The sequence below is a fragment of the Nicotiana tomentosiformis genome, chromosome 2, assembly GCF_000390325.3.
Source record: "Nicotiana tomentosiformis chromosome 2, ASM39032v3, whole genome shotgun sequence".
NCBI classification, from domain to species: Eukaryota; Viridiplantae; Streptophyta; class Magnoliopsida; order Solanales; family Solanaceae; genus Nicotiana; species Nicotiana tomentosiformis.
The window spans coordinates 59,906,376-59,978,464 of record NC_090813.1 but is presented as its reverse complement, the minus strand read 5'-3'; the positions used below and the strand labels follow the sequence as shown (position 1 = coordinate 59,978,464).

General features: G+C 39.4%; 3 protein-coding genes and 1 pseudogene across 3 annotated transcripts; 2 read left to right on the top strand and 2 right to left on the bottom strand.

The window, feature by feature from the left end:
• Nucleotides 1-47,157: 47,157 nt before the first annotated feature.
• LOC104114439 (uncharacterized) lies at nucleotides 47,158-48,379 on the bottom strand. The gene is made up of 2 exons (XM_009624895.1): nucleotides 48,121-48,379; nucleotides 47,158-47,987 (listed from the first exon to the last, which is right to left on the bottom strand). Exons 1-2 carry the CDS (start codon nucleotides 48,377-48,379, stop codon nucleotides 47,158-47,160), a joined length of 1,089 nt encoding a protein of 362 aa, XP_009623190.1.
• A 3,034-nt stretch (nucleotides 48,380-51,413) lies between these two features.
• On the bottom strand, nucleotides 51,414-52,795 carry LOC138904888 (uncharacterized). The gene is made up of 3 exons (XM_070193386.1): nucleotides 52,594-52,795; nucleotides 51,629-52,077; nucleotides 51,414-51,425 (listed from the first exon to the last, which is right to left on the bottom strand). Exons 1-3 carry the CDS (start codon nucleotides 52,793-52,795, stop codon nucleotides 51,414-51,416), a joined length of 663 nt encoding a protein of 220 aa, XP_070049487.1.
• A 2,542-nt stretch (nucleotides 52,796-55,337) lies between these two features.
• LOC104114437 (F-box/kelch-repeat protein At1g30090-like) lies at nucleotides 55,338-58,443 on the top strand (annotated as a pseudogene).
• Nucleotides 58,444-61,795: 3,352 nt separating this feature from the next.
• LOC104114438 (uncharacterized) lies at nucleotides 61,796-63,117 on the top strand. Its single transcript, XM_009624894.3, has 2 exons — nucleotides 61,796-61,867; nucleotides 62,870-63,117. Exons 1-2 carry the CDS (start codon nucleotides 61,796-61,798, stop codon nucleotides 63,107-63,109), a joined length of 312 nt encoding a protein of 103 aa, XP_009623189.1. The 3' UTR covers nucleotides 63,110-63,117.
• The last annotated feature ends 8,972 nt before the right edge of the window (nucleotides 63,118-72,089 follow it).

Genomic DNA, 72,089 nt, shown 5'->3' with positions numbered 1-72,089 from the left:
ATTGTCAATCCTGTCTAAGGTCTGAAGCTCGTTGACCGCACCTGCAGAAGTATCCTCGCATGTGCGCCTCCGCAGATGCTGATAGCCTATCGCAGAAGCGAACTTTGAAGGGAACACTGACTCCGCAGAAGCGGACTTGCATGCGCAGATGCGTAATCACAGATGCGAACTTTGAGCGCAGGTGCGCTACCACAGATGCTGTGAATCGATCGCAGAAGCGGTTTCTGCCTTCCAGGCCTTCTTCTGTAAATGCGGCCATTTCCTCGCGGATGCGAGGTCACAAAAGCGACCAGCGTTCCGCAGATGCGGAATCATTGAAGAATTTTGCACTGTTTCAACTCTTTTTTGCTCAATTCAACTTCAATTGAATTCAACTCTTTTCATGCCATCATTTACCTGAAAATCTAGCAATACACACAATAAACAACCTCATATTATAATTAAATAATGCAAAATCTAAAGAAAAGAGACTAAAATAAGTGGTAAAATCACCACTCATCAACACCCCCAACTTAAAGCTTTTGCTTGTCTTCAAGAAAATCAAAACCAACAATTCAATGATGTTCTACCATTTAAAGCACAAATAGTATTGCTATCATTTATAAATCACATTCTCCAATTAAGCACCATACTTATGGATTTGGTTTGTACTAATAATTATGCTCAAGCATGTGAATCTTAACCAAATAACTCCCTCATTTAGAAACAACTTCAAGAAATGCAAAGGAGTTTCAAAATAATCAAGTGACAACAAAAAGCCTCAAGAAGTGACTCAAAAGCACTTTTCTACTACATATGCTCAATTTATAAAATTCGGAATCTATCAATGTCACCAATCCATCCTAATCCATGTGCCCTCACAAGAAAGAAAGTCCCAAAATCATCATATTTATAATAACAACACAAGGGACAAATGCACAAAGACACTCACTCTCAACAAAGAATTTCAAGTATTATAAAATATCATGCCATAAGCTTGCCCTTATTCTAATTCACCGCCTTGAACATTCGGTTGGAGATCCCATAAGTACTTTTTAAGCTTGTAATGTAGGTCTAGGGAAGGGTCGGATAAGCATTTGGGATACAAGTGACTACACCCTCCTTGAGCACTACTCACATTTGTCTTTCTTTTGTACTTTGCTTCTTTTTTTTAAAACCAAATAGTCCTTATTGACATCTAGTTACCAACATAGAACCACCTTAAAGTACCTCTCTAATTTTCTCAAGAATCCATATTTTTTTTATTATATATATAACTACTTTCTTTTGGAGCTTGAGTATCTTCACATAAATAACTTTGAGGTATATGTTTCTACACTCAATGTACAACCTTACCAATTTCCAACTTGAACCAACACACCCAACTTAGACTTTTAGCCTCATTCTCAATATTCAAGGAGGGGCGGGTTCAAAAGAGGAAATTATTTCACAAAAGGGTAAAGGTTTGTAATGGGGTGGCCAAAGAAAAGGTTAAAAGCTCAAATGGGGTAAACTAGTGATAGTATTTATGCAATAGTAGGCTTGAAAGGCTAAAGAGGCTTTTTCAAAGATCACAAAGAATGCCTAAGGTCATCCCTCCAACCAAACATAATTAACATTAGCATTAAAAGACCAACCGGGCAAGTTCTAGTTGATAGAAGTAAACACAAGAATTATTTTTAACAAGAACTAACACACATGGCACATGAACTAATCAAGACGGCTCAATTTCGCTTTTTAATAAGAGCATTTAGAGCAATAGTATGCCAACTAGTGGGTAAAGAGTCACCAAATAAGCCAAAATATTGTCACAAAAATTATTCTTCCCCATGGAACTTAATTTTCCAATTTAAAACCAAAATACGGAGGGGTATTCTTAATTCACACTTCACATACAAGAGATTAATTTTATTAGTACCAAATAATCCAAAAGTCTCCACATAACAAAACAAGACTAATTCCCTTAAGAAAGTAATCACGTCATCCATCATAGGGAAAAGTCACCCGGTTCGACACAAAAATGTTCCTCGGGAAAGAACCGTAGCATAAAGAAAACCCAAGGAAATACTACTAAAGAAATAAAAATAATATAAACTAAAACTACTAAAGAAGATAAAATAAACACTAAAGACATAAAAATAAAATAACAAAAGCTACTAAAGAAAATAAAATAACAAAAGCAACTAATACTAAAGGAAACAAAAATAACATAAAATAAAAACTACTAAGGAAAATAAATAAAGAAAGAAAAATAAAATAGAATAACAAAAGTGACTAATCTGCAAATATTTCATTAATCACAAATTACGCTCGGCAAGAGCACATGATAGGCAATACTAAAACAAGCCTGGCAAGGGCACACAATATCCATACCACAGCATAAACCCGGCAAGGGCACAAATTAAGCATCAATGTACGAATAAAGTATACTCCCTAAAGCCACCCCCAACTAAAAACATTGCAGTGTCCTCACTGCACAATATCAAAAGGAAATCAGAGTAGTTTGAGGGTCTCCCTGAGGTTTGCATCAGACTAGCAGATTGTGGCAGAAAAGCTAATCACTGCCGTGAAGAACTCTCGGCCTCATCATCATCAGTATCATCAGCGTCATCACCAGCAGCACTCGACATGAAGGAGTACTCTTCGCTATCATCGTCGTCCTCAACAGGTATCTTCCTCTTTGGCTGCCCCCATTTGAAGATGGCCTTGATACCTCTCCACATCTTGATCATAAACCTGCCCTTCTTCTTGTTTTTCGCTTTCTCCTTTTGGAAATCTGACTGAAAGTCTACATGTGCCTTGGCCAAGTCGCCATAGGCTGCCTCGAGTCTGCCAACTGATGCTGCCATCTTCTCATAAGACTCTGCCTGCTTTTTCTGTGAATCTAGGTAGGTCTTCATGTCTTCCCTAGTAAATTGTTTGGGCCTAGGCTGGGGGTGTGAGGGTCCACTAGGGAGCTGTGACACTAAATCACGGATAACGCCAAGCTGCAAGTTCATCATCCCAAATGGTCCCTCAGGCAATGCTGCCTGTGAGGATGACTCTGGTCCGACAACAGTGGTGATTTTCCTCTTCTTGCTCTTTATAGCACTACCCTCGCCCGTTACTCTTAACAGATTAAAGGGTTTGTCGGCCGGCAACAAATGATCGGTGATGCGCACCTCAATATCTGCCCGCCTACACAACTCTGTAATAAGTGAAGGAAACATCAACCCTGGACTGTCGTCTAGGAAACTCCTGATCTCAGTCGCCGAAGTGGGACGATGTCAATTCTGAACTACCTCGATCGTTTTGGGATCAACTTTAATACCCTTTCCCGATACAATATGACCCAAAAATGCTACAGAATTTAGCCACAATTCACATTTGGAGAACTTAGAATATAGCGTTTGTTCCTGCAACGTTTGAAGCACCACTCTCATATGTTGCTCGTGCTCTTCCTTACTGCGCTAGTAGATCAAAACGTCATTAATGAAGACAATGGCAAACAAATCAATATATGTCCTGAACACCCTGTTCATCAAATCTATAAACGCCGCCGGGGCGTTAGTCAAACCGAAGGACATCACCAGAAACTCATAATGACCATATCTAGTCCAGAAAGCAGTCTTCGGAACATCCGAATCCCGAATCTTCAACTGATGGTACCCCAACCTTAAGTCGATCTCAGAGAACACTCTAGCACCCCGCAACTGGTGAAATAAATCATCAATATGCGGCAATGAGTAGTTTTTCTTAATGGTAACTTTGTTCAATTGGCGATAATCAATACAAATCCACATAGTTCTATCCTTCTTCTTCACAAATAATACTGGTGCACCCCAAGGCGACACATTCGGCCTGACGAACCCTTTGGTTAGTAACTCCTCAAGTTGTTCTTTTAACTCCTTTAACTCTTTTGGAGCCATGCGATACGGTAGGATAGATATAGGCTGGGTATCTGGAGCGAAGTCAATATAGAAATCAATATCATGATCTGGTGGCATGCCTGGAAGATCTGAAGGAAATACATCGGAGAACTCTCAGACTACAGGCACTGAATCAATCGCCGGAGTCTCTGCTGTAGTGTCTCGAACATAGGCTAGATAAGCCAAACAACTCTTCTTGACCATGTGTCGAGCCTTCAGGAAGTAAATAACCTGATTAGATACACTGACAGACGAACCCTTCCACTCCAACCTAGGAAACGCTGGAATTGCCAAGGTAACAGTCGTGGCATGGCAATCTAGGATGGCATGATATAGAGATAACCAGTCTATGCACAGGATGATCTCAAAGTCAGTCATCTCAATTGGCAGAATATCTGCTCTAGTTTCATAACCACAGAATATAATAATGCAGGACCGGTAGATCCGATCCACAACAACAGAATCACCCACAGGAGTGGGCACATAAACATGAGTACCCAAGGACTCACGAGAAACGCCCAGGAAATGAGCAAACATAGATGACACATATGAATACGTAGACCCTGGATCAAATAATACGGAGGCATCTTTGCCGCAGAAAGAAATAATACTTGTGATCACGGCATCTGAGGCCTCGGCATCTGGTCTGGACGAAAAATCATAGAATCGAGCTGTAGCGCCACCTAGTTGGCCTCCACCTGGCTGGCCTCCACCTCTAGGATGGCCTCTACCCACCTGCCCTCCGCCTCTGGGTGGCCGGATGGCTGGTGGAGCAACTGGTGCTGTAATCATAGGCTTCAAACTCTGCTGCACTGGTCAACCCTGAAGCATGGGGCAGAATCTCCGCATATGACTGAAATCCCCACACTCAAAATAACCCCTCGGTATGGTGGGCTGTTGACCTGAAGTCTGGCCATGATGACCTGAACACCCACTGGAAGAATCATGAATAGTCGGTGGGCGGTAAGAACTCTCTGAAATAGCACTGAAATAAGGTCGCACTGGAGCACCCTGAGGAGGCGGTGGTGCTGGATATGGGGGCTTGCTGGATTGCCCTCTCACAAACTGACCTCTATCCCCAGACAGGGCACCTCTAAACTCCCTATAATATCTAAACCGATTATCTCTCATAACTTGCTCCCGCTACATTGACGCACACCCTCAATCCTCTGGGCTATCTCCATAACCAGCTCATAAGAAGTACCCATCTCAACCTCTCGGGCCATAGTGGCCTGAATGCTAGTGTGCAAACCCATAATAAATCTTCGTACTCTCTCTGCATCAGTAAGGAGTATCATAAGTTCATGGCGAGACAACTCATAGAACCTCGCCCCATAATCGGTCACTAATATCTGACCCTGCTGGAGCTGCTCAAACTGAAACCGCAACTCTTCCCTCTAGGAGGGTGGAATATACCTATCCAAAAAAATACGGGTGAACCTGTCCCAAGTCATGGGAGGAGAATATGTTGGTTTGCCCAGAAGATAGGACTACCACCACCTACGGGCCCTACCCTCCAACTGAAAGGTAGCAAAGTCTACCCCATGGGACTCCAATATCCTCATGTTGTGCAGTCTGTCCCTGCACCAATCAACGAAGTCCTGGGGATCCTCATGTCGCTCACCCCCAAAGACAGGAGGATGTAGCCTGGTCCATCTGTCCAATAGCTTCTGCGGCTCACCGGCTGTAGCTGGTCTGGGCTCAGGTGTAGCTGCTGCCACTGGCTGGGCTCCGCCCACGGGTAGTACACCCTGGGTCTGGTATACAGTAGTTGCCTGCCCATGAGCCTGCGCGGTAAGGGTCTGTGCTCCCCTTCCCGCCTGAGATGTGGTTGGGTCTGCCGGAAATAAATCGGCCTGAGTCATAGTATCCATAAACTGCAGCATACGGCCCATGACCTCCTAAAGTCCTAGTGCGGATATGAAATCCACCGGAGATGGCTCTGCTGCGGGCACCTCACCCTGCACTTCGATGATAGGATCCTCTACTGGTGGCATAACTGGAACAACTTTGGGATGTCCTCGTCCCCTACCACGAGCTGGAGCCCTCCCTCGATCTCTGCCTCGGCCTCTAACAACTGGGGGAGCAGCTCTTCCCTGATGTGGAACCTCAGTAGAGCGCGCTCTCACCATCTGTGAGATAATAAGAGAAAGATACTTAGTACTACATCAACTGCACGATAGGAGATGAAGAAAGATATTTTCCTAACACCCAATAGCCTCTCAAAGTTAAGTACAGACGTCTCCGTACCGATCCGCAAGACTCTATTAGGCCTGCTCATAACTTGTGAGACCTACGTGAACCTAGTGCTCTGATACCATGTTGTCACGACCCAATTTCACCTATAGGTCGTGATAGCACCCAACATCGCAGCTAGGCAAGCCAACTAATGAATTAAACATATATTTCCTCATTTAATAAATTTTCGAGTAATTAAACTCTTTTTACTTGCAAGATTTAAGAAATATAAAAAAGGTTCTGATTAAATAAAAACCAAGAAAATAATTCAAACCATAATTCTACTAGTATGTGTGCCAAGACTTGGTGTCACAAGTATATGAGCATCTAGTAGATTATATAAATTTCTAACCACTGTCCGAATATGAAATAGACAGAATACAAAATACAAATGAGAGAGACTCTAGGGCTGCGGAACGACTTAGGAAGCAGCTCACCACTAAGCCTGGGGATATCTGGGGTACGTGCCGGTAGGACTACCTGTTGCACCTGTCTCAGGTCCTGCACAAAAAGTGCAGCAAGCGTAGCATGAGTACGTAAACAACGTGTACCCAGTAAATATCAAGTCTAATCTCGAAGAAGTAGTGACGAGAGGTCGACTTTGACACTCACTATGGGTCAATAATATTAAAATAGAATTTGTTTTTAAATAAACATGGTTTATGTGAATAACAATAATTTTTCTTAACAAGCGAAAATAAATAATCCTTTCAAAATTTAATAATTTCCAATAAATCATTTATCTTCACAAGCTGCAGAAAAATGTCAAGGCATTGTGTAATTGTTATTATTAAGCATGATTTATGCCGAGGTCATACGGCCCGATCCAGAGTGTCGTGTACACTACCGAGGGACGTGCAGCACGATCCATAGATGCATCTATTTACTGCCGAGACGTTCGGCCCGCTCCACAAGAGAAGGAATATTTTACGGAAAAGGGCCAAAAATGTCCTTGAACTATTTGAAATAGCTCAAAAATATCATCCGTTTGTTTTTGGTACCAAAACTATCCCTATCCGTCTATGTTTTGGACCACAAATGCCCCTTAAACCATTAGTCTTGCCATTGAAGCTGATATGGCTGTCCAACTGGGTTAGATTTGCTTACATGACCATCCACCTAAGCAATCCAGCATGGCAAAATTATTTTTTAGAAAAAAATATTTTTTCGAAAATTTTTATTAAAATACAAAATTGACTTATTCCGAATAAAGTAAAAAATTTATGGAAAAATTATTTATTTCGGAATATTAAAACACAAAATCAACACTTATTCCGAAAAAAGTAAAAAAAATCCGGAAAAATTATAAGAACTTCAGATGAACCAATTGATACTTACAATAGAGTTGTGTGTACCTTTTGTGAAGCTATAACAGATAAGCATCTAAAAATTTAGATCAAACTAATCATAAATTCACAAAAGAGAACAATGGAGTTTTTAAATTAAATAAACCCCAATCAAGAATAATTTTTCCGGAAATTTTTTACTTTTTTCGGAATAAGTGTTGATTTTATATGTTAATAAAATATTCCAAAATAAATAATGTTTCCTGAAATTTTTTACTTTTTTCAGAATAAGTGTTGATTTTGTATTTTAATAAGAATTTCCGAAAAAATAATTTTGCCATGCTGGATTGCTTAGGTGGATGGCCATGTAAGAAAATCTAACCCAATTGAACTGCCATGTTAGCTTCAATGGCAAGACTAACGGTTTAAGGGGCATTTGTGGTCCAAAACATAGACGGCAGGGATATTTTTGGTACCAAAAACAAACAGAGGGTATTTTTGAGCTATTTCAAATAGTTCAAGGACATTTTTGGCCCTTTTCTGAATATTTTATAAGCATTTGACTTAAATATTAATGAGGTTTTATACAAAAATAATACAAATTTCATTAGCAGTCTTTCACATTTTCTCCAACAAATATTTAATAAAATTAGGCATTTTAATTTAACAAGTATGTGCAAGAATTCCAAATAGTTCATGAATTGGGTCCTAAAACTACCCGAACAATAGTGTAATAGTAGCTATACACGGACTCTCGTCACCTCGTACGTACGTAACCCTCCCCACCCCCCCCCCCCACTTCCCCACAATTAGGAGCAAATATTTATTTACAATACCTATGGGGTAAATTCTCTCTTACAAGGTTAGACAAGAGACTTACCTTGTCTCAAATTTCACTTCCCGATCACAACGTCACGTTAAAGCCTCAATTCGTTGCCGAAAAATCCAAAACTAGCCAAATATTATATAAAATAATTAATACATGCTTAACAATTCGAAATTAGAGTATTAGATTAATTACCCAACCCAAATTGGTAAAATTCTTAAAATTCACCCCGGGCCCACGTGCCCGGATTCCGAAAATTTTTGGAGGAAATCATTACCCACAATCTCAAGAACTCAAATATAAAATTTTCATCCCATTCCATAACTATTTTCGTGGTTAAAATCTCATTTTTATCAAAACCTAGGTTATTCATCTAAACCCTTGATTTCCACAATTTATATGTTATAATCTACCCATACTCCATGTATTTAACCCACAATAGGTAGAATTAATTTACATCCAAGTTGCTAGGTGAACACTCCAAAATCGCCCAAGAATGGAAAAAATGGGCTAAAAATACGCAACTTCGGAATTAAATGAAGGTTCTGCCTTCTACAATTTTCGCACCTGGGAAAAAATCCTCGCAGGTGCGAGATCCCCCCACTTGGCCTGGCTCCGCACCTGCAGACAAGGAGCCACTTCTGCGCGTCCGCGGGTGCGACCAATCTTCCGCATCTGCGCCCTTCCCCGCTTCTGCGGTCCTTCCTTCGCACATGCGCCTTCGCAGGTGCGGTACCTGGCTCGCTCCTGCGGTCCCTGGGCTGCCCTATGCTCTACCGCTTCTGCGGCTCGTGGCTCAATTTAGCGAGCTCGCACCTGCGGCTGGCCAAGCGCAGGTGTGATTGCAGTAGAAGCTGGAAGCTTCAGGTGGTGCTCCTAAGTCCAAACTTGGTCCGAGCCCCGTCCGGTTAACACCCGAGGCCCCCGGGGGCCCGAACATACCAACAAGTTTGAAATCATAAAAGGGATTAGCTCGAACCCTCGGAACATGTAAAACAACATCAAAACTAAGAATCATGCCTCAAACCAAATTGATTCTACTTAGAAATTTCAAATTCTTCAAACTTACTCTGAACGCGCCGAAACATACTTAAACTACTCGGAATGACTCCAAATTTTACGTGCAAGTCTTAAATCACCATACAGAATTATTACCTGCTCGAATTTCCAACGGACCTCGATTACTCCAAAACCTACTCCAAACCAAATTTAAAGAACGTTAAAACCTTCAAATAGCTAACTTTCACTATTAAGCGCCGAAATGCTCCCGGGTTGTCCAAAACCCGATTCGAACATACGCCCAAGTCAAAAATAATCATAGGAACTTATTAGAACCGTCAAATCCCGATTCCGGGTTAGTTTTCTAAAAATATTGACCGAAGTCAAACTTAGCCTTTTTAAAGCCAACTAAGGAACCAAGTGTTCCGATTTCAACCCGAACTCTTCCAAATCCCGAACTAACCATCCCCGCAAGTCATAAAACAGTAAAAGCATATACGGGGAGTGTTATTTAGGGGAACGAGGTTCTATAAGGCAAAACAACCAGTTGGGTCGTTACACCCGGGGCCCCGCCCAAACATACCAACAAGTTTGAAATCGTAAAACGAACTCGATCGAACCCTCGGAACGCATAAAACAACATCAAAACTAAGAATCACACTCCAAATTAAATTGAATCAACTTATGGAGTTCAATTTCTTCCAACTTACTCCGAACGCGCCGAAACATACTTAAACTACTCGGAATGACACTAAATTTTGCGTGCAAGTCCCAAATTACCATACGGAATTATTCCCATGCTCGGAATCCCAAACGGACTTCGATAACGCCAAAACCTACTCCAAACTAAATTTAAAGAACTTTAAAACCTTCAAGGTTTCGACTATCAATATTAAGCGTCGAAATGCTCCCGGGTCATCTAGAACCCTATCCGAACATACGCCCAAGTCCAAAATCATCATACGAACCTATTGGAACGATCAAATCCCAGTTACGAGTTCGTTTACTTAAATGTTGACCCAAGTCAAACTTAGTCTTTTAATGCCAAATTAAGGAACCAAGTGTTCCAATTTTAACCTGAATCCTTCCAAGCCCCGAACTAACCATCCCCGCAAGTCATAAAATAGTAAAAGCACATACGTGGAGTCTTATTTGGGGGAACGGGAATCTAGAAGGAAAAACGACCGGTCGGGTCGTTACATTATCCACCTCTTAAACAAACGTTCATCCTCGAACAGGTCTAGAATCATACCTGAAGTGCCGAATAGGTGTGGATATTTGCTCTGCATGCCCTCCTCGTCCTCCCAAGTTGCCTCCTCGACTGGTTGGCCCCTCCACTAAAGTTTTACCTTAGAAATCTTCTTGGACCTTAACTGGCGAACCTGCCTATTAACAATGGCAATTGGCTCCTCCTCATAACCCAGGCTCTCATCTAGCTGAACCGTGTTGTAGTCTAACACATGCGACATGTCGGCATGATACCTCCGGAGCATAGACATGTGGAAAACCGGATGAACTTCCGATAGACTGGGAGTCAAGGCAAGCTCATAAGAAACCTCCCCAAATCACCTCAACACCTCAAATGGGCCTATAAACCTTGGGCTCAACTTGCCCTCTTCCTGAACCTTATGATCCCCTTCATCGGCGAGACCTTTAAGAGAACTTTCTCGCCCACCATAAATGATAAATCACGCACCTTCATATCCGCATAACTCTTCTGTCTGTACTGTGCCTTGCGAAGTCGCTCCTGAATCAACTTTACATTTTCCAAGGCATTCTTCACCAAATCAGTACCATATAACTTAGCCTCACCGGGCTTATACCATCCGATGGGAGAACAACATCGCTGACCATATAAAGCCTCAAATAGAGCCATCTCGATGCTGGACTAATAAATGTTGTTGTAAGAAAACTTGGCCAAAGGAAAGAATCGATCCCACTACCATCTGAAGTCAATCACACATGTTCTGAGCATATCCTCCAAGATCTGAACTGTCCGCTCTGACTGCCCATCGGTCTGCGGATAAAAGGTTATGTTGAGCTCTACATGGGTCCGCAACTCACTCTGTACTGCTCTCCATAAATGTGAAGTAAACTAAGGACCCCTATCTAATATGATGGAAACAGGCACACCATACAACCGAACAATCTCCTGAATATAAATCTGGGCCAACCTCTCTGAAGAATACGTGGTCACAACCAGGATGAAGTGTGCCGACTTGGTCAACCTGTCGATAATGACCCAAACAACATCAAACTTTCGCAAGGTCCGTGGCAACCCAACTACGAAGCCCATAGTAATGCGCTCCCATTTCCACTCAGGTATAGTCATATGCTGAAGTAGGCCACTTAGCCTCTGATGCTCATATTTGACCTGCTGGTAATTTAGACACCTCGCAACATACTCAAATATGTCCTTTTACATACGACGCCACCAATAATGCTACCTCAGGTCGCGATACATCTTCGTAGCACCTAGATGAATAGAATACCAAGAATTGTGTGCCTCTTCTAGGATCTTCTCCCTCAAGCCATCAACATTAGGAACACATAGGCGACCCTGAAGTCGTAGAAAACCATCCTTACCGATAGTAACCTCCTTGGAACCACCCTGTAGTACCGTCTCTCCGAGAACCAATAAGTGCGGATCATCAAACTAGTAAGCTTTGATCTGCTCGAATAGTGAAGACTGAGTGACGATGCATGCAAGAACTCAGCTAGTCTATAAAATATCCAACCTCACAAGTCTATTAGCCAAGGACTGAATGTCCAAAGCTAGTGGCCTCTCCTTCGCTGAAATGAATGCCAAACTACCCATACTCTCTGCCTTTATGCTCAAGGCATCTGCAACTACATTCGCGTTGCTCGGATGATAAAGGATGATAATATCATAATCCTTCAGTAAACTCAAGCCATTTGCACTGTCTCAAATTGAGATCCCTCTGCCTGAACAAATGTTGTAGGCTGTGATGATCGGTGTAAACCTCACAGGACACCCCATAAAGATAATGCCTCCAGATCTTAAGACATGAACAATCGCGACCAAGTCCAAATAGTGTACATGATAATTCTTCTCGTGGGGCTTCAGTTGACGTGAAACATATGAAATAACTTGCCCATCCTGCATAAATACACAACCCAAATCAACGCGTGAAGAGTCGCAATACACAGTATACATCCCTGAACTGGAATGGAGTATTAACACTGGTGCTGAAGTCAATACGGACTTGAGCTTCTGAAAGCTCGCCTCGCAATCGTCGGACCATCGGAACAGAGCACCCTTATGGGTTAATCTAGTCAAAGATGCTGCAATAGATGAGAAGCCCTCCATAAACCGACAATAATAACCTGCTAACCCCAGGAAGCTCCTGATCTCAGTCGCGGTGGTAGGACGAGGCCAACTTTGAACTGCCTCGATCTTCTTGGGATCAACCTTAATACCCTCGCCTAATACAACATGTCCCAAGAATGCCACCGAATCTAGCCAGAACTCACACTTGGAGAACTTAGCATATAGCTTCTGTTCCCGCAAAGCCTGAAGTACCACTCTCAAATGCTGCTCGTGCTCCTCCATGCTATGTGAGTAGATCAAAATATCATCAATGAAGACAATGACAAACGAATCAATATATGGCCTGAACACCATGTTCATCAAATCAATTAAACGTTGTTGGGGCATTAGTCAAGCAAAAGGACATCACTAGAAACTCATAATAGCCATATTTAGTCCGGAAATCCATCTTCTGGATATCGGAATTCCGAATCTTCAGCTGATGGTAACCCGATCTCAAGTCGATCTTAGAGAACACCCTAGCACCATGCAACTGGTCGAACACGTTATCAATACGTGGCAACGAGTACTTGTTCTTAATGGTAACTTTGTTCAACTGGCGGTAATCAATGCACATCCGCATAGTCCCATCTTTATTCTTCACAAATAACATTGGTGCACCCCAAGGCGATACACTCGGTCTAACGAACCCTTTTGCTAGCAAATCCTCAAGCTGCTCCTTCAACTCTCTTGGAGCCATGCGGAATAGATATAGGCTGGGTACCTGGAGGCAAATCAATACAGAAATCGATATCGCGATTTGGTGGCGTGCTTGGAAGATCAGAAGGAAACACATCGGAGAACTCCCGAACCATAGGCACTGAATCAATCACCGGAGTCTCTGTGGTAGTATCCCGAACGTAGGCTAGATAAGCCAAGCACCCCTTCTTGACCATGTGTCGAGCCTTCAGAAAAGAAATAACCTGACTAAGTGCACTGACAGACGAACCCTTCCACTCAAATCTAGGCAACTCTGGCATCGCCAAAGTAACAGTCTTGGCATGGCAATCAAGTATGGCATGATATAGAGATAACCAATACATGCCCAGGATGACCTCAAAGTCGGTCATATCAAGAAACAGAAGATCCGCTCTAGTCTCATAGCCATAGAATGTAACAATGCAGGACTGATAGATCCGATCTACAACCAAAGAATCGCCCACTGATGTGGACACATAAACAGGAGTACCCAAGGACTCACGAGGAACACCCAAGAAATGAGCAAATAGATATGAAATATATGAATAGGTAGACCCTGGATCAAATAGTGCTGAAGCATCCCTACTGCAGACAGAAATAATACATGTGATCACGGCATATGAGGCCACTGCATCTAGTCTGGCCGTAAAAGCATAGAATCCAGCTGGAGCGCCACCTGACTGGCCTCATCCTGTCTGACCTCTACCTCTAGGATGACCACTACCCACTTGCCCTCTGCCTCTGGGCGACCAGACGGCTGGTGGGGCAGTTGGTGCTGGAATAATAGGCTGCTGACCCTACTGTACTGCCTTGCCCCGAAGCCTGGGGCAAAACTTCCGCACATGACCGAGATCCCCGCACTCGAAACAACCTCTCGGTACGGTGGACTGCTGACCTGAAGTCTGACCCTGATGGCCTGAATACCCACCGGAGGATCCCTGAATAGCTGGCGGGCAGTAAGAACTCTCTGGCATGGAACTCAAATAAGGTCGCACTAGAGCACCCCGAGTGGCAGCGGTGCTGGATATGTGGGCCTTCTAGATTTCCCCTTACGAACTGACCCCTGCCCCCAGCCGGGGCACCACTGAACTCTCCAGAATACCAGAACCGCTTATCCCTCGCAGCCTGATCCTGACCACGCTGACGTGCACCCTTGATCCTCCGAGCTATCTCTACATCTAGCTCGTAAGAAGTCCCAATCTCTACCTCTCAGGCCATGGTGGCCTGGCTAGCAGAGTGCAAACTGACAACAAATCTCTGCACCCTCTCTGCATCGGTCGGAAGTATCATAAGTGCATGGAGAGACAACTCAGAGAATCTCGCCTTATAGTCAGTCATTGACAGCTGGCCCTGTTGGAGCTGCTCGAACTAAAATTGCAACTCTTCCCCATGAAAGGGTGGAATATACCTGTCCAAGAAGAGGCGTGTGAACTGGTCCTAAGTCATGGGAGGAGGACCTGCTGGTCTGCCGAGAAGATATGATTGCCACCACTTACGGGCCCTGCCCTCCAGCTGGAAAGTAGTAAAATCCACCCCATGAGACTCCAATATCCTCATGTTGTGCAGTCTGTCCCTGCACCGGTCAATAAAGTCCCCGGGTTCCTTGTGTCGCTCACCTCCAAAGACAGGAGGCTGTAGCCTGGTTCATCTGTCCAATAGCCTATGCGGATCGCCGGTCGCAGCTGGTATGGGCTCAGGTATAGATGATGCAACTGGCTGGGCTCCTCCCACAGGTAGTGCACCCGGGATCTGATATACGGCAGTTGCGTGCCCTGGAGCCTGAGCGGTAGGAGTCTGTGCTCCCCCTCCCGCCTGAGATGTGGCAGGGTCTGCTGGAAATAAACCAGCTCGAGTCATAGAATCCATGAACTGTAGCATACGACCCATGACCTCCTAGAATCCCGGTGTGGACATGAAGTCCACCGGGGCTGGTCCTGCTGCAGGCACCTCACCTTGCTCCTCAATAATGGGATCCTCCACTGGATCCACTGGTGGTGTAACTGGGGCAACTCTAGGACGCACTCATCCTCTACCACGAACTGGAGCCCTCCCTCGGCCTCTGCCTAGGCCTCTAGCAACAGGGGGAGCAGCTCATCTATGGTCTGGTACATCCGCTGCGCGCGTTCTCACTATCTGTGAGAGAATGAGAGAAAAATACTTAGTACTACATCAACTGCACGATTTGAGATGAAGAAAGATTAGTTTCCTAACACCCTATAGCCTCTCGAAGATAAGTACGGACGTCTCCACACGAATCCGCAAGACTCTATTAAGCCTGCTCATAACTTGTGAGACGTACGTGAACTTAGTGCTCTGATACCATGTTGTCACGATCCAATTTCTCCTATAGGCTGTGATGGCGCCTAACGTCACCGCTAGGTAAGCCTACGATGAATTTACTACGTGATTTCTTCTTTTAAACAATTTCCAAGTAATTAAATTCCATTTGTTTAGAAATTTGAGAAATAGAGAGTCAAACGATTAAATGAAAATGTCTTAATGCAAGCATAAATATGTAAATACCCAAAAACCATAAAGTCTACTAGAGTGTGTGCCAAGATCTGATGTCACAAGTATATGAGCCACTAGTAAAATATACAAAACTCTAAATATTGTTCAAAATAAAGTAGACAGAATATAAATACAAAAGAGAGACTCTAGAGGCTACAGAACAGCTCGGGAAGCAGCTCACCACTAGGCCTCTGGATATCTGGGACGCGCGTCGGTAGGACCGCCAGATGCACCTGTCTCAAATCCTGCACAGTTAGTGCAGAAGTATAACATGAGTATATAAACAATATGTACCCAGTAAGTATCACGTCTAACCTCGAAGAAGCAGTGACAAGGGGTTGACATCGACACTTACTACGGCTAATAGTAAAGAAATACAGGATCCTAAATGAGCACGGATTTTGTAAATAATGACAATAACTCAATAATAAGCGAAAGCAAATAAACCTTTCACACATGGTAAGTTCCAAATAAATTTCCATCTTATAATATATTGCCTCTCAAGTCAAGGAAGGATATCAAGTATGATTGCACATCGAGAGTTATCACGCACGATTATGCCGAGGTTGTATGGCCCAATCCAGAATAATGTGTACACTGCCGAGGGTTGAGCGGCACAAATCATAGATGCATCTATCTACTACCGAAGCGTTCGTCCCGCTCCACAAGAAGAGAGGATACTTTATAAGCTTTTGACTTAAACATTATTAAGGCTAATACACAATGTAATACAAATTTCATTAACGGTTTTCACAATTCCTCTAACAAGTTCTAATATAATTTAGGCATTTTAATTAACAAGTAGGGTGCAAACATCTCCAATAATTCATGATTTGAGTCCTAAGACTACCCTAACATAAGCATAATTAGTAGTTACGTGTGGACTCTCGTCACCTCATACGTACGTAGCCCCCACAATTAGAAGCAAACATTAATTTAAATCACCTATGGATTAAATTCCCTCTTACAAGGTTAGACAAGAGACTTACCTCGTCTCAAGGCTCACTTTACGATAAGAAATTCCGCTCTAAAGTCCCAACTCGGTGCCGAACAATCTAAAACTAGCCAAACGTTATATAAATAAATCAATACATATTCAAAAGTTCATATTCAAACTATTAGAGTGATTACCCAACCCCAATTTGAAGAATTTCTAAAATTCACCCTCGGGTCCGGATTCCGAAAATTTTTGAAGAAAGTTGTTACCCATAACCTCACGAACTCAAATATATAATTTTCACTCAATTCCCTAACCATTTTCGTGGTTAAATCCAATTTTTATCAAAATCTAGGTTTTTCATCTAAACCCATGGTTCCACAAATGTTACATGTTAAATCTAACTATAATCTATGTATTAAACTCATATCGCTTAGAAATTACTTACCTCAATTAGCTAGGTGAAAATCCCCCTCTTTGAAGCTCAAAAGCCGCCCAAGTGTGAAATAAATGAACTCAAAATAGCCTAAGTCCCGTTTTAAAAGGACCCCACTGCCTCCAGCGATTCCGCACCTTCGGTCACTGGGCCGCATCTGCGGACCAAGGTCTGCTTCTGCGGAAGTGCCTAAAGCTGGCTGGTTTTGCTTCTGCGGACGGAAATCCACTTCTGCGGCGAGCACGTCGCACTTGCGACCCTATTCCGCTTATGCGATCGTCTTCTTCGCACCTGCGGCTTTGGCGGTCCCTTCGCCACTTTTGCGATCACTGGGAAGCCTGTGATGCGCCGCTTCTGTGGTCCATGGCTCGCTTCTACGAGCTCGCACCTGCGGCCAGCCCTCCGCAGGTGCGATTACACCATAAACCTGATTCTTTAGCTGTTCTTCCAAGTCCAAATGAGTTTCGCGCATCGTGTGATTAGCACCCGGAGCCCCTGGGGCCCCGTCCAAATATACCAACAACTTTGAAATCATAAAACAAACTCGATCGAACCCTCGAAATGCATAAAACAACATCAAAACTAAGAATCACACCCCAAACCAAATTAAATTAACTTATGAACTTTAAGTTCTTCCAACTTACTCCGAACGTGCCGAAACATACTTAAACTACTCGGAATGACACCAAAATTTGCGTGCAAGTTTCAAGTTACCATACGAAACTATTCCCATGTCAGAATCCCAAACGGACCTCAATAACGCCAAAACCTACTCCAAACCAAATTTAAAGAACTTTAAAATCTTCAAGGTGCCAACTATGAATATTAAGCGCCGAAACGCTCCCGGTTCATCCAGAACCCGATCCGAACATACGCCGAAATTTAAAATCATCATACGAACCTATTGGAACCTTTAAATCCCAGTTCCGAGGTCGTTTACTTAAAATGTTGACCCAAGTCAAACTTAGCCTTTTAAAGCCAAATTAAGGAACCAAGTGTTCTGATTTCAACCCGAACCCTTCCAAGCCCCGAACTAACTATACCCGCAAGTCATAAAATAGTAAAAGCACATATGAGGAGTCTTATTTGGGAGAACAGAAATCTAGAAGGCAAAACGACCGATCGAATCGTTACAGTTTTTGAGTTGGACAACAAAGAGATTGATAGGTAATTAGGGTGCTTTTTATCTTTACATCTTTGTCATTTAATTCCTTCCTTATCCTTGGAACAAATAAAACCATGAAAAATTCCAAATGAACGAAAATATTTCCACATGAACTTAGTGGATTTTCACGCGGTAGCAAAAGTCCTTTAGGCATTGAAAACATTGGATACATTTAACTGATATTTTTCTCTTCTTTATATATATAACTAGTGAATTTATTCGCGCTTCGCGCGGTCATAAAATCCACAAGTGAATTTACGAAATCATATACGTATATTCATATCTATATAATATGAAGTTGATCATTACATTGATAATGTGACACATCTCATAAACCAAGAAAGGTATTTGCTTTTTCCCCCCTATTTTTTGTTTTGCTTTTTATTCTCTCATTCCTTGCTTTCAAGATATTTTAATTAACCACCCACACCCTTAGAATTCTCTTACCAAATGAAAAAAATAGGGGGGGGAGGGGGGGCAAAAGTCATCTGCCACTAAAGTGTTCTCATTAATTCTTGAATGGTTATTCAACTTCTCATATGAGTAGATAATACATTAATTGCAATAGTTACGAGTATTAATGCATGATTGAATTATGTTGTGAAATTTCAGCCCTTTTTCTTCCTATTCCGAGTTCTAGTAATGCAGTGAATAGCAGTCTCTTTGTGAAAGTTTTACTGATGTTATCTTACTTCTTTTGTTTTCTCCAAGAAATTCACTTTCTTGAAAGAGAAGAATCCCCATGATTAAGAGCCCGTTTAGACATAAGAATTTTTTTACTTTTTTCGATTTTTTTTTACTTTTTTTCAAAATCAATGTTTGACCATAAAATTTTTAATTTTCACTTGAAGATGAATTTTGGGATTTTTCGAAAATTTTAAAAACTTCAAAAAGCTGTTTTTCAAAATTCACTCAGATCACTTACAAAAATTTAAAACAACCCAAAATTATATTCATGTCCAAACACAACTCTAATTTTCAAATACCATTCACTTGAAAAAAAATTTCACTTTTCTTTGGAATTTTACAATTCTTATGTCCAAACGCTCACTAAAAGTGAAATTCATGTAATTGATTAATCTGGAAAAACGAAACCGGATAGTATAAAACAAATATCATAATTATATAATAAATTTTGGAATATATATCTGAAGTTAATCTCTCTATTTCATTTTAGCCTTTACCAGATACTTTTGGGAATTGATCATGAAGATCCTCGAACTTTATATGCCGTGAAAATCACTCAAATTTATGTGAAGAAATTTTTTCAGGAACACTTTCTTGTTTGGAGAAAGAAAAAAATAATAAAATAAGAAAACAATATAAAGAAGATCCCTAACTCATCAACCTTTTTCTTTCCCGACTCAAAAACATAATCTTTTCTCAATTCTATTTCCTTATCTTCCTCGTCCCTTTTAACGTCAACCGTAAGGGCCGTTTGGCCATAAAAAAAGATTCATTTTTTTAATTTTTTCCCTTTTTTCGAAATCAGTGTTTGACCATGAAATTTTTGATTTTCACTTGAAGATAAATTTCGGAATTTTTCGAAAATTTAAAAACTCCAAAAAGCTATTTTTAAAAATTTTCACTTTAGCTCACTCATAAAAATTCAAAAACAATCCAAAACGATATTCATATCCAAACACAACTTTAATTTTCAAATACTATTTTCACTTAAAATAGAATTTTACTTTTTTCAAAATTTTATAATTCTTATGTCCAAACGCCCACATGTTCCGCTAGAAAAATTAATGTCTTTATCTCTCTGAATATCCATGTTCCTGTTTATGTGTAGGAGTAGTGATCTGGAAGATCATATTTATAATGTAATTTCAACTTAAAATAATTTTAGTCGTTTTAGTAGGAAGAAAAAATAAAAGAGATATAAGAGTATACCATGTGCTAAAAAGAAAAAACGAAAAAAGATTAGTATAACGTAACGAAATTTAAGATAACAAACAACAATTACCTCATACGAATTAAAAAGGTAAAAGAAAATATAAAGGCACACTATAAAATAATCCTAATTTCTCGATGAAACTTATGCAAGAAACAGTTCTTATGAAAGGATTAATTATTTATGTAACTTTTTGGGCTTCTAACATGAATTGAAAAAAAAATATAAAAGCTAGAGGAAAAAAGATAATTAGTTTTTTTGGCCTAAGAGGTGTCAAGTCTTAAGAGCATAATCAACATGCAAATAAGAATATAAGTTGTGTAAATTCAGAAAAACAAAATACAAAAGGGAACTAACATCAAACCACATGTTTGTTAGCCTTGAACTGTTGAACATCTCGTTAAGAGTATCAACCAAAAATAAAAAGAAAGAAGATCACCATTACTAAAATCAGAATATTTCGAGATATAAACCTCATCATTGCTAGAAAATATTGCTTCTAAAACACAGAAAAAATTTCAATACTTCTAATATATATATATATATATATATATATATATATATATATATAGTTAATTACTTGTATTTTAAAATACAACCCATCAAACTATATGTTAAATATTTGAAGTCTCGAGAATATTGACATTAGTTTCTTAGGTCTCTTTAATTACAACAATAGTTAGGGTACTTGATATTCTCACAAAAAAGGGGGTATTTGACATGAAGATAAATGCTGCTAATTAAGTAAATAGCATAAAATCTTATTCACATAATTTTTTCCGGCATTTAGAAATTAAATCCCACATACAACAATACTATATCAACATTAAAAAATGATACTTGACATGAAGATAAATATTGCTAATTAAGTAAATAGCACAAAATCTTATTCAAATACTTGTTTCCTGCATTACGAAGTTGAATCCCACATATAACAATAGTATATCGACATACCGTACAATTGATAAGTAACCCTGTCACGATCCAAAATCTAACTAGTCGTGATGGCACCTAACCCAACCCGCTAGGTAAGTCAATTACCAACTATTCAATTCCAATGAAATTAATAAGGCAATTAATTAAAAAAAATAGATAAAACCAATACATTTTCCCAAGAACTGGTAGTAAAAATTATGACCTTCTAAGAACAGAGTTTACAAAGCTGGTATGAAGTAAATACATCATCTGTTTGAAAAGTACATTAACAGATTATTATAAATCTAAGGCTACCATGAACAAGAGGCAGCTACAACCAGAACGCAGGTACGTCTTCAATTCCAGCTCCCGTCGAGTACAGCAACATCAACATCCAATATCTGCATGTAAGGTGCAGAAGTGTAGTATGAGTACAACCGACCTCATGTACTCAATAAGTAACAAACCTAAACTTAGGTTGAAAGTAGTGACGAGCTTTTACCAAGGTCGAGTCCAAAACTAATAGTCCACAATAGTCCAGAACAACGTAAAGCAATAATACAAGAAGTAACTCAGAGATAAAATGTTTAGCTAAATCATGATTTCTAAAAATAGCTCTTCCTTTCAAGTACATCAGTGAAAACTCAAATCGTTTACCGAAGTTGCCAAAAATAGGAATAAGTTTGAAAACAATAATTTTTCCCAAAAATCCTTCCCATAATAAATAAAATATTTCATTTTCTTTTCAGATATCCCGTGTAAAATGAATGCATAACTATGTCCATCTGTTAACATGTGTGAGAAATCATGAATGATGTAATACTGTACATCATGAGAAAAATACATCTTTATGCCTGTATGTCACGTGTGCATGTCAATGCGATGCAACTCAGTGATAAAATCATATGCATACTCTCAGAGTATCAATTCACTCAGTCCTCCCAGTCACTCAATCCTCACAGTCACTCAGTCCTCCCAATCGCTCGGCACTCGCACTCAGTAGGTACCTGCACTCACTGGGGGGGTGTATAGACTCCGGAGGGACTCCTTCAGCCCAAGCGCTATAATCTTCATGGACAACTCACGTGCTGCATGGACAACTCACGTGCTATAGTATCAATATATGTATCCGCACGGACAACTCACGTGCTATAGTATCAATATTTGTATCCACACAGATAACTTACGTGCTATAATAAAGCCAATATGACTTGCTGCGGCGTGCAGCCCGATTCCATAATTATCCTCACAATCAGGCCCTCGGCCTCACTCATTCATCAATCTCTCTAGTCTCTCGGGCTCACAATGTCATGAAAATAGCCCGAAAATGATGATATAATGTATCAATAAATAACAACAGAGACTGAGATATGATATGCAATGAAATGAATACGACTGAGTATGAATTTTCAATTTAAAATAAATAATTCATAGCAATATGACCTCTGTGGGTCCCAATAATACAGGCACATAGCCTCAACATAATTTTTAATATGATTCTCAGCTCAATTTCTTTAACACATAAAACTGTATGAAAAATGCCAAGATTATTTGACTACAAAATTCCACGAAATAATTATGTCACAATTTCTATGGTGCACGCCCACACGCCCGTCACCTAGCATGTGCGTCACCTCCAAATAATTCACATAATACGTATATTTAGGGTTCATACCCTCAGCTCCAAGATTAGAAAAGTTACTTACCTCGAACAAGCCGAATCCAATGTCGAGCAAGCTAAACAATGCTCCAGAAATTTTATTTTGCGCGTAACAACTTCCGAACGGCTCGAATCTAGTCACAATTAATTTGATTCAGTCAACCCAAATTATAGGAATTTATTCCATATCAAAATACTAATTTTTCTACAAAATTCGAAATTACACTCAAAAGTCGCCCGTGGGGCCCACGTATCAGAACCTGAAAAAAGTTACAAACTATGAACGCCCATTCAATTATGAGTCCAACCATACCAATTTTATCAAATTCCGATATCAACTCGATCCTCAAATCTCCAAATTAAACCAAGAGGGTTTTCATAATTTTTCCAACTTAGTTCCCCAATTAAATGTTAAAAACAACCATGGATTCGGGTAATTTAACCAATATTGAGTTAAGAACACTTACCCCATTGTTTTCTCTGAAATCTCCCAAAAATTGCCTCTTCCCGAGTTCCAATCCGTCAAAAATGGAAAATGGGATAGAACTTAAACTCACTGCCCAGGCTTTTACTCTACGCGATCGCGAACATTCACACGCGATCGTGAAGAACAATTTTTCCACTGCCCAAATTAACTCTATGCGGACCTTCCCACGTGATCGCGGACTCGTCCACACAATTGTGAAGCAGAGAACGCGTGACTTCTATATCCGCTCCACTTACTCTACGCAAACGCGACCTTGTTCACGCGTTCGCGAGTCACAAAATCCTAGAGCCACGCGATTGCATCCCTCTTCATGTAATCGCGTAGAACAAAACGTAGCACCCCTCCCCCCCCCCCCCAGTTAACCCTACGCGATCGCAAATATCCCCACGCGATCGCATAGAACAAAACCTCACTGCCCTACTAAGCCTACGCTATCGCGTAGAAGAAAAACAGACTCACATATCAGAAAATTCCAGCAGCTGTTCAAGTCCAAATGTTTAACCTCAACCAAATATATCAACAAGTCCTTAAACATTATACGAACTTAGTCGAATCCTCATATCACCTCAAACAACACTAAAATCACGAATCATACCCCAATTCAAGCCTAATGAACTTTGAAACTTTCAATTTCTACAAACAACGCCGAAACCTATCAAATCACGTCCGATTGACCTCAAATTTTGCACACAAGTCATAAATGACATAACAGACCTATTAAAATTTTCAGAATCGGATTTTGACCCCGATATCAAAAAGTCAACTCCACGAGTTTGCACAATTATTAATGGGTTTGCATAATTATTGACTAGTTTTGGAGCGTTGGACATCGGTTTGAGTCGTCGGAAGGTCTTGGAGTCGGTTATGGAACTTCAGAGCGAGGTAAGTCTCCTTTCTAACCTTGTAAGAGGAAATTAACCCCATAGGTGAATTAAATAAATGTTTGTACTTAATTGTAGGGGCTACGTACGTACGAGGTGACGAGAGTCCGTACGTAGCTACTATTATGCTATTGTCCGGGTAGTTTAGGACCCGTATCATACTATACTTGGAATGTTTGTGCCCTTACTTACTAATATAATCACTTAGTCATGATAGAAGTTGATAAAAGAATTGTATAAGGTTAAATTCACTTACTTGAAGGTTTGTATGAGATACTTGACTATAAATGAGAAACTTGTATTTTCTTGAAAATAATTATTATTTGTGGATCGGGCCGAGCACCTCGGTAGTAAATAGGTTCATCTATGGTTCGCGCCATTCGACCCTCTGGCAGTGCACGATTTAAATATTTGTTGGATTGGGCCGTACGACCTCGACATGATTTGCGCATGACTTAATTGATTATTTTGGGAATTATTGATAATTGATATGGCCTCATTAACAGGAGATATAAATTGTTAAAAGATGAAGATAAATTTGGAAATCCCCTATTAACAAGAGAATTATTTACCTGTCTCATGTTATTGTGTTTACCGTTGCCTCACAAAAAACCATAATTTGTCATATCATTGGTATATTGATTATAGCCCATAGAAAGTGTCTGAGTCGACCCCTCGTCACTACTTCTTCGAGGTTAGACGGGATACTTACTGGGTACGCGTTGATTTACGTACTCATACTATACTTACTGTATATTTTTGTGCAGGTACACATATGTTTAGCGGCCTTGTGGGCGCAGAGGAGCGATTATGACGGGGACTTAGGTGAGCTGCATTCTATACGACGCTCCGCAGCCAACAGAGTCTACTTCAGAGTACTTACATTGTTTTTCTGTCCAATTGTATTTCGGACAACTGTTGTATTTTATTTTACATTCTTAGTAAATGCTCATGCACTTGTGACACCAGGTTTTGGGATGATTATGGGTTGCACTGTATTTGAATATTTTTTTAAAGATATTATTATGTATTTTATAAACAGCAGCTTCTACTATTTAATTGAGGGGAAAAACTATGATTTCAAAAATATTAAAATGAGAATTTACTAATTATTGGTGTTAGCTTGCCTGATAGTAGTGTCCGGCGCCATCACGACCTTTTAAGATTTTTGGGTCATGATAACATGGTTTCAGAGCACTAGGTTCACTTAAGTCTCACGAGTCATGAGTAAGTCTAGTAGAGTCTTGCGGATTGGTACGGAGACGTCTGTACTTATCTTCGAGAGGCTACAGGACTGTTAGGAGCACTTCCCTTCTTGATTCCTCATCGTGCGATTTGATTCCTTTGAGGCTTATGCCTTTATTTATTTCCTATTCAATCTTATGCGACGTGAAGCGCTGGTTATAAATCGGGAATTGAGGAATTGTAATGGTACTACAGATGTGGTGCGGGATGTTTCTCCCTCCGTAGTTGATTGGGCTATTGTTGTCGCCTTGTGGAAGGATATTCTGTCATTTCATCTCAGTAGCTGTACTTCTGAGAGCTTTGAGGCTATGCACAGGTTGCTATGATTCTCATGAGTGGTTATCACACAGTATTGATGTGATGGTAGGATGCTTGACTATGTCTTAGGGTAGTGAATGACCTGAAGGGAGGTTTACTCAGTGCATGATTCAGAGATTTGGTATTTTACTTCTGACGAAGGAAAGGTAATCGAACTAAGAATGTTCATACTTGGGTTGATGGAGTAGCGGGACTCAATATTTTCGAGCATGATGGAATCTTCGCTTGTGATGTAGCGCCATCATCCTTGATTGGTTATAATATGTTAAGTCCACCGGTGTTATGGTTTCCTTCAATTCGCCTTAGGGCAGAATATTATAAATGGTGCCGGGAAAGCGGTTGTCTGAGGTCATAGTGTGCAGTGGTTCAGGATCGAATCAGCATTCCTGGTATTGATGGCTCGAGAAAGATGATTTCCGAAAAGGTTTAAAGTTGGTAGCGATGTATCGGTTCAAGTGCTATAGAGGTAGATTTTGATTTAAGGCAATAACTGGGCAGCGAAGGATGAGGAAGGACATGTGGGAGGTGCCTTGCGATGGATAAACTTATAGAAGGCCAAGTGTGAGAAACACGAGTCGGGTAGTTACTTAAAGGAGTGAGTTTGAGCAAAGTGGGAGAGTGGTGGAGTAGCATGTGGGTTCTGTGATAGGATGGCTACATGCCTTGAGGAAAGTTTAGAGTGATTTAGGAATTATGGTGGACGGTGACTGGGTCTGCGGACTTAATTTGAAATATTGGCTATTATACGGCGGGAGATTGGATACAACAGAAAGGAGTTGCTTGATATGAAGAGGGATACAACATAACTTTGGATTGGAGTGTATTGTCGCACCTTTAGTTGACGTCCATGAGGAGTGAACGGACTGGTGCAGCTGGTGAATGAGCTCGGACTCAGGATGATCTACTGATTAATTATACCCATTGCAGCGACGTTGGAATATGTCGGCATGTAATTCCCACAGATGGGTTATCTCATGTGAGCAGGATAGCGGTCGCGTAGTGTTGACGAAGCTTCTGTGAAGAATTCTACTGGCCACCCGGTAAGAGATTGAATATATAAATGTGGCTAGTGGTTCGGAGTGTTCATTAAAGGTTAATGGAAGGATTTCGAGAAATTTAGCGGGTTGATTGTGCGAGATCATGTCGATGAAGGAAGAATCTTGGTGGGTTCCAGGTTTATGCAATATCAAGCTAAGTGAGAGAGTCCCACCGCCGTAGAGGTAATGCCTCCAAATCTTCAACGCATGAACAATGGCTGCCAATTCTAAGTCATGAACAGGATAATTCTTCTCGTGAACTTTCAGTTGCCGCGACGCATATGCAATTACCTTGCCATCTTGCATTAATCCTGCACCAAGCCCAATGTGAGAGGCGTCACAATATACTACATAAGATCCTGAACCTGTGGGTAACACCAATACCGATACCGTTGTCAAAGCAGTCTTGAGCTTCTGAAAGCTCGCTTCACACTCGTCTGACCACCTGAATGGGGCACCCTTCTGGGTCAATCTGGTCAGCGGGGCTGCTATGGACGAAAACCCTTCCATGAACCGACGATAATAACCTGCTAAACCCAGGAAACTCCGGATCTTTGTAACTGAAGTAGGTCTAGACCAATTTTGAATAGCCTCAATCTTCTTAGGATCCACCTTTATGCCTTCTGCCGATACAACATGCCCCCAAAAATGCAACTGAGTCTAACCAAAACTCACATTTTGAAAATTTGGCATATAACTAATTATTCTTCAAAGTCTAAAGCACACTCCGAAGATGCTGCCCATGCTCCTCTCGACTGCTGGAGTAAATCAAGATATCATCAATGAATATAACCATATAAGAACCCAAATAGGGCTTGAACTCCCGATTCATCAAATCCATTAGTGTTGCTGGGGTGTTGGTAAGCCCAAATGATATTACTAAGGATTTGTAATGCCCATACCGAGTCCGAAAAGCCATCTTAGGGACGTCAGATGCCCTAATCTTCAACTGATGGTAACCAGACCTCATAATTATTTACTCAAATTAATGAGTCACACTTAACACCACCTGGGCGGGCACTTATCTCGTAGGTTAAAACTCAATAATTACAACACGAATTTGGCAAGTATGCACAGAGAATTTCATACAAATTTTTTTTTTCAAATAAGCCTAGCAGGCATGACTCCCCATTAGTACTTTAGTACAAATTTAATTTTCACAAGGGAGAATTTAAACACAAGAATTTTTATCACAAGGATCTCGGCCTCAGTTCTGAATCACAAATAATATGCACATCTTGCCAATCGAAACTTTCCATTTTCTCCTTTTAAATAACTTTCGTTAAATAAAATCACAACATATAATGAACCCCATACCGGTAGGGCATATAATTCACAATTTGTAATTAATTATCTGAAAATACATCAAAACATACCGAAATAAGTACCAGAAAGGCACATTTAGCCTCACAGATCTTATTAGAGTCAATCATGGAATGATAGGTGTAGTTATCTCCATAAAACCTCCTAACAGAAGTAAACACATAAGTAGATTATAGAATTACGAAGCTCACTCATAAGTGGAGCACAATAGGAGGACTCGTCTTGATACTCAGAACCGGATCAAGTTAAGAAAATTATTCCTTTATTTTAAATCGAGGTCGTACCTACTATGACACCATCTGATGTAACGACCTCCACCATACCATAAAACAAATATAACAATGGCTGGGTCTCCACCTCTAGGACGCCTTCTACCCGTATGTCCTCCACCCTTAACTGATCGTGTGGGTGGTGTAGTAACTATAATGAGGCACGTAGCCTGAGTGCCTTGATGAAATATGCCTCTCCCAAGTTTGGGACAATTTTCTCATGATGTGCCTAGTATCGTCGTATTCATAACATCCCCTTTGCGGGTTTGGCTGCTCATATTGAGTCTGTGCCAGATAACTGGAATAACCATTGTAGGAAACTCATGTCGGTGGTGCATTAAAAGAACTTACTGTAGCACCTCGGGTAATCTGATGTGCGGACTGGGCTGGCTGACTACCCGAGCCCCTGCCATAATGATTTTTACCTGCAGAGTAGAATCCACTGAATCCCCCAGAACTTCGAAATGTCTTGGTCTCTTTATCTTGGAAATTTCTACCACTAGCGGAAATGAAGTATTAGTCTCTAGCTCCCAAGTCATACAAAATTTTACGATCATAATTAAGTCCTTTAATGAGTCTGTGGACTTGCTCTCTGGCTGTAGGAAGCAAAGTAGGAATATGACGGGCTAACTTATTGAACCTGATGGCATATTATGACACAGTCATGGTGACCTGACGCAATCGTTCAAACCCTATACGCCATGCATTACGGAGAGTCCGGGAAACAAACTCTTTCAAAAGTATTTCTGAGAACCGAGCCAAGTGGGCGGTGTTGTATTGGCTGGTCTGCCCTCTTCATAGGCTTGCCACAGACACCTGTGGAGAATTATCTCTCCCAAGGCCAATTTCTTCTTTTGTTATGCTGACTCAACACTGTTGAGCTGGCCCATTTCTTAACATACTCTTCGATTCTTCTTTGGGGTAAACTTTACCCCTATTTATATACAATGATCATAAAAGTAGAGCTCCATACAGACAATTCTTAGTCCAGAATCTCGTCAACCATTGTACTTCCTCTAAAGCACCCCAAAATCCGCAACTATGACGTCCACGCTGAGTAGACCTTCTGTAAATTTAATGTTGTTTCTCTAACTCCTTTGGTACTGAAGTATAAGATTATTACGGAGGCGGACATACCGCAAGTCCCAACCTTATCCTCTACAAAATCTCAGGCCTCAAACACATGTAAATATTTTGGGAGAACCTTTCAGTACCACATATATACATTTCAGGCCAAAACTGATATAACACATGACTCGCAATCCATTCATTGATAGTGGACTCCCCCACTCGGCGCGAAGTCATAGTTCACCACGTCCGATGGTCCACAATATTAACCTTCACAACTCGTATAAATCAACCAGATGCCAAGGTACGTTGCACCCCCCTACATTATTCACTGGGTGATCTCTTTATACGTCCGCATCTTCAGTCGGAATCACACGTTGAGGCAATGTTTGAGCATCTCTGGCTCCCTCGTAGTTCATCTACGGCATCACAAACCATCGACACACAACTGATACCGAGTGCGCAATGCCATACACGAGTAGATACAAAGGAATGTGAGATATAGGTTTCAAGCAAAATCAATGCCGCACGATAAGGAATGAAAGAGGTGATATTGTTCCTAAACTTCATAGCCTCTGAGAGATAAGTACAGACATCTCCGTACCGATCCTTCAGACTCTACTAAGCTTGCTCGTGACTCGTGAGACCTATGTAACCTAGTGCTCTGATACCAACTGTCACGACCCAAAATTTCCCACCGATGGGACCGTGATGGCGTCTAACATTTCACTTGCCAGGCAAGCCAACATTAGAGAATCATTAAACTAATTCCTTATTTCCATTCAGTAAATAATAATAATTAACTAAAATAAAATATAATAAGTGCGGAATATCATAAAACTGTATTAATTACTACCAACCGGATCTGGAGTCACAATTCACGAGCATTCTAGAATTTACTACAAGTAATAGTCTGAAAAAAAAATACAACTGTCTGAATGAAAGAAATAGTAGAACAGAAAAGATAGACGGGGACTTCAAGGTCTGTGAACGCTGACAGATCTACCTTGAGTCTCCGGACAGTGAACCAATAGCAAAATCTCGATCAACCTGAGCCGGTATCAAAATCTGCACAGAAAGTGCAGAGTGCAGCATCAGTATAACCGACCCTATGTACTGGTAAGTGTCGAGCCTAACCTCGATGAAGTAGTGACGAGACTAAGACAAGGCACCTACAAATCAACATATACAATTTAATAGTGTATATGCAAATAACAAAAATGAAGAACTAAACAGGAAATGTCGGGAGGGGAACATACTGAGGGGAATACAAGATAAAGAACTACAACAGAATGATCACCGGAGCAGTCAATATACCATGAATCAACAGGAATAGTGAATATAGTAAGGAAAAATGCACGGCATCACCCTTCGTGCTTTTACTCTCAATCTCACCATAAAAGTAATAGAAACGGCACGGCATCACCCTTCGTGCTTTTACTCTCATATCATGGCACGGCATCACCCTTCGTGCATTAACACTCACAATATGGCACGGCATCACCCTTCGTGCATTAACACTCTCAATATGGCACGGCATCACACTTCGTGTATTAACACTCACAATATGGCACGGGATCACCCTTCGTGTATTATCACTCTCCCTTACCATAATGCAATGCATAAATATCAACAGGGAGATAGAATAACAAGGACAAATCTTACCTCAACATTTGGTTCCATAACATCAATCTCAACTTTGAAATAAAAACTCAATTATTACCAGAAAATCCGTAAACATGATAAGAATGATAAATTGAACAACACTAGTATAACACATCGCAATTAGGCATAGGAATGAGACAATATAAGAAAAACTGAGAAACATGGAAAACAGGTAAATTTGGCGGCGCATAAGTACTCGTCACCTCATATATACGCCGCTCACATGAATTTCACTTAACAAGTAATCTAAGGATCCTAATTCCCTCAAGTTAGGGTTAGACACAATACTTACCTCGCTCCGAAGGCCACTTAATTCTCAATCACAGCTTTTCCTTTGGAATTCACCTCCAAATCACTCGTATCTATTCAAAAAGTGACTCAATAATATCAAATATTACTAAAGAAATCAATTATATTGCATAAATTAAATTTCCCAAATTTTCCTCCAAAAAGTCAAAAAATCGACCCCGGGCCCGCTTGGTCAAAACCCGAGGTTCGGACCAAAATTCTTTTACCCATTCATCCCCGAGCCCGAATATGTAATTAGTTTTGGAATCCGACCTCAAATTGAGGTCTAAATCCCCAAATTCCCGAAATCCCTAGTTTCTACCCTAACCCCTAATTCCACCATGAAAACTCTAGATTTTAGGTTGAAAATTCAAGAAATGTAATGGGTAATTGAAAGAAAATGGTTTAGAATCACTTACCAACAATTTGGGGAAGAAATGACTCTTGAAAAATCACCTCTCACCATTTGATTTTTGAGAAAAATGAGTTTTTGGCTAAAATCCCGTTTTTGGATTCTGTTAAGTGCTGGGCGACAGTGTTCATCGCATTCGCGAGAGCACTGTCACGTTCGCGAAGGGTACTGGCTGCCAAGCCTTCACATTCATAAGACCCAGCTCGCATTCGCGATGATTATTCCCCCCTGGCCTTCGCGTTCGCGAGGCATGGCTCGTGTTCACGATGATTACTCCCCCTGGCCTTCGCGTTCGTGAGGCATGGCTCGCGTTCGCGAGGCATGGCTCGCGTTCGCGAAGAAGGAATGACCCCCCCCCCCCCCAGGTCCCCACATGCTTCGCGTTCGCGTTGATCCGGTCGCATTCGCGAAGGGTAAGTCCCTCATCACTTTGCGTTCGCGACCAGGTCTTCACATTCGCGAAGAAGAAGTCTCAGCCTCATCAGGTTACTCTTCGCGTTCGCGTGAGGACCTTCGCGAATGTGAAGAAGGATATTCCAAACACCAGAATCTGCAGAAAACCAGATTTTTCCCAAGTCCAATATGTCCTGTGGCCTATCCGAAACTCACCCGAGCCCTCGGGGATCCAAACCAAATATGCACACAAGTCTAAAAACATCATACGAACTTGCTCGCACGATCAAATTACCAAAATAGCACCTAGAACTACGAATTTAGCACCAAATCAAATGAAATTCTCAAGAACACTTTAAAATTCATATCTTCTCAACTGGACGTCTGAATTACGTCAAATCAACTCCACCAAATTTCACAGACAAGTCTTAAATATCATAATGAACCTGTATGGGCTCCGGAACTAAAATACGGACCCGATACTAACAATGTCAAATATCAATCAATTTTTAAAAATAAATAATTTCTAAACTTTTAATTTTTATCAAAAATTCATAACTTCAGCTAGGGACCTCCGAATTCTATTCCGTGCATGCGCTCAGGTCCCATAATTCGATACGGACCCACCGGGACCGTCAAAACATACATCCGGGCCCGTTTACCAAAAATATTGACCGAAGTCAACTAAAATCAACTTTTAAGGCAAAACTTCTTATTTTCATTAGTTTTCAACATAATAGCTTTTCGGAAACCTGCCCGGACTGTGCACGCAAATTGAGGAGGGTAAAAATGAGATTTTTAAGGCTTAAGAGCACAGATTCGAGTTCTAAATTATAAGATGACCTTTTGGGTCATCACAATCAATAATATAATAGTATTAAATTTATTATGAGATACAAATCAACTATAACGTTTGAACTTTCAAATAATTAAAATATTAAATTTTTTGAAAAAATATTAACAAACTACACATTAAATTACCTCTCAAAAAGTAAATAATCAATAAACTTTATAAGTACTATAATTTTTGGTTGAGGTCCCGAGGGTTCGGGTGAGTTTCGGGGTGGTTTCGGACCATTTCTAGGCCATTTTTAATTGCTGGTTTCTGTCTACAATGGTGTGCATCGCGATCGCGAACATTTGGTCGCGTTCGCGAAGAGCAAACAACAGTTTGGGGCCTTGTGAATCGCGATCGCATAGAACAAAATCTCTGTTGCACTGACCCGACTTTGGAAGCTTATATCTCGCAATCTATAAGGAATTTAGAGATGATCCAATTGAAAGTTGTAGCCCTTGATGTTTAGTTTTCATAAAGTCAAACCATTTGTCATTTGGAATTTTGTACAAAGGGTTATGACCATTATACTAGAGGCTATCTAGAAGAGTTGGGGAGTTTATTCTTCGCGATCGCGAGTGGTTTTCCGCGATCGCAAAGGGCAAATTTTGGGCTGAAAATTTTTGTGCTTCGTGGTCGCGAAGCATTTTCCGCGATCACGAAAAGTAAATGCCTGGACAGAAGCTATGTTTTGAGGTTTTGGCCATTTTAATAGATTTGGAGCTATGGAGCTCGGATTGAAGCGATTTTTGAGGCGATTTTCACCATATGGATTGGGGTAAGTGATTCTAACTCGATTTTGGTTAAATTATATGAATCTATTGTTGTTTTTATCAACATATTAGTGTTTTGGGTTGAAAATAGTAGAAAATTTCATAGACTTTAATTTGAAGATTTGAGGGTCGAGTTGATGTCGGAATTTGATAAAATTGGTATGGTTGAACTCGTGGTTGAATGGGCGTTCTTTATAACTTTTGTCGGGTTCTGAGACGTGGGCTCCATGGGCGATGTTTGAGTTAATTTTGGATTTTTATTGGAAAATTAGTATTTTCTTATGGAATTGATTACAATAATTGGTATTGACTGAATCGAATTAATTGTGGCTAGATTCGAGCCGTTTAGAAGTTGATACGTACAGAATGGGATTTCTGGAGCATTGTTTAGCTTGCTCGAAATTGGATTCGTCTTGTTCGAGGTAAGTAACTCTTTTAATCTTGGTGCTGAGGGTATGAATCCTGAATATACATATTATGTGAATTGTTTGGAGGTGACGCACATGCTAGGTGACGGGCGTGTGGGCATGCGTTATAGAAATTGTGATGTAATTGGTTCCGTGAAATTTTGTAGTCAAATAATCTTGGCATTTTTATTATGTAGTTTTATGTGTTAAAGAAATTGAGCTGAGAATCATATTAAAAATCATGTTGAGGCTATGTGCCAGTATTATTGGGACCCACAGAGGTCATATTGCTGTGAATTATTTGTTTTAAATTAAAAATTCATACTCAGTCATATTTATTTCATTACATATCATATCTCAGTCTCTGTTGTTATTTATTGATATATCATATCATCATTTTCGGGCTATTTTCATGACATTCTGAGCCCATGAGAGAGAGACAGGAGAGATTGATGACTGAGGGAAGCCGAGGGCTTGACTGTGAGGATATTTTAGGATCGGGCTGCACGCCGCAGTAGGCCATGTTGGCTTTATATACATTATTATTATTATGTGGATCGAGGCTGCCCACCTGTAGCAGGCCTTATAGGCTTTATATAGCACATGAGTTGTCCGTGCAGCACGTGAGTTGTCAGTGCAGCACGTGAATTGTCCGTGCGGTTTATAGCGCTTGGGCTGAAGGAGCCCCTTCGGAGTCTGTACACACCCCCAGTGAGTGCAGGTACCTACTGAGGATTGAGTGACTGTGAGGATTGGGAGGATTGAGTGACTGTGAGGACTGAGTGATGGGGAAGACTGAGTGAATTGATACTATGAGAGTATGCATATGGTATTATCACTGAGATACATTGCATTGACATGCACACATGACATACAGGCATAGAGACGTATTTTTCTCATGCTGTACGGTATCACGTTATTCATGACTTCTCACAGATACTAGCCTATGGGCATAATGATGCATTTTTCACTGGCTATCTGAAAAGAAAATGAAACATCTTATTTATTGTGGAAAGGATTTTTGGGAAAACTACTGTTTTCAACTTACTCATATTTTTGGCAACTTCGGTAAATGATTTGGGTTTTCATTGATGTATTTGAAAGGTAGAACTATTTCAGAAATCATGTTTTGTTGAGCATTTGATCGTTGAGTTACTTCTGGTATTACTTGTTTTATTTTGTTATGAACTATTGTTGGTTATTGAAATTGGACTCAACCTTGGTACAAGCTCGTCACTACTTTCAACCTAAGGTTAGGTTTGTTACTTATTGAGTACATGGGGTCGGTTGTACTCATACTACACTTCTGCACCTTGCGTGCAGATACTGGATGTTGATGTTGCTGTACTCGACGGGAGCTAGAATTGAAGGCGTATCTGCGTTCCGGTTGTAGCTGCCTTTTTTTCATGGTAGCTTTAGATTTATAAGAATCTATTTATGTACATTTCGAACAGATGATGTATTTATTTCATACCAGTTTTGTAAATTCTAATCTTAGAAGCTCATGATTTGTACTACCAATCCTTGGGGAATGTATAAGATTTAGATATTTTCTTTTACTTAATTGTCTTGTTAAATTACATTGGAATTGGATAGTGAATAGTTGGCTTACCTAACGGGTTGGGTTAGGTGACATCACGACTAGTTGGATTTTGGGTCGTGACATAAAGTATCATGATTGACTTGCTAACGTAGTAGTAGTTCCAAAGAAGAATAACAAATTTCGCATATGAGTAGACTATAAGGACTTAAATAAGGCGTGCCCAAATGACTCGTTCCCATTGCCAAACATTGATCAAATGATTGATGCAATGTCCGAGCATGAGTTAATGAGTTTCCTCGATGCGTACTCCGGGTACAACCAAATCAAAATGGACCCGGAGGATTAGAAAAAAACTTCGTTTATCACGAATTTAGGCACATATTGTTACAATGTGATGCCTTTTAGGGTTAAAAAACATCGGAGCCACTTATCAATGGCTTGTAAACAAGATGTTTGAAAAGCAAATTGGAAAAACCATGGAAATTTACATAGATGATATGCTTGTTAAGTCTTTGAACGCAGGTGATCATCTCAAACACTTGCAAGAAACTTTTGACATCTTAAGGAAGCATAACATGAAGCTTAACCCCGAGAAGTGTGTGTTCAGGGTCAGCCCCGGTAAGTTCCTGGGATTCCTGGTGTCACAAAGGGGGATCGAGGTTAACCCTGATAAAATCAAAGCCATCGAAGATATCTCGAACCAGCTGTCTAGCGTAAAAGAGGTTCAAAGGCTAACGGGGAGATTTGCCGCTTTGAGTAGATTCATTTTCCGGTCTTCTGAAAAATGCCATCATTTTTTCTCGCTGCTCAAAAAGAAGAACAACTTCAAATGGACCCCGGAATGTCAGTAATGGTGTCGGAATCGACACCAAGAGTTTGGACCTTGTTCACGGACGAAGCTTCCAATGTGAAAGGGTCCCGGCTCGTCATAGTATTAACCACGCCTTTGGGAGAAACCATATGGCAAGCCATAAGAACTATTCCTTTGACTAACAATGAAGCGGAGCTTGAAGCTTTGATTGCAGGGCTTGAATTAGGCAGATTGGCCGCTTTGAGTAGATTCATTTTCCGGTCTTTAGAAAAATGCCATCATTTTTTCTCGCTGCTTAAAAAGAAGAACAACTTTGAATGGACCCCAAAGAGGCAGTAATGGTGTTGGAATCGACACCAAGAGTTTGGACCTTGTTCACGGACGAAGCTTCCAATGTGAAAGGGTCCCGGTTCGTCATAGGATTAACCACACCTTCGGGAGAAACCATATGGCAAGCCATAAGAACTATTCATTTGACTAACAATAAAGCGGAGCTTGAAGCTTTGATTGCAGGGCTTGAATTGGCACGGGCATGGGACTCTGAGGTCATAGAAATCAAATGCGACTCCCAGTTGGTGGTAAATCAGGTCTACGGGATCTTCGAAGCCAAGGAGGAATGCATGCAACAATACATAATAAAGGTTCAAGCTCAGGTCACTCGGTTCTGGGAGTGGTCAATCACGCATATCCCGAGGGAAGAAAATGCAGAAGCAGATGCATTAGCTAACCTTGGCTCGTCTACGAAAATAAAAGGATCGGACTCCGGTATGGTCGTACAGCTTATGCACTCGGTACTGGACGTAGATAGCTATTACGAGGTAAACGTGACTAATTTGGTTTGGGACTAGAGAAACGAAATTATTGACTATCTCGAATACGGGAAATTGTCATGACCCGAAATTCCCACCTTCAGGAGCGTGATGGAACCTAACATTTCACTTGCTAGGCAAGCCAACGTTAGCATAATCTTAACCATTTTTAAACAAATTAAATTAAACGGAAGTCAATTACTGAAATAAAGTGCGAAAGATCATAACTACCGAATCATCAGAATACATCTCCGAATCTGGTGTCACAAGTGCACGAGCTACTAGAATAATACAAATATAGATCTGAATAAAATTCAAGCTGTTTGAAAGATAATACACAGCTAAGATAAAATAGAAGGGGACTTCAGAACTGCGGACACTGTGCAGTTACACCTCAAGTCTCCTCTAGGTAGCTGAATCCGATCAAGTCTATGGTACGCCGTTGGGACCAACTCCAAAATCTGCACAAGAAGTGCAGAGTGTAGTCTGAGTACAACTGACCCCATGTACTCCGTAAGTGTCGAGCCTAACCTCGATGAAGTAGTGACGAGGCTATGACAAGACACATACATAAACAACCTGTATAAGCATATACAAATACGAAGCAACAATAACACAATAACTAACAATTTATAAATTTGGGAGGGAACATGCGAAGGGGAATGATATAGAAATTTCAGTAGGAGAATTGTCACGTAGCAGCCAATTAATTAATCAACAATAAAATGAGCAGTAATATGAAAATGGCACGGCACCACCCTTCGTGCTTTTACTCTCATTCTTCCCATAAATTTATAAATAAATAATAAGATTGGCATGGCATCACCCTTCGTGCTTTAACTCATTTTTTGCTCCGGCACCACCCTTCGTGCTTTTACACTCTTTGAAAATGGCACAACATCACCCTTCGTACTTTTACACTTTTTCTCAACATGACAAGGATAATATAAATAATATAAATGGCACGACATCACCCTTCATGCTTTTACACTCTTCCTTACCATGAAAATAATAATATAAATTCGAAAGAGTATTTAAAGGCGGGGATATATACTTATCAATCAATTCAATACCATAATACCGACCTCACCTTCCAAAATATTCAACAATAATTAAACTAGCAATAATCTCATGAAAAAGGATTAAATAAACAATAATAACTTAAGCAGAAATATTTTAATTAAATAGGCAATTATGCACAATAAACAAATTCCACCCGCATACTTTGACTCAACCACAACGCATAAGTACTCGTTACCTCACATATACGTAGTACCCACACATTAAATCACGTAGAAAATAGACAAATAAGTATTACTCCCTCAAGTCAAAGTTAACCACGACACTTACCTCGCTTTGCAACCAACTCAGGACTCCAATAAACCTTTGCCTCGCGAATTGTTGTCTGAATGCCTCAAATCTAGTAACAAACAATTCAATATACTCAATACGAATTATAGAAACTAATTCTATATGAAAATACTAAATTTTACAATCAAAATCCGAAATTCAATTCAAAAATTGACAGTGGGGCCCACATCTCGGAATCTGACAAAATTTACAAAATATGAACGCCCATTCAACTACGAGTCCAAACATACAAATTTTACCAAATTCCGACATCAACTCGACCTTCAAATCCCCAAATCTTATTTTTAAATCCCTAGGCCCAAATCCTCGAATTTCACTTCAAAAACACGTAATCTAGTCGGAATAATCTATGGTAATTAAATATTATTGACTAACAAATTCACGAGTGACTTACCTCAAGTTTTTCCGTTAATTCTTGCTCAAAAATCGCCCCAACCCGTACTTGAAATGTCCAAAAATGAGAAAAATCTCGGAACCCCTCTGTTTTGTAATCTGTCCAGTGCTTCCGCACCTGCAGACACTTAACCGCATCTGCGATTCCGCTTATGCGGAGATTGTGGTTGCTTCTGCAGGCTGGCTCGCTTCTGCGATGAAGCGTCCGTTACTGCGACGAGACTGCCCCTTCCCGTTTTCCGCTTTTGCGATGCAAGGCTCGCTTCTGCGAGCTCGCACCTGCGAGCTAAATTCCGCAGGTGCGATTGCACCAGAAGACCAAAATTTCCAGCAGCTGTTTAAGTCCAAATTTTGATCCGTTAACCACCCGAAACTCACTCGAGGCACCCGGGACCTCAACCAAATATACCAAAAAGTCCTAAAACATCATACGAACTTACTCAAAAACCTCAAATCACATCAAACAACGCTAAAACTACGAATCATACCCCAATTCAAGCTTAAGAAACTTAAGAATTTTTTACTTCTACATTCGATGCTGAAACCTATCAAATCAAGTCCGATTGACCTCAAATTTTGCACACAAGTCATAAAAGGCATATGGACCTATTCAAATTTTCAGAATCGGATTCCGACCCCGATATCAAAAAGTCAACTCCCTAGTCAAACTTTCAAGCTTAAATTTCTATTTTAGCCATTTTAAGCCTAATTTAACTACGGACCTCCAAATAATTTTTCGGACATGCTCCTAAGTCCAAAATTACCATACGGATCCACATAACCATTAAAATACTGATCTGGGTCCGTTTGCTCAAAATATTCACCGAAGACAACTCAAGTGACCTTTAAAGCTCCATTTCATATTTTAATTAATTTTTCACATAAAAACTTTTCGAAAAAATTTACAAACTGTGCACGCAAGTTGAGGAATGCTTAAAGGTGCTATTCGAGGTCTCAGAACATAGAAATTAATATTTAAAATTAAAGATGACATATTGGGTCATCATAGAAACTGCCTGAGGATCCTAAGGCATCTCGGGCGCTACGCACTAAGGCATCGCGATATAGTTTCAAAGGAGTTAAACTATACAGAAAATATTTCCAAGGCCCATTGGCCCGATGTTTGGGAGCTTCCTTGGTGCTGAAGTTAATTAGGGCAGGATACTACTAGCCCCGGATGGAACAAGACGCCAAAGCTTATATTCAAAAATATGATAAATGTCAATGCTATGCACCTTTGATACATCAACCGGCAGAGACACTGCACTCAGTTCTGTCACCATGGCCGTTTATGAAGTGGGGAATGGAAATTGTCGGACCGCTGCCACCGGCCCCCGGTAAGGTAAGATTTCTTTTGATTTTAACTGATTATTTTTCTAAGTAGGTTGAAGCAGGTCCTTATCAGAAGATCGGCAAACGCGAAGTGGTAGATTTCTTGTGGGAGAACATTATTTGCAGATTTGGGATACCAAAAGAGATAGCATGCGACAACGAATCACAATTTATAGGCACAAAGATCACAAAGTTCCTCGAAGACTTTAAAATCAAGAGGATCACATCATCAACCTATCATCCGAGCACAAACGGCCAAGCAGAATCAACGAATAAGGAGATTATACAAAATCTCAAAAAGAGATTGGAAGTAGCTAAAGGAAGATGGCCCGAGGAGCTGCCATGTGTATTATGGGCATACCGAACAACAACCAAATCAAGCACGAGGGAGACTCCTTTTTCTCTTGCGTACGGGGCAGAATCCCTGATCCCAGTGGAAGTAGGTGAACCTACCATGAGGTATTACCGGTCAAAAGAAGAAGCAAATAGCTAAGCAATGTTAGTCAATTTGGAGATGCTCAATAAATGCAGAGACTTGGCGCATATAAGGATGGCAGCCCAAAAAATAGAGAATAGAGTCTCTGTTATTTCAAAGTAGGAGACTTGGTTTTAAGGAAAGTAACTTAGAACACCCGGGAACTCAATGCGGGGAAGCTAGGTTCAACATGGGAAGGCCCCTACCGAGTTTCAGCAGTCATCGGGAAAGGTTCATACGAGTTGGAGAATCAAGATGGAGAAAATTTGCCAAGCAACTGGAACGTGGCACACCTCAAGAGATACTATTGCTGATAAACATCACCTGTACTGAAAGTTTGTGCTGCACTCTTTTTCCCTTAGTCCAGTTTTTGTCCCAATTGGGTTTTTCTGGCAAGGTTTTTAACGAGGCAGCAATGGAAAGCATACTACAAAGAAAGCTTCAGCAATAAGACATTTAAATGACAAGGCACACAAGCAAGGAACTACTATGGAACGGTTAGATAGTCTTTTGCTCGATAGCAAAGTTCCTACCGGGAAGTTAAGTTTGCTATCGAACAAAGATTGGCCGACCGTTCACAAGTGCAAGCCATTGGGGGATTATTAGATAATCTTTGGCTCGATAGCATAAATTCCTACGGGGAAGCAAAGTTTATTACCGAACTAAAGATTATCTAGCAATTCACTAGTGGAATCCTCGAAGGTATTAAAACTTCCGGTGTTCAAATCTGCATTCTTCGCATCTGAACATTGGGGGAGGAGAATGATATGAGGATACGGTAACAACAACTACCACTTCATCCGGAATACGAAACCTGGAGACATAGTTGTATCATCAGGACCGGGGACTGCGCGGCCAGTCCCGTAGAAACAAGTTGTACAAGTTAGCCACAAGAAATGGCAATTTCTTTTTAGCACAACGAATGCTTATGTACTTTTGAAAATGGAAGGAATAAAGTAAAGTCCTTTTATTTCTACCTTGTTTCTTGTCTGTACAATGAATTAATTTTATCATTTGAAAGTTAAACAAGTACTTCAAATGTTAGTGCCATAATGAACAAGAGACGTCCTCTTCAAGAGCATCGTAAACATAAGAGGGCCCCCTCTTATGAAAACCCTCACGTTAAAGGGTTAATTTCGGAAGAACTTATGCCCGGAATCCAAATGCTTTCGGGGAAATATACACCTAAAGACTTGCACGATTAGACGCAAACAGTAAAACTTGTGCAAACACTTAAACGAAAAAAGATGCAAAAGCAAACTTGCGCAAATACTTAAACAAAAAGTACGCAGAGACTTGCACAAATACTCAAATATAAAGTATGTAAAGAGAAAAATTCACACAATACTTGAGCAAAAATGTGCTTCTATTCACAGCAAAAGTAGCACAGATACAAAAATATGGAAAAGGAAAAGAAAACAAAAATTAAGCTACTGCATCTCCGGGACACGGAGGAAGAAAAACATATGCGCCCATAGGAGAAGTAGATGGATCCGCCGCCGGCTCATCATTTCAGCCTTCATCATTTTGGCCTTCAGCATCATCACCTTTTGCTTCTTCTTAAGTTCCCGAGAACTCAGAACCGGAACCAGAAGAATCGGTAGCATTAGGCCGGTCCAAAAGACCTCTTTTTGCAGCTAACTCCAGCTCACGAACCTTAGCGATTTCGGCATCAAAGTCAATGACATTCGCTTTGGCTTCTTCCAAGGTCTTTCTCCTCATGCTATACATAGCATATGTTTTTTCAACAATGAGGGAAGCCGCTCGATGCTGAAATTCTTCTTTAAGTTAGCCGACCTCAGCATAAAGGTTTTCTCGTGCGGATCTAACGGACCGAAGGCTAACATTGAGGTCACGGATAGTAGAGCTGAAAATTCTATTATGCTCAATGGTCCTCTTATGCATCTCTACCAATTGGGCATACTTCACCCCGACAGCAGCAAGCTCTTCAGCTTTAGAGTTTATAGATTTCAACACATTTGGCCCTAGCCTCTTTAAATTGAGCCCTCAAAGGGGAAACCTCTTGGCTAAGGGTCACTACTTCTTGCTCGTTTTGCTGCAACCGAGCCTCCAACTCAATGATCTCAGCAGCTCAAGCTTCTAGTTTTGAGAGGCGAGCAGCAATTTGGTCCCTCTCAGCCAAAAGTTGATCCTGCTCGAAGGTAAGTTCCTCCTTATCACGAATCAGCCTTTGAAGGCCCTCGAAAGTAAGGAAGTTGGCCTGCAAAACAAGAATACAAATTCAAAACCTTGCCACAACACAAGTAGAAGAAGCAACAGAGAAGACAAAGACTATACCGCCGATGTGTTGTGCATGGAATTGTTCAACAAACATTCTCCCGAGAAAGTTTGTATCTTTTCCCAATTTTTCTCTGAAGAGAGAGGCTTGAGATAATTATCAAGTTCTACCAGCCGAGACAACAGATTGCATCCGGTGGAAATCGAGAGGGTGACACTCCTCCTCATTTGGGGATCTTTTGAGGGGGAAGCATAATTTTGCCCCAGGTTCCCATGAACTGGGACTGGGGAAGAGGGACATCCACTTCTCGGGCATTTGCGGCCGACGGAAATGAAGTAGCAGTTGATGGTGGAGAAGGCAGAGTCAGAGAAGAGGGAGATGAAGCAGATGGTGTTGGAAGGTGAGAAGCAGCTGCGGAAGGTGTAGTGCTGGTTGATGGTTGCTCGTCAACCAAAGACGGAATAAGCCTGGTACTTAGCCCAATAGTACCGGGTACGGCAGCTGGGAATCGAAAGCGTGAGTTGGCATCTTCCACCACATCAAACTCCCTCCAGATTACCGAGGCATCGTCCTCGGTTGGTATAGCTAACTCAAAAGATTGAACATTCTATTGAGTTGATGAATGTCGCCGTATTCTATGTAGAGAAGCCCTATTATCACTGGCTTCTTCATCATCGTCGATCATCACGGTTTTGGGGATTGACTCGGGTGCGACGCTCATCACTACAATATCCGAAGACGGCTCGGGCGCTGCGTTCTTTGCCTTTTTATTTGTTCCCCTGGCCGCAGATGAACGCCTCCTTTTTTGTTGCTTGTTCTTCGGCCGAGGACTCCGAGAAGAAGCACTTGCACCAGAAGCAGGCTTGGAGACACTTGTTCGTGTAAAAGCCTCCTGCAGCCTTGCCGCGTCAACAAGATTAGCCAAAACGTCCTCCTCGAGAATGACAACTGAGCCCTGGGGTAGACCTGAATTCAACAAGAATGAAATGTTAATCAACTTCCTTATACGAAAAATAAAGACGAGGTGAGTTCAATTTACCATGATTTTTGGCCTTCTACCCATATTTAAGGGCTAGTTCTTTCCACGTATGAGTCTCGGGAGTAGTGACATCCAAAATATTTTGGACCCACTGGTCTAAGCCTTTAACCTGTGGTGGAACCCACCGAGTTGCTGAAACAAATAAGGGAAAAAGAATCATAACAGCTTCGAGTGATCTTTAACTAGAAGAAAAGACAAACGATGAACTTACAAGTACGATTCCATAATCCCGGAAAGGTTGAACTCGTGGCCAGAATAATGTCACTAGTGGAGACCGCAACAAACCGTTCCATCCACCTACGGTCGTTGTCATCATCCATGCTAGATAGCAGTGCATGGTGGCCACGCTTGTTGAAACTTATCATTCCCCCGCGGAAGATCTTGGGGAAATAAAGGTTCATCAATCGAGCTAGGGTTATCCTCTCCCGTTTCCTGGCACAGACTCCGGAGACAAGCGATTATCCTCCACAAAGAAGGACTTATTTGTGCCAGGCATATCTGGTAGCGGATGCAGAAATCCACGATGACGGAGTCAAGCTCTCCACTCAAAAAAAATGCTCCCAAAGTAAAGGGATACTTATAAAAATGTGTAAAGCCCTTCTTGGGTAAGGTTACCCACTCTGCCAGATTAGGAGTGATAATGTCTAAATCTTGACAATGGCAAACTTCCTTCACAGCATGAATATTGGAAGAAGGGTATACGCTAATGGACCATGTACGAGGGTGAACGGAAGGATACTTCTCTTCAAAGTCCATAGTCGTGACAAGACTATTTGGAATGATGGAGCTCACCGTAGAAGGAGCAGCATCATTAGGTTTACCTTTGTTCCTTGAAGAACTAAGGTTTTTGGAGGAAGAGGCCATTTTTTTATCAGAAAAGAAGGAAGGTTTTTTCTCAAAAAGGAGATTAAAGAAAGGATGAAGAACAAAGTACGAGTTAAGTAAAGAGAGTTGGAGAGAGTTTGAATAATTATGAAGTATAAATGAAGAAGTTTGATGCGTATAAGTAAAGGAATAGACGGCTAAAATCGTGGCCATAATTACCTCAATAACTGGCAAAAGTGATGCTGAATCGTGGGATGACGCGTGTTCGGAGCATTAAATGCTGAGAGATGTGCGTCTAATCAACCGTCAAAAACTTTTCAGAGGATGTCAGAGAGTTTTCCGCCAAGAAAGGTATTTTTACCAATTTTTCGGTGACACAAAGTATGCTACCGGAAAGGAAGGGGACTATTTGTATGAGGTAAAATATGTTCATATTTAATGATCACATAGGAAAGAGTCATGTGGAACCGAAGACAGAAGATATCCAAACCCGAAGGCAACTATTTTGCTTGTTCTCGGAGAGAAAGAGGCTCATAAAAATAAAATAGATGTCGCCATCCGGTAGCATTCAATATAGAATATTCTATAATAATAAGTGCATGATCCGTTACAGAGAATATGGCATTCACTGCCCACCGTTACACATTCTTCAATGGCCCTCATAATTGTCATTAAATAGGATCTTAATCCTAGGACCTTGTTCTCTAGGTGTAACTATAAATAGTGAGCTCCATCATCATCGTAAAAGAATGAATTTTCTGACAAGCATATACTAAACTTCATCAAAAGCTCAAATAACATTTTACTTTCTTGCTTATTTGCACTGTTCTTATTGCTTCCGGTAGCTCTGCGCCCGGAACCTAGATATCTGCTATTCATCTCAATTTTAAGGCTAAGTCTTATATTTTTGTCTAATTCGTCTATTATTTTTAGATCAAATTAACTCATTTGTCCATAAACCACGTATAAATTCAATTGTATTATTTATGGGTAAACAGTGGTGACAATAGCAACATATGACAAGCAATACTAGCACTTATTAGGTTGATGTAGTACCTCACTTTTGTTTCTATAATATTAATAAATATTTACAAAAAAATTGTCACGACCCTAACTAGGGATAATCACGAGCTCGTGGAGGGCTTAATCTCTCAAAATGAATAAACTCAACATAACATGTTTGTTGGCGTACGAACAAAGTACCACATTAATAGCTGAAAGCGTGAAAAGATTGGGAGGTTATATATAAAGCATATGAATCTCTCAATGATGTGAGACCTTCTGGTGGGTTGTCTTCCTGGTCCCATTGAAATCTTTTTTATGGTATGGAACTCACTTCATACCTGACCGGCGAAGAGAATCATTATTTGTGTTACATCTTCGAATTCGAGAGAGAGTTTTCCTCTTATCTCTCAAATTATAGGCATTGAAGTGATCGAGAAAAAGTAAGAAAACTATTGCAGTGAGAAAAATCGTGCAAAACATACAAGCAATTTATATTATCATAACATTCACCAATTATAACGCAAACACAATGCACTCTAACTATTATACCACTTAAATCTCACTACATTACCAAGAATGCTAGCTCAACAACATTGCTACTCAACACTCGATCTCTGATTTGCCTCTTGAATCTATAACATATAAGATAGAAAGAGCGAGTCCACCCGTTTAAATATAAGGGACAATTTCTTTTCATTTCTATTCAAGTTCAAAAAGAAGTTTGCTCTGTATACCTTGAGACTTACCTTGGTAATTCAAATTTTATGGTTTAAATAATGATAAAACTATTCAGCTTCTTGATTTTCCAAAATGGTTAAAAGTAGTAGGATAAAGTATTAACATCAAAATTGAGACCAAGAGAGAAGTAACAACCTTTAGTTTCACCTCTGTATATGGGCTAAAAGTTCGAGCAAAAATCCAGTGAATATTCAGGAAGAATGGGCAAGATCCAACCCAATCGGATCTCAAGAAGAGATTCGATTTCACATCCCTTGGAAACTTTTACAATCTTTAGTCATTAATTTTCTTTTCATTCATTTCGAATTCCACTTTAAACCATGAAACAAAATCAAAAGAAAAAGGGAAATCTAGGCCATATTTTTTTTTTTTGAAAAAAAGCGTGCAACTCAAGTATTATTCATATCGGAAATGAGTACATCATGAATCAAAGATGGGGGATGCACAATCCATTCCATCGCATCAGACATGGAACTCGCGGCCCTAACTAACATATGGGCACACTGGTTCGCTGACCTTTTAACAAAAGATAAAGAAATAGATGTAAAGTCGCACATGAGCACTTTACAATCTTGCACAATAATATCAAAATAAGAGTTGCCATTATCGGATCTTTCTAAAGCTTGCTTGGCCAAAAGACAATCCATTTCAATAGTAATAGGGGATTTGTGATGCTGCATTTTCAACCAACTCAAGGCTTCACGAACTGTTAGAATTTCAGCTATTACTGCATCATGTGAAGCTTCCAATGGAGTAGTAAATCCTCGAACAAAATTTTCATGAGTGCTGCGAATCAACATACCATCCCATGCCCTTCCAGAGTTAACATCATAGGAAGCGTCAATGTTGCATTTCAGAGTACCCGGATCAGGGGGAAACCACTTAATAACAAATTCTGGCCCAGCCACAGAATAAATATTATTATCAGATCGCGTCGAAGTCCACTCTTTCCAGAAACGATTGGCTCTAAGAATGATAGTCTCTAGCCGTATAGTTCTGCCATTCCAAACCAAATTGTTGCGGGCATTCCAGATCTCCCATAGAAGCATGATAGCCCCCTGTAATTTTTCACTCGTGACAACTGCTACTAGCGTCGTGAACCATTTCATGAACGAGGTTCCCACTGGCCGCCACCCCATAGAAGATTTAAGCCATACTAGTTTTGCCGCATTGCACATAACTAAACAGTGCATGATAGATTCGGCATATTGAAGGCATGCTGGACAAATATTGCTTTGAAGAACATTTCTAGAGAATAAATTTTCACCATTTGGTAAAACTCCTTTCAATGCCCGCCAAGCAAAATTTAAGACCTGGCATTTTTAAAGTCTAGAGTTTCTTCCAAGTGTTACCATCCGAACTAGGAAGATTATTATTTTGTTGCACCAAGTAGCCACTCTTAACAGTATAGTTTCCTTTTCTATCTAATCTCCACATCCAAATATCATCACGGAGATTTAATCCCAGAGGAATGTGTTTGATACAATTTATCTCCTCGGCAGTAAAGAGGGTTTCCAAGAGCTGTAGATTCCATATTTTTGTATCTTCATCTATCAAGTCCGCCACACAAAGATTCATGGACTCATCATCTGGAATACTTTGTATAAACATGGATTTCCCCTTTGGTAGTCATGGATCATGGTAGATCCGTGTATCAAGCCCATTTCCAATCCTTTTCACACACCCCTTCTGAAGGAGATATTTTTTCGCACAGAGAGAACGCCAGATAAAGCTAGGATTTGATCCCTCGCCCGCACTAGGAAAGTCAGAGTTGCAAAAATATTTAGCCTTGAGGACGCGGCTTACAAGAGCACATGGACTTATCAAAATTGTCCAGCCTGTTTTGGTCAGTAGCACTGTATTGGTATGTTGAAGTCTCTGAAATCCCATACCACTCTCACTTTTCTGTTTACTAAGGCGCTCCCATAAAATCCATTTAATTCCAGACCCCTCACTACCTCCACTGCAAAATGCAAATCTATTGCTAATTTCGGAACTAATGGTTAATATTCTTTACGAACCTTGACCACAAGTTTGTGCTTTTCATGTCTAATTGAATTTTGATTACTCTTTTATTTTGGTAATTAAATGATTTTATTTACCGGTGTCAATATGTACAATGTCAAACAAAATGAGTCTGGATAACCCCAACCTCATGCAACCTTTAAAAACTCAACATCTGTAGTAAATACTAAGGATAAAAATCCATTTCTGCTATTTTCTTCACTAACTTGCTCGTCTTGATCCCCTGCTAACAACCTCTTGCACAATCTGCCTAACTAACATTTCCGGTGTCTTTTGTTGCCCTTGGAATATTCTCATGTTTCGTTCCTTCCATATATGATAAACAGCACATGCCAAAGTCAACCTATATAGTTGTGCATATGCACTATTACCTTTTGCATTGTCTTGTGCCCATCGTATACAGAGGCGGATCCAGGATTTAAATTTTATGGGTTCAATTTTAAAAACTTTAACATTGAACCCATTATATTTTTAAAGTTATGGGTTCAAATCTACTATTTTTGCAATTTTAATGAATTTTTACTTACAAATTTCTACTCCGCATCGAAAGTTATGGGTTCAATTGAACTCGTAGGTAATACATTGCATCCGCCTCTGATCGTATATCCCTATGCCACTTCATCGCAGGCCTTGCTATGCCTTGCCAAGTGAGCAGTTTACTCCATATGCTTTCAAATATTTCACATCTAAACATCAAATGGTCCATAGATTAATCTTCATCATTACACATAGGACAGATTAATATATATGTTATCCCCCACATATGTAGCATGTCTCTTGTAAGAAGCCTTCTTTGTATGGCCAGATTCAGCATAAAAATCCATTTTAGAGCCCCTACGTTGTTGCACGTCAGTTTCTTCCAAGTTACTTTTTGAAACTCTCCTCTCATAACATTATATAGTTTCTTAATAGAGAAAAAATTCCAAGAGGACATTTCCTGCATAGTGATTCTTGTTGCTTCTAAATATCCCTTGGCTTTATTGATCTTTTGAACCATCCAAGATGCATTTTTTTGAGTGCTTTCCCACATTGCTTGCTTCTTCCCATAATACAAGTGAACCCACTAGACCTACAATTTGTCTTTTTTCTTACAAAGATTCCATAGCAACTTACAAATTGCAGCCTATTCCAAGTATATATATCAAGTACATTGTTTCCACCGGCAGTCTTTGTGGAGCATACTTTCTCCCATGATAGTAAAGCCTTTTTTGATGCTTCTACTCCACATGTCCATAGAAGGGTTCTGCAGACAATTTCTATCTTTTTTTACTAGCTTCTTAGACATTACAAATATCTATGATTAATAAATTTAGATGGAGAACAACATTGTTTTAATCAACTGAAGTCTTTCTGCATAGGATAAGTACTTTGAAGTCTAGGAAGTGATCTTTCCTATTATTTTCTCCAGTAGAGGTTGGCACTATGTCAGAGAGATTCTCTTGGTGCTAAGTGGAACACCCAGGTATTTGAAAGGCAAATCTCCCCAGCTAAAACCAACTGCTTACATTATATCATGTTGTATATCTTGTGGTACACCCCCAAAGTATATAGAACTCTTTGCCACATTTGCTTTTAGCCCAGATGTTTTTGAAAATTCCATGAAGCAATTGTATACCATTTAGACAGACAAAGTATCTCCTCTACAGAATAGCAACAAGTCATCCGCAAACCCCGGCTGTATAATGTTTAGCTTATCACATCTAGGATGGAAATTGAAGTCGGGATAATTCTTCAAGGTCTTGAGCAGCCTAGTAAGATATTCCATACTAATGACAAATAGGTATGGAGAGAGTGAATCACCTTGTCTTAAGCCTTTCCTAACTTTAAATGGTTCCACAAGTTTTCTATTTATAAGAATTGAGTAGGACACAGTGCAAGCACAAGCCATTATCCATTTAATGAACCTCTCTGGTATATTTAGACTAGCCAGGACTTGTTCTAAAAAAATCATTCTTTGAAATCATAAGCTTTCTGCAAGTCCAGTTTAATCATACATATAGGTGAGATACCCTTCCTCCCATACCCTTTCACCAGCTCATGGCTCGGAATTATATTATCTGTGATAACTCTTCCTGACACAAATCCTGACTGGCTTTTATCTACTAAATTGTCTATTACCCCTTGTAGTCTATTAGTCAAAATCTTGGAGATGATTTTATATAACACTATGCAACAGGAAATAGGCCTGAACTCTTTAATAGTTGAAGGATGATGTACCTTTGGTATTAAGGTAACAATAGTTACATTGATAGGCAGATACATTTCACCTGTATTAAAGAACTGAAGTACTGCCTTGGTGATCTCCTGACCTGTAATGCCCCATGATTTCTTAAAGAACATTGAGTTTAAACCATCGCACCCTGGGGCCTTTAAATCATTAATCCCTTTGAGTGCATTGTGAACCTCCTCTACAGTGACATGCTCAATTAGTTTCAGCTACTGGCTTCTATCTAACACCTTTCCTTCTTTCATAATGCCTGATTGTATAGCTAGCATAACATCAGCAGAGGATCCCAATAACTCTTTGTAGAACCCCATTATTTCCTCTTTTATTGCTTCCATTGACTGTACTACCTCTTATGTAGTGGTCACTAGACTTCTAATTTTGTTTTGACTTACTCTATTCTTCAAACTGGCAAAGAAAAAAGCAGAATCAGAATCTCTTAATTTCAGCCATTGGTTTCTAGATTTCTGCTTATATATGCTCTACTCTATATTAACCCATTTCTCTAGTTGTTTCTTCAGTTCTTTCTCCTCATTAATGTTCGGTGGAGTTGAGTTGGCAGTTCTTATCTATTTTTGCATCTCATGTAATTTTTGTCTAGCAGTCCTGACCTTCACGTCCACTGCTTTAAATTCAGTTATACTCAGCTTTTTTAGTTCTTTCTTAACTTCCTTCAGCTTTCTCCAGATTGCAGACATATGTTCCACTTGCTGATGTTTGTTCCAAGCTCTTAAAACTATTGGTAGGAAGTCCTTATGCTCTGCCAAACAATTGAAAAATCTAAAGGGCTTTGAGACCTTTGGTTCATCCCCAAACTTGACACACATTGCAAAGTGATCTGAGAAGACAGGATCCATAATCACAGCATCCAGTTGGAGAATATTAGTTACCCATTCTGCATTCACTATCGCTCTGTCTATTCTACTAAACACATGGGAGTTAGTCCGTGTGAAGTTCCTTCCTACTATTCTCATTTCAGACATTCCAACAGCTATCAAGAATTCATTAAAGTCTTTGATTTCATTTTCCTGAACTGGACTACCATTGATTCTATCATCCACTGATAGTATAGTATTATAGGCACCCATACACAACCAAGGCTTTAGTTGATATTGACTGCAGCTTAATAAATCCACCCATAAACTTTTTCTTGTCTCTACTGTATGCAGGCCATATATAGTTGTGAAAGTAAACTATTGTCTAGTAGCATATATGAGTGCCTCCCTGTGAATATTCTGAGGTTTATGCCCAAGCATAGTAAATTTGACTTCATTGGGATCCCAAATAATCCATATTTTGCCTTTATCTCCACCATCACAGTTTGCACACCATTCCCATTTATGAGCTATTTTTTGAACAATTTGTGTGAGTATTTTTCTTGTACTCTATGCTCTATAATAGCCATTATACTAATATTATGCTCCTTAATATACCTTTGCATCTCCTTTTGCTTATAGGCTTTATTTAAGCCTTTAACATTCCAATTAACCAACTTCATTAAAGTAGTTTGTCTGGCAAACCATCCTCCAGGACTCCCCGTGGCTACATTGTCCTTATTTTACCCTACTAGTCATACTGCTTATCTGGTTAGGATATGTCTCAGTGAGTACAGTAAAGCCATTACCCACTGCTACTACTCTTTCTGTAGCTGCTTGGGTATTCTTACTATCAGACTTCCCTCTAACTGCCTGCCATCCTTCATTCTTCTCAGATGGTGTCTTTTGAGCAGGATTTGGTACTTGCCTAGTTTGGCTTGTCTCTGTTTCTCTATCCACCATAGCTGCTTGTGCATCATCCTTTTTGGATCCTTGGTTGCCCAGTTCCCTTGGCTTCAATTCTTATTTCTGCTTCTGTGGCTTGACCACTTGTTGATGTGTTGGCTTGGCTTGGCAACTGTGGCCCAATTGCAAACAGGTGTTACAGTACACAAGCTTCCAATCATAGGTAATTGCTTGCTCGAATTTTCTGCCATTCGGGTCTTTAACTGGTACTTTCGTAGGTAATGGCCTGGTGATGTCCATTTCCATGAGAATTCTGGCGTAAGAGATCCTCTCTACTTTAGTTGTACACTCATCAACATATATTGGATTCCTCATCCCACTTCCTATAAGACTTAGTGAATCCATTCCCCAGCAATTCAATGGCAAGTTAGGCAGTTTAACCCATAGGGGAAGTGTTTTATTACCTCTTCTTTGAAATGGAAATCAGGGGTCCAAGCCTTAGTAATTACTGGCTTACTGCTGATTGTGCAAGGGCCTGAGTGTAACAGTTCATTCCTCTCTTCTACACTTCTGAATTTCACCACAAAGAAGCCATCATTATGATAGTACACTTTCGGTTTAGCCACAAAGTTCCATTGCGAGGCAATGAATCACTTTATAGCTCCAGGTGTATCTCCAACCACATACAAAATAACTGTCATCTTCCATTCCTCTGTTTCCTTTTTAATTTCAGCTTGATGTAATTCAACAATTTTCTCACCATTTTGAATCATTGATGCAACATAGGTAAGCCTCATCCCCCTGCCAGCAAACGTATTACCAGCGACCAGATTCGCCCAGGATTTGCCTTTCATGTGCATTTATTCCACCAGTAGTTTTGGGTGCCTGAACCCCAGAGCCTCCGGTCTCTATACTGACTTTCTTCCCCGGCTTCACACTTTGCATGTCATCCTTAGAGATCTCATTCAATTGCAATTGAGTACTTATCACCTTATTTGTGGTTTTCCTGTTCGCAGTTCCTTCAATTGTAATCAATTGCTTCCCAATGTTAGTGACATCAATATTTTCTCCTTCAGCCTTTTTGTTCCCCAAATTATTCAAATTCAGTACCTCGGCCTGTTAAAATTTAGCTTGCTTGGTCGTGTATTGTGGATTCAAATTCCTACTTGTACTTGGTGTCGTCATCCTTGAAATCACCATTGATTTTGGGATAATCGCCCATTTTTCACGAATTAGGGTTCCTTGAACTGGTGTTGATTTGCCTGATTCCCCATTCCGTCTCGCCGATGCAATAAAATCTGCTAACTGAACCTTCGTATTGCTTTTCTTATGTCTTCCCCTCCTTCCCATCGCCGAAGGCGTAGGTTGATTACTTTATAATCTAAGGTAATTCATAAGCATATAGGACATAGCATCTTGTAGTACTAAGTTCAATTATTTAATTTTCTTGAGTTTTATTCTCTGGAAAAATTCTGATATTTATGTGTTTCACATACTAAAAATATCTTTCAAATCTTGTACGTTGAACGTAAATATTTCATGTCATTCCTGAAAGAAAGTACTCCCTTTGTCTAATATTAATAGTCATGGCTACCAAAAATAGTTGTCTCAAGTTATTTGTCATTTTAGAAGTTCAAGACAAAATTGATTATGTTTTTTCTTTTTTACCCTTAGTAATAATTGTTCTTGAAGATAGAGATAACACATAAATAGAATAAATATTCAATGAAGAGAGATTATATCTTAAGACATAAATAAGGGTAGAATAGTCTAATTCTTTCCCTAATTAATATTTCTTAAGGGACATGTAAAAGAGAAATACGACACATAATATGAGACGAAGGGAGTATCGGTTAAAGATAAGCTAAAAATATTAAAATTAAAAACTTATTAAATATTTTTTTTTTTAAAAAAGGAAAAGCAAGACATAAGTTAAAATGAGAGAGGTGTGACTTGGGAGATAAGGATTGTACTTGTTGCTTTGTGCTTTGCACATAATTCTAGAGGTTTTCATTTGCTTATGAAGCGCGTGAGCTCAACCTCTATCCCAAGAATTAAAAATGAAAACTGATTAACACCCGATTATGAAATAACTGGTTTGGTGTTTTACTAAAAAGGAAACGGACCTAAACTATCCATATCGTTTACTAAATAGTTTACAGATGTCCTCCGTCCATCTATTCCTCTAAAAAAAAATATACGACGTCAATTGTATTAACAAAAATATCGGCGACTAACGGCAGAACCTGTGGACCTTCTATTTAGTGACATGTCGATTTTTCACTGGGCCACGCGGCAATCTCAGTGTGAAATAACATATGGGTCTTATTTTGGATTAGGTAAATGGGTCGAGCTCGACTTACTAACAGTATCCAAGTTCCAACCCTAGATTTTTTTTATCCGTGTCAAAATTACATTAAACAACCTTCTTTTACCCGATTACGAAAAATCTGCTAAGCAAATTTGACTTATGAATTTATCATTATTATTATTAGGATTTGATAAAGCTAAGAAGGAGCGGACATGGCTGGAAGTGTAGGCCGAACAATGGCCAGCAGAAAGACTTCTGCTTTGGTGAGAATCAATTACGATTTTTTCAATCTTTTTTTGTGTTTAGTGTGTTGTTTGAATGTAAAGTTGTTCTTCTTATCTTATGTGGTTTGATATTCTTGATTTATTTTATTAATATATAACTTTAAGTTTCAAATTTTATGTTTTGAAGTTTGAACCCTTTACTGCAATGTTTTATTTTTTTTATCTTTCTTTTGAAGTAGAGGAAGAGGGAAGGGGAAAATTTAAAGTTAAGGTTGGTGCCTGTATGTGGTATTCTGTGGTCTTAGATGATCATCTTCGATGTAGAACATCATCTAATTGATTTTTTTAGACACAAATCACGCATCAATTTGGTCCATATGTCTACTTGTATAACTCAAAGCTCTTCAAGTATCAAATTAACTTTATAGTTTCAGTGCTTTATGCCCTCATCTTTTGTACTACAATCTGTTCGCGAGGATCTTGGAGGTGGCGAAGAAGAAAATATACCAGTTAGGAAAAGGGGTAGACCATAGAAGCCATGGAAGGATGAAACAGAGAAGGAAGAAGAAGCCGAAAAGGTTATATTTTAACCCGGATTGTAAGAGAATTGGGGCAGGTTCGGTTTATGGGGCGGGTACTAAACCCATATGTGCTGTCTGACCCAAAATGCCACGTGGCCCCATAAAAATATGCCACCTCATTAAATAGAAGGCCCACAGGTTCTGCCGTTAGTCGCGAGGGTAATTTTGTTAATAGAATTACCGTCGTGTACTTTTTTGGACGAATAGGTGGACGGAGGGTATCTGTAAACCATTTAGTAAAGGATAGGAGTAGTTTTGACCATTTTCCGTTTATTAAATCACACGCTCCTCATTGCCGTGAGAGCTATATCAAGTGAAGCTGGAGCCCAAATAAAAAAGCACGAAAATGAAAAGAATCTCTTGCTTTTGAAGCAGAATAGTCTTATGGATCAGTCAATCTTCTTTTTGAATGAATAAAAAAGCTATGTATAAAGTTGCACATTCTGGTGGCTCACGACTTAAGTCTCCATCTTTACTCTGCTACTGGGATCGGTTGATTTTTCTATAATTTGTAAGTCTCACGTCTTCTGTTATTTTGAGCTTGAACTCTTTGTGTATTTCTTGTTTCTGCTATTAAGGGTTTTTTATCACTGAAATAAAAACAAGGAAAATATTAAGAAAAGGAAAAAAAGGCCTGACCTTTTTGTCTTTTTGAGTTAAGGTTGTGTAAACTGTGGAAAGGGCTGCCTTTTTTATTTGATTTTGTGATTCTTGAGTTTATTGATTTGTTGAGAAATTATGGGTATCACCTGAATTCTGTGGTGCTTCTGAGGATTAGTGATTGCTTGTTGTTGCTCTGGTTTGGTATTTGCTGGTTCTCTTTCTCTATATATGTTTTTAAGCTACAAAGTTGCTTGTTAAGTTTGAGTGTGTTTATACTATTGGGCTAGGAGGGTATGAAAAGTGAAAGCTTTGGCCAAATAAGCTGGATTTAAGGTTTTTTAAAATTCATTTTTTGCCTATTAATTTGTATTTGGGTTTCCAATTTGGGGTTTTATGGTTTTAAGGATCAAAGTCTTTACATACCCAAATCTATGCATATAACCAGGGCATCTATCTTTGTGCCGGTGCACCTGAATGGTGTGCTCTTTTGTTCATTTCTCAGAATTTGTGTGTCTTAAGATGTGGTTTTGATCAAGAAGAGAAAGGAACATTGGAAATTGGTGATAGGGAATTTAATATTTTTGGTTCTTGATGTTGTTTTAAACAAGATAAAAGATGCAAAGAGTAAGGCTATCAACACATCAGGCTCCAGTGCACAAGTTAGGGGATTCACAAATGACCTTGTCCCCAAAGTTTAGGTTAGCTGCAACGCGTTCCGCTCTTCTTGATCAATCTCTTGAGTTCCAATCGTGGCTTAAAGGAGAACCTCTAATTCCTGGACTTCCGGATGATGTTGCTCTCCATTGCCTCCTCCGGATACCAGTGGATAACCACATAAACTGCAGGGTTGTTTGTAAGCGATGGTATTCACTTTTCGACAGTAAAGAGCGATTCTTTACGCTTAGGAAGGAGCTGAGTTTTCATGATCCATGGTTTTGCCTTTCATAAATCTACTGGAAAAATTTTGTGGAAAGTTTTTGATCTTGACAACTTTTCCTGGCACACAATCCCTGCTATGCCGTGCAAGGAAAAAATTTGTCCCCACGGATTCAGGTGTATTGCCTTGCCTCATGAAAGTGTTCTCTATGTTTGCAGTGGAGTGGCCTCTGATAATTGTCCCCTTAATGTGGTGTTGAAATATGAAGTCCGAAAAAACCGTTGGACTGTTATGAAGAAGATGATCACTGCAAGGTCCTTTTTTGCTAGTGGAGTTATTAATGGGATGATTTATGTTGCTGGGGGAAACAACTCAGATCTTTATAATGAAATCAACTCTGCTGAAGTCCTGGATCCTGATAAAGATACTTGGCATCCTATTGCTAATATGGGGTCTAACATGGCTTCATATGACTCTGCAGTTCTTAACGGAAAGCTTCTGATGACAGAAGGCTGGTTTTGGCCCTTTTTAGTTGTGCCCAGGGGCCAAATCTATGACCCTGAAACAAATAATTGGGAGGAAATGGCTTCCGGACTACAAGAAGGTTGGACTGGTCCAAGCGTTGTAGTTTATGTACGATTATTTGTTATGTCAGAACACGAACGAACAAAACTAATGGTTTATGATACAGAAACTGACTCCTGGGATATGGTAGAAGGACTTCCGTTACCTGAACAGATATGCAATGAGATTGCTATGGCAACTGGATTCTTGTTGTAGGTCGAGACCTTCATATTGCTGTGGGACATATCACAAGGCTACAGAAAAAGAATCAGTTTGTCAAGAATTGTAGCTTTGCTGTTATATGGGAAGTGGTAGATGCTCCTGAATACCTTGCTGACTTTACACCATCAAGTGCACAGGTTGTATTTGCTTAGCTTCTACTTTGGATACTAGCAATTACCTTAGACTGCCCAAGGCTAGAAAGATGAGGGCGAGTATAAATTTTTATTTTCCTCGGTTTGTAATGTTTTTAGCTATAATATAATTGTGTAACATAATATAATTAACTGATGATCCAAGTATTTAGTTGAACTACGTTATGATCATGCTGGATTATTATTTTTCTTTTTTTAAAATTTGTAATAATCTCATTATGGCATGACATCTGGGACTAAGGTTTTGATGGTGTAATTTTGGAACTTTGAAATGGTTATATACTAAATAAAGGTAGGGAAGGAATGCCTACGGAAACATTGAGGAACAAGTATATTTTGACTTAAAAATGCACCAGTCTATTTTTTTCTATTCTTTTCCTTTATTTCCTATTCTCTTAAAGACTTAAACCAATCAACCTCTGTTTGTTCTTTTTTCTTTACTTCGGTGGATAGTGGATACTGTCTTCCTTATAATAGCAAATCAACAGTTGGTGACAGTTATACTTTTGTAGATATTCCAACAATTAAATATAGCCCAGTGACACTATGACTGCTACTATCGGCAAAGTTTAGTAAAGCTTATTTAATCATGCTGTTGATTGTGCTTGTTTTGACAGGGAAATGAAGAACTTCGTTGTTCTTATGCCTGACACTGTGTTTCGTCTGCTTTGCAATTTTCTCAAGTCCGCAATGAAAAAAAAAAGGCTTGATAAAATTAGATTACTTTTTTCTTTGTTAACACTGTTAAGTTAGATCATTAAAACAAATAGTAAAGTTAAGATAATTGCAAAAACAGAATGTACGATAAGCCTATAGATCATCTTGATATGGTTAAATGAATTAGAATGGCATAATTCTGGGCAATTTAGCCCTTTTAACTGTTTATAGTGGACAATGAAAACAAACCAACCATTATCATTTCCGTTAATTCACATAAGCTGGAAAAGAAGAAGAAAATTCTGCAACATCCTATTTTGTCTTTTGAAATAAACAAAAAACATTCTCTTAACTTATCATGATCTAAAGATACCGAGGTAGAAGTTCGTTATGTGAAAGAGATGAGGAATGAACTTCTCAAACGAATGCTATATGAAAAGGCATTATACGTCACAATATATGGGGACGTGGACGTGATATATTATATACCATAGCAAGACATTATGGGATCATGTGTAAGAACACAAAATACAAAAACATAAGATTTCAATTTATATACATTGATTTTCTTTAAATAATTTTTTACACCTCAGATCACCCAACTTATTTGCTACAATAGATAAAAATAACATGTTAGTATAAAATTTACTACATTGTCGTTGTATATAAATTAAATCTCATAACATAATAACGTGTATGCATATTGATTAGCGATATGGTTGACTACCAAAAATTTATCACAACTGATATAAATTAGCAAAGAAAACTAATTTAATGCAAGTACATCACTGTTAACTCCGTCTCACCTAAACAGATTAATTAAAACCCCGATTTTGGATCTGGACAACTATCAGAACAAATACTTGGCGTGAGTTTGCAGTTTTCTCAAATTTCGCTACTGGTCAACTCCTCATATCTCAGATATCAGGAGAGAAAGAGAGAGCAAAGGAGAATTAGGGAGGAATGGGGGTAATAACCGTTAGAGCATGCGCAGCGGAAGCAAGCAGACAATCCAGGTATCACAAATATGTAAACTAGAAAATGACATATTTCGGACACTAGAAGCACTAACCTCCTGAAAATATTGCACAGGTCCTCCACAGAGCAAGAATCCAGGGTTGCAGTCTTCTGCTATGCTCTTTGTAAGACCTTGGACGAAAGGGTGAAAACCCGTCTTCCTTTAATAATTTCGAAATTAAGCTACAATAGGGGCTCAAAACGTGTAGGATTCTACTAGTATAAGTAGAATCCTACTCTAACTCAAAATTTTGATGACTTTTCTCCCAAGTCACATTTTACCCAAGTCTGTCCAGGTTTTTACTAGATATAGCAGGGACCACAGAAACAACAAGAGGCTACTAATTATAGTATTAATTCAAAAATTTGGAAGAATAAATCCTACTATAATTAATTGCAGTTTATTCCATTAAAAATGCAATTGAACTTCTCAATATAAATTTCAAAAATTCACTAACACTTATTTTAACTCCCCATATTAAGACTACAAATACCAGTCAATTAAACTAAATCACTGACAATTTAATTTAATCAACTAATTAAATCTTTTACAATTCCGCTTAAACTATTTCATGTGACGGATACAAAATCTACCGGCCAAGTTTTCACATGAAACCTTATAAGCTTACATAAAGGGGTATCATCAAACTCAAAACCGAATCATGGATTCTATCAACTAATTATTATTTCACAAATGCTATTCGTTATTATCCAATCTATTAGGCATACACTAACTCTGAATAGAGTTGTACCTTTTGATAAATCAAAACAATAAATAAATCACTTTGATCATAATAACTATATCAAGATTTGGAGTATAAGCTCATTTAATGAATCAGAGAAAATATTTTATATATATTCAGTATAAAAATATATTTTCTCTACTTGGTCCGTTCAATATACACTTAGTATAAAATCACTCCCATAATTAAGATAAATTATACTTTAATCTTGTGCTACTATCATCAAAGATATTTTGCCCAACAATATCTTCGATTGTGAACATAGTTTGTTAATTATGAGAACAGACAATTTAATCTTATGTGCATGAGCTAAGACTCCATACACTAAATTGTCTACTACATAACTAAAGGGCACACATTTAACAAATAATCTATTTAAAATAATACTTTATTGAATTGAATAATTCAAATAAATAATTATTCCATAAATAATAAAGGCAAAATGGCCTCCGGGCCACCTAAACTTGCACTTATTTATCATACCGGTACATAAACTTAGGAATTTTCTATTTTAGCACTCCTACTTGTTGAAATGAATATTATAAACCACTCTGACCGTTGACTACGCCTATGTGAAGGAGGGGTAGCTGACATGGTAACAATGCGTGCACATCACTGCTATAAGGCGCGTAAGTATAATTTTCTCGATCTTTTTGTTGATTTAAAGAACAAAAAGACAAAAAAAGAAAGGGAAAAATCCAAACCCCTCGTTTCTTCCTTCACCCTTCCCTCTTTCTATAAAATAGAAGTAGCCAAATACCTCTCCCTTCCACTCTTTCTTCCTTCTGTTCCTTCAATCCCCCCTAACTCCTCCATCTTCTCCAATCCCTCACTCCGTTGCTTCCTTCTCCTCCTCTCCTCCAAATCCTCTTCCCCCACTTCGTGATTGCCTTTTTTTCTTTTCTTTTCTTTTTTTTTTTTTTACAATTTTTAGAGAAAATGTGTTATTACTAGTGGTTCCAGGGGACAACTTGAAGGTGTTTTCGAGAGACATTTTTTTATATGGCCGGAGATTATGACGTAATAGCAAGCTTCAATTTTTCTCTGATTGTGACCGGTGGTTAAGGTAGTTGGAAATAGGTGTTAAGTGATGACTGTGGAAAAAAATGATGGACAAGGTTGGAGGCGATAGAATAGTGGAGGGTTTCTCGCGTGTAGGTGTCAATGATGAAATGTGGGTTGCTCTGTATTGCTGTGGTGGTGGAGAAGATGATTAAATCTCCTCGTCAATTTAGACCTTCCTTTCTTGAATTTTACAAATCCTTCTAGAATTCTTTACTTTATTTCAAAAGGTATAATTTTTGAACTCAAAAGCAGAGATAAGTGGAAACCCATCTCCAACATTCTTAAACCCAATGACCCATTTATAAATTTACAAGAACTTCAATTGTCCGAAGCCTCTAGAGTCATTGGCGAGAGTTATTCTTCGCCGCTTCTTTTCATTTTTTGCTTATTCTAGTCTCTTCTCATTGTATTATAGATAAGTGAAGAATATTAGATCTCACATGTGATGGAGTTCGACGAGCCAAGGTGAGAAGAAAGAGAAAGAAATAAAAAGTAGGACTTAGAAAATTAAGGGGGGAGTTGGTGCCCCTTTATGTGTAGTACTATTAGTGGTCTTTTGCTGATTAGATGGCCACGTATGCATATTTGTAATACACGCGCTATGGTCGGAGGGGCGAAAGGGTTTAATATTGTGCAAATATATGAGTTGAAGTGTTTAAATAAAAATATTCTAAGTTTATATACCGGTATGACAAACTGGTACAAGTTTAGGTGGTCCGGAGGTCATTTTGCCAATAATAAAATACAATACAATAACTAAATCGCATGGTTAATAGTTATAAATTTCTAACTAGCGAGTAAAAAAATAAAACTAGTCTTCTCCTTTGTGCATTTTTACAAAACAATGTTGTTGAACGAAAAGTATAATTTTGTTAGAAAGTTGCTTAATGTGTTGATTATTCAAGAAGGGTTATATCACCTTATGTTGATATTTTGACATTGTATTTTATTTTATTTTTTTTAAAATTATGAAGTATATTTTCAAAAATAAAAATATTGCACTTTGAACCTTTATCGCATGAGCCTATTTTCGCTACTAAATTATTCTAAATATCTTTTTGGATTAATATCTTCTTAATGTTGTAAGTAATAAATTAGATTTGTTTCCTAATTAGCACCCTCCCAATATCCCAACAATAACAACGGCAGTGATAGCAGTAGCAAGTGTAATTCTTGGTTGGATAACCATAGAAATGGCCTGCAAACCTTGTCTCGAAAAGGACGGAGAAGCCATTGATCAAAACCTCAATCCCGACTATGACCTTGATGATGACATCAGCGCCCCTTTAAATGCAAACCCAACTGTCCGATTCAACTTCTGCTACTGCCGTCAAAATTGTCTGATCATGTGCTAAGCATTCTCCTGTTGGGGAGTCCATAACCAAAATGTAGTTCTTTTGGGCTCAAACGACCGAAATATGTGAAAAAATAATATAGTGATCAAAATATGTATAACACTCTTTTAAAGGGCGCTATACCTTAACGGTTGTTTGCTCGTTAAGGTATAGCGCCGTTTAAAAAGAGCGTTATACTTGAACTTGGAAAGACGGGCAAGTATAGCGTCGTTTATTAAGGCGCTATACATATTTTGTGAGCCCACAAATAATTCTTCTGGGCTTAACTGACATAATAATAATTTAACTGGGTATAGCGCCCTTATTTAAGGCGCTATACCTAAAATAATTGTACCTCAGCCTGGGTTTTTTTTCCTATTTAAGGAGGTTAAGAATTTTTTAAAAATCCATTCATAAATATTCTCAAGTCTTCTGAAATATTTTTTCGTTAAATTGTTTTGCATTTTGTCATAATGTCCGAAGAGCGAAAAGTAAGGGTTTCATTATATTGGGGGGGAAGGGGGGTGAGGTTGTGGTTGCGAATAACTCAGTAAGCGAAAAGTAAGGGTTTCATTATGCTGTGTGCGAGGAAGAAGAAAACAAATATGTGGGTTGTGGGTAAATACATTGACACCCATAATTGTGAAATGGACACATTCAGTGAGAATCATTTTAACTTGAATGCTGACTTGATTTCTCTTGTCTTTATTCTACACATAGAAGCGTCCATAAGGTACAAGATCAAATAGTGTATAACATCCGTTCACCAGGAATATGGGTGCACCATTACCAAAAGAAAGGCATTTCTCAGGCACAAGCGTGCGTTTGAAATTATTTATGATAACTGGGATAAGTCCTTTGCATCTCTACACAGGTACATGGCTGCATTGCAACACTTTAACCCCGGGACAGTTGTTGAATGGAAGCTTGAGCGGAGTCCGAAAATACCAGAACATATATTCAAATATGTGTTCTAGGCATTTAAACCAGCAATTGATGGTTTTCTACATTGCCGGCCGGTAATATCCATAGACGGCACTCATGTCTATGGAAAGTATGATATTAAGATGTTGATCGTCGTTACAGTAGATGCTAATGGAAGTATATTTTCCTTAGTTTTTTCTATTTGTGCAAATGAAAGCCAAGAGACGTGGACACTATTTTTGAACCACTTAAAGAGCACGTTATCAAACAACGTTCAGGTATTTGTCTAATATCTGATCGGCATGGTGGTATTTTAAGTTCTGTACAGAATTTGTGTGCATGGCAGGAACCGTATGCCTACCACCGTTATTGTGTGAGGCACCTGAAGGACAATTTCCAGAAGGCATATCCCAACAAGGATTTGCATGATTTAATGTGGATGGCTGCAACAGATCACCAAGAGTGTAAATTCAGGAGGCGCATGGAATCTATCAGGCAGGAAGACGAGGGAGCCTATCGTTGGTTGATGCGACATGAGCTTGACAAGTGAACTTTGCATGCAGATGGTGGCAGAAGGTGGGGAATTCTGACTACAAATGTGTCGGAGTCTTTCAAGGGTTATTGAAGTCTGCACGAGGATTGCCTGTCACTGCCATGGTGCGGATGTCATTCAAGCAGATGGCGGAGAAGTTTGTTGAAAGGGCTAGAGGTGCATCGTCATTGATAGAAAGGGGTGTTGAATTTATACCAATACCAATGAAAATATTTAAGAAATACAGGAAGCGAGCACATTGGCATTCATTTTTGCATTATTGCAATGAGTGAAATATTTTTGAAGTTCTCACCGCTATCCATCACAACCGGGAGAATAATACACACACCGTAAATGAAGCCAGAAAGTTATGCTCTTGTGGGAAATGGTCCATCTACCACATGCCGTGCCCACATGCCATCAAGTGCTTTCAACATACAGGTTTAGGGGCAACCAACTACGTTGATAAAGAATATAGTGTTGCTGCATACTTAAACACCTATAGTGGGCAGTTGTAGCCAGTTGGTGCTGAGAATTATTGGCCGTCGGAACCATTTAAAATAGTGTGTAACAAGGACTATGTACGTCAACGACAGGTGCAATATACGGAACCAAATGGATGTTGGTGATACCGTTTATGCGCGCAAATGTGGCATATGCTCGCAAATAGGACACGACCGTCATAAATGTCCTTCAGCTGATTTGGGTGGCGGTGGTAATCCAGCTCCTGGTTGAAGTTCATCTAATGTGCCCAACTATCAAGGATACACGTAGTGTTTTGTTTCTGTAATGTGGTTGTAATAAGTGTATGTACTTATTTATCTTGCAGAATGTATGAAATAAAATTATGTTTCCATTGCTGTTAAATCTTATTGATATCTAACATTAATACTTCAGTACAATAATCTAACATAAACCCATTTAAAAAAAATAATTGTCTTATCGACCTGAAAAAGTTGCTCGCCTACAAAAGCTATCTTCTGGAAAAGGTGTATTATACCCGAAAGCATATTTAAAACGCGAAGCATAGCACGGTGAATTACTACGTTATGTGTGTTGTCTTGCCGACCTAAAAAGCTGCTCGCTTGCAAAAGCTATCTTATGAAAAAGTTGTTTTGTACCCGAAAAAATCTTTAACACGCAAAGCATAGCGCGATGAATTACTACATTATGTGGGTTGTCTTGCCTATAAATAACTAGCGCATTTTAGTTATTATATGTGCTTAATAAAAACAAATAGAAAAACTTTCCATAAATATTTTATTTTTCTTGCATTAACAAATGTCTGGGCGCAATGACCAACCAAGGTGCTATTGTGGCAAACGTGCGATTTTGAAGGCACGTTGGTCCGATGGTAATGTTGGGCGCAGATACTGGATGTGTCAACAATTGTTTGGACGCAATGACGGAAATCATTGTATGTTTGAGGAATGGTATGACAAACCCATTAACTAGGAATATTACAAATCATGCTTGCTGTATGTTTGGAATATGAACGGTGAATACTAACGCCAGATCTCTAAAATGCAACAAGAAATTGCGGCAGTGCAGGAGAAACTAAAAGAGGCGGAAGAAGAAAAAATAAAATGGAAGAGAAATTTAAGTAGTTGGAGCAGAGAATAATAGGCGGTAGTGACTAAACAAACACATGTATGTGTTGAGTGCAGTATTTTATCCTTATGTTTTTCGTGTCATGTATTTTCATTAGTTGTACTGAATTTAAATTATGTTAAGTTGCTATATTTGTGTTGTAGTATTAAAATAACGAAGAACCGGAGAAATAAAAACATAATGCGCATATAATGTAAACAACAAAAATTGTTGCTATTATTTACTGAATGTCATATGTACATAAAATACAAAAACAATCAATGTGTCCCACATCCTGTATGCTTTAATGCAGCCGTTGGCCTGAGACGCATCCCATACCGCCCTGCTACGCTATCAGGATCATCCTCATCACATCGCCTATTTATCGGAGGATGCGCTATAACATGATCGTTAGTAGGGCTGACAGGCTCGGTAGAAGGGGTCGTCGGTCCAGCAGTAACCTACAGCATAATAAGATATTTTAGTGTATGAAATATATATTAGTAATGTACGTGTTAAGTCACAAAAATTTAAATTATCTTACCATGGTCTCATCGGGCTCCTAAATATAATCATCCGTCGCAGCCAGGTTAGTATCGCACAAAGTGGCCTCCATGACAGGGGAGGATGAAGCCTTTTAAAAAAAACATAAAGATATTTATGGCTAATCAATGAGATAAAAACAAATTTATATTTAATAGTAATACAAACATACATGCGCCTGTGAAAGATGCCCAACATCCCTCGATGATGAGCCATAACTTAGCCGGTGCCCACTATCCACATCTCGTGTCGGCCCATCATCAGCAACGGTCGATGGGCCTGGAAGATCAGGAAAATACTGATCTGAATCCTCTCGCGTAATGGTTGTGCCCGCGATCAACAATGGAGCGGACGGGGTCACCTGCGAAGTCCCTGGAGTGAGCTGAAGATGAAGGCTAAATGACGGCATGCTGCTATAAGAGTGGTCTGGCTCATGGAGGTCACCTGGCTGATCAACTCCAACATCCTCAACAGGTGCCTCAACGCCCCCTTACTGGGGACCACCTCCTCGCCGACCCCCACGACCTCGTGGGACACCCCTACCTCTTGGGACACCCCTACCTTGGGGGGCACGACTGCCACATCGACACGTTCCGGCCCCACTGGTGGCCACGATGGTACTGCTCTGGCACCACATACTCAGCCTCGTATCCTAATCGCTCATCATCTCGGGCTCGCCTCAATGTACGAGAAGCCAGATCGGTAACCTGCCGGCCATACTCGTGCAAAGCGGCTCCTCCCTCGCCGGTATGTTGCTGCATCTGCAGTCCCAACTGGTGGAACAGATGTAGGCCAATAGGCTGCACAACATGTAAAATATAAATTACGGAACGCTAGGTTAACGTTATAAGTAGGTATACCAAATAACATACCAGTCCCTCATGCCTCTCGGCATATGGAATGTACCGACCGCCAGCGCGATAAATGGGATTCCCGACGAAAAGTCGGGTAACGCTGCAGTACCATCCCATATAATCATGCTTAGGCTCCGTCCGGTCAGGTGGAGGGGGGCGGAATCAGGTCATGTCGCTGGTCCCAAGTATCGATCTGCGCCTCTAGCCATGCCATATATGTATGGTCTACCCTGGAACGATCATCTGGCTGGTAATGTGTGATATACCAGGAGGGTGGTGGCGGCACAAGCTGTGGGCGGCCAAACCGGCGAAGTACTCGCTCAGTGGCATGATGCTCCACAATATCAAGGCACATCAACGGGATGGAAGAGCTCCACATAATTCGGCCGGCCGAGCAATAATCGGGAAAACCAGTTATTAGCTCGTCGATGTATGGCCTCCAAATGAACTATTAAATAACAACAGAAAACGTGAGTATACGCAACACATATGAAGTCAGGCCAAGTAAACTTAGGTATATATTTAATCCCTACACAAGGGGAGATTATGTCGAGCCTCGTACTCTCGTCCATATCCTCGCTTATCAACCCACCTCCTAGCTAGAGGGAGAAATGGAGGTGGTGCACCCGGAGCTAAGGGTGGTAGAGGTGGTTGCAACTGAAGGAATCGCTCCCAGGCCCAAACCTAATATACAAAGTGGACGTAAAATTTAAGGTATATTTTTACTGGGTATGTTATAATGAATAGAGTATTCGACTATGTTTTCACCTGTAGCAGCGGCAAAAATCCAACAACGTCATGCTGGGTGCCCATACTCGCCCGGTACATCTGCCTGTACAAGTAACCGAGAACAGCAGCACCCCAGTTGTACTGATGTAAATCATCTAGCCACTCAAGATGATGAAGAAATCTCAAGCTGACTAGGTTCCCCGAAGTGTTGGGAAACAAAACCCCTCCAAACATAAGGAGCAGCAGCAACCTCGTGTACCGATGAATATGAAGCTCCGGTGTATTATCTGTGATGTCAGTGTGCAATGCATCCAAATATTGACGGACGGGCGTCGACTACAGACGACTGGCCCCAACTAGTGCAGTCTCATCTGGTGGCTGGAAACCGGTGAGCCGCTGCAACATCTCTATGTAGTTCAAACTCGTATACTCTCTGATGGCATTCGTCAAAGCAACAGGGTGTCCATCAACGGGCAACCCATACAGGACCTCCATGTCCTGAAGCGTGATAGTAGCCTCGCTAATAGGCAAATGGAATGTGTGCGTCTCCGGTTGCCACAGCTCTATCAGGGCCGTGATCAACGACCAATCCAGCTGCAACCGACCGATCTCTACAATCCTATAAAAGCCCGTATCCTGGAGGCGTCTGACTATACGGGGATGGAGAGGGTGGTCCCTGAGAAATCCCCACATATCGTCTACTCTTCTGGCACGGAACGTCTAGGCCAGTAACTGTCCCTCCCATATGTGCGTCGACCTATGATTGCCATGTAACAATAGTAGCTCCAGACTGGCAGGTCCGGGATACAAAGGCGGAACCTCCATGTCGTCTACTGTAAATTAAACAATATTAATTACATTATTTTACTTTAATATGTTAGTTTTATTATTTTACATGTTAGTTTTATTATTTTATATGTTTGTTTGTAAATTAAATAATTAATTTTTATAATTATACAAGATTTAATTATTAAATATTCACATATGGGTTTCGGGCTCGATATTTGAGGCCCAGTAGCACCAAGATATCCTGAATTCGTTTGTTCATGATGAGAAAATTTTCTCGATTTATCACTCAACATGTTCGTTATTTTAAATGTTAGTTTATTATTTATATGTTAGTTTAATATTGTATATGTTAGTTTTATTAGATTATATGTTAATTTTATTATTATATATGTTTGTTTATGACTCACTTATTTTTGACTATAATAAAATTAAATAATTATTTTTCATAATTATACAAGATTTAATTATTAAATATTCACATATGGGTTCCGGGCTCGATATTTGAGGCCCAGTAGCAAAAAAAATAACTATAAGGATACTACGCCAAAGGGCACTACATTTTACTACGCTAAAAGGGCACTACATTACAAATATATGCACTATATTACGCCACAAGATACCACTAGAGGGAACTAAAGTAATAATTTATCTATTTTACTAGTCTTTAAGTAAATAAATAATCTAAACCGGATAAAAAAATAATAAATAAATTTAATCACAAAATATTCACGAAAATACATATACCACAGTAAAAAGTAACTAATTAATATTTTTTTTAACAACTAATAATAATTTCTCGATTTTTACTAATTTTTTTAGCACACTAATATCATAGTCCGGATAAAAATAACAAATTAGTTAAATCGCAAAACAATGACAAAACAACATAGAGCACATTAAAAACAACTAATATGCATTTTTATACGAGTTTTAACAAAAACTAAGTCGGAATACCTCGATTTAAGATTTTTGAATAGTTGAAGATTTGGTGATTTGGAGCCGAAACGAGCAACCCACAATGAGATAACGCCTTAGCTAGGATGTGGGACCAAGAATCCTTACTTTTTTGGGACGGGTGGGCTTCACTCAAGCTTTTTTGGTCGTTAATGAGGGGGCTGCCTGTTTTTTTAAGTTTTAATTGGGGGGGAGGGGGGTTTGGTGGGGAAGGGAAGGGGACAATTTATTATGTAGGTATAGCGCCTTAATAAACGGCACTATACTTGTCCGTCTTTTCAAATTCAAGTATAACGCCCTTTAAAAGGGGTGTTATACATATTTTAGTCACTATATTATTTTTCCACACATTTCGGTCGTTTGAGTCCAAAAGAACCACATTTTGATTCCGGACTCCTTGTTGGGCTTTCACTTTCCTAATTTCTCAATGGACAAAGGTCCAAATATGCCCTTGTACTATACGAAATTGAGCACATTTGCCCTTCGTTAATACTTTAGCTCAAATATGCCCTTACCGTCACATAGTTGATCCATATATGCCCTTAGTGTTACACAATTGGCCCATATATGCCATTTTTGAAACAGAATCCACCCAAACTAATTAGCTCTTTCGTTAATTGTATTAAAGTGTATTACAAATATTATTCCCTTTTTATTAGTATTTTTTTTTTCTTTACCTTTCTCTTTTCTTTTCTGCTCATTTTTTTCCTTTTTCTTTCTCCCTTATCCGTTTCCTCCATTACCGATGTCTTCTCCATTTTCGTTACCAATTTCACTTACAAAACTCATGAATTCCAATTACTAAAAAAATTCTCCCATAAGGTAATCAAGTTCCAATTTCACTGGCCCTCTAAATAAACGAAATTAAAATTTTCCAAAAATTATGGTTTAAACTTTAAAATAATAAAAACATCTCAATCTTTAACAATACTCAAAAGACCAAAATATTTAAATTATTTCCACAAAGATAATTTAATGATTAAAAGCCTAGAGTTCAAGTTGTAGTGTTATAAATTTGAGTTGTTAGTCTTTTTTCATCTTTTTTCATCTGGACATTTTTTATTTTTTTTATTAACTATATAAATTAGGGGTGTACATGGAACGGGCTGGTTCGGTTTTTATCAAAACCAAACCAAACTAATTATATCGGTTTGGATTGTTCGGTTTTGCTAGATTTTTCGGGTTTTTTGTTACATAAATATTATTTCAATCTTACTTTGTTAAAATTTTTAGAACTAAATATATGTTCAATAAAAATTAAAAAATTGACAAACATATGATCTATAAAAATATTCGTATGGGAGAATTTTCTTAGTAGTTGGAATTCATGAGTTTCGTCAAGTGAAAATGGTGACGAAAATGGAGAAGACATTAGTAATGGAGGAAATCGGATAAGGGAGAAAGAAAAAGGGAAAAAAAAGAGAAGAAAGAAAAGAGAAAGGTAAAGAAAAAAAGTGCCAATAAAAAAGAAATAATATTTGTAATACACTTTAATACAATTAACGAAAGAGCTAATTAGTTTGGGTGGATTCCGTTTCGAAAAAGGCATATATGGGTCAACTGTGTAACTCTAAGGGCATATATGAACCAACTATGTGACGGTAAGTGCATATTTGAGCTAAAGTATTAACGAAAGAAAAATGTGCTCAATTTCGTATAGTATAAGAGCATATTTGGACCTTTGCCCATCAAGAAATTAGGAAAGTGAAGAGCCCAACAAGGAATCCGGAACTAAAATGTGGTTCTTTTGAATTCAAACGACCGAAATGTGTGGAAAAACAATATAGTGACCAGTAGAGTTTATGTGGGACAAGTATATAACCCAACAGTAACTTCACTTGTAACTTATACATGAAGTCATAGGAAAGGTCACAATTAATCAATCAATTCACCTAAAAAATGACGAAAAGCTATGTACCTCTTGGACTCCACCTTTTTCGATAAAAACCAGTTGGATCAGTAACACCGTTTGGGCCAAGGCCCGTGGACTACGTTAATGAATTGAATTTGGATCCCATTCTTCCTCTGTTGGGTTAACTCTCAAAACCATACAGTATGTTTGGTATTAAGTAGGTAATTTTGTGAA

Coding starts and splice junctions, on each gene's coding strand:
- LOC104114439 (XM_009624895.1), bottom strand. CDS start 48,379: ATGTTTATACAAAGTATTCCAGATGATGAGTCCATGAATCTTTGTGTG. Junction 47,988..48,120: donor TAATCTTCCTAGTTCGGATG/GTAACACTTGGA, acceptor ATATTTGTCCAG/CATGCCTTCAATATGCCGAA.
- LOC138904888 (XM_070193386.1), bottom strand. CDS start 52,795: ATGGTGGATAGAGAAACAGAGACAAGCCAAACTAGGCAAGTACCAAAT. Junction 52,078..52,593: donor ATATCCTAACCAGATAAGCA/GTATGACTAGTA, acceptor CTATACTATCAG/TGGATGATAGAATCAATGGT.
- LOC104114438 (XM_009624894.3), top strand. CDS start 61,796: ATGATGGACAAGGTTGGAGGCGATAGAATAGTGGAGGGTTTCTCGCGT. Junction 61,868..62,869: donor GTGTCAATGATGAAATGTGG/GTTGCTCTGTAT, acceptor TTTCCTAATTAG/CACCCTCCCAATATCCCAAC.